The sequence below is a fragment of the Tauraco erythrolophus genome, chromosome Z (genome assembly GCF_009769465.1).
Source record: "Tauraco erythrolophus isolate bTauEry1 chromosome Z, bTauEry1.pri, whole genome shotgun sequence".
Taxonomy (NCBI): domain Eukaryota; kingdom Metazoa; phylum Chordata; class Aves; order Musophagiformes; family Musophagidae; genus Tauraco; species Tauraco erythrolophus.
In genome coordinates, this window is record NC_141496.1 from 55,155,500 (window position 1) to 55,227,588 (window position 72,089).

A 72,089-nucleotide genomic window follows, 5' to 3' on the forward strand; every position below is an offset into this window, starting at 1 on the left:
AGTCCAAAATAAACACAAAATTCTTAATAGTTCCTTAAAATTTTAATTTTATTAAATAAAGTAACACACTTGGAAATTCACAGAACACCACTTTAAAAAAACCCAGCAGTTAAAAAAATTTAGTCAAAACAATCTTTGTGATCTTTAAGTCTAAGGCACCCTCCAGCGTTTGAAGAAGAAACTACAATTCTAGCAAGCAGAAAAACGGTGTGAGCTAGCCTTCCTGTCAAGATGGAAGCTCCCTGATCCATTTACAATAACTGCATATGATCATGCATCAGTGATACGACAAAGCCATGGATCTGTAACGGATTTATTAAGGCTTTATTTGCTTCGCTAGTGGAGAAGATTCTCTTCAAGCACACTAATTCAAAAAACACAATAGAGTGTGCAAAGTATTACAAAAGCATTTCTTACAAAGTCTGGCATTGATAAATGGCAATTCCTCATGGAATATGATCTCCGGGTTTATGCAGCTTGATTAAAACTTTTCTAAAGAGCCTAAATGAATAGTTTAACAGGAGATATGTCCATGGTAGGGAGGAGGAAAAACAATGGACCTGGAGGCAAAGCCAGATACAATATTAAAATACCCCATTTTATAATTAATACCATATAAAACAGGAAGGTCACATGTATACAGCTACGTCCATGGAAGTTCACTGATTTTATGGAGGAAAAAAAAAAAAAGGAATTTTTGCATTGCTATCTTTGTTCACTGTAAAAGTAACAAATCCTATGACATTTCCAGTACTTGACATTCAAATAAAGAAAAAAGCATTGTCTATGGGACAGATAAAAATGCCTACTGAAAGGATGGTGTGGTAAGTTAATGTTATTAGCTAGATCCACACAAATGATTTTAAAATTACGGAAATAGAATGAGGGCTGGAAAACAAAACTTTTTCAACTTTTATTTTATGTACAGACTATCATTTCTTGTGGATTTCTCTTCCGGCATTTAACACCTTGAGACTCCACTCTGTTCATACTTCCACAAACAAAACGTTACATGCAATTTAAGTGGTAATCAGAAAACGTGCTTTGAAATAGATGTTAAGTAACTGCAAAGTGGTTATGTCTTAAGAAAAACATCGTTACTTAGGAAAGCTCTTGTTTTATGCATGTGTTCAGAATTTAAAGTGTATGAATTCACTGAATTAGTGCTTCAAGTATCTTTCCTCATTATGGATGGATGTAAGAATGCATTTATTTTTCTGATGTAGACCTTCACACCGTCCTGCAGGCCCACACAGGCCTATATGCAAAACTGCTCGGGCAACAGGGATTTTCATCCTGTACAATTAGGCTAGTTACTTAATAATTAATTCAGTTTCTTAAGGTTTGAGAGTTTCCCCTCCACACACACTCGAAACCCTGTCTCTTATTTACTATAGAACTTAACTATGTTAGCTACAGTAGGAAAAGCAAAAACTGATAACCTTGTGGTTTAGTAAAAAACTGACATTTCATCAGTGCTACACTTTGGTTCAGAATTAAGAGTTCTTTCAGGGAAAACAGCTGATGTCACTTTTCCCTAGTATAACTGGAGAGATCTTTTTAAAAATTGAGAGAGATTATGACAATATTGACCAAAAATCCTAGAATGAATATTAAAAATATTACAAATAAACCTAGCAGGGTGATGCAAAAAGAGGTAGAAAACATTTCAGAAGAAAGTTCGCAAGATAAATATATTTACATATATATACATGTGAGTATGAAAACATAAAAAAAGCCATCATCCCCATGAAACTTACAACTGTGCTTAACTTCACACGTTGCAAATATTTACATTTACTTCAGAAAGAGCTAATAATAGTGTGCAAAATTAAGCACGAACTCACATATTTTGCAAAGTAGCACAGGTTTATAAAAATCACTCACTGTTCAAATTTCGTCTCTTTCTAGCACACTCTTGTACGCTTTTATTTAGTGATGTTCTTTTTTGCAATAGCTTCTCTGATTTGACGATCAAGTTCACTTACAATATGGTCTTCATGATTATACACTCCTGTTCTCAACAGGGTATCCCTCTCTTCTATCAGACGAGAGAGATAATCATCCGTGTTCTCATTTAGTTTTCTAGAATGAAGACTATCCACTCTACCAGAAGAATTCTCTCTAACATCTTGCAATTTCTTTCTCTCTTCTTCCTGTTGCTTTAGTCTGATGTTGATAAAACGGAAGGAATCAGAGGATGAGCCATATTGAAAACCATTCTGATTATTTTCATATTAAGTCTTTAGGTTATTTATCTACTGAAGCATTTAGTAAAATAAAGAAATCTATAACAGGTAACAAATTACCCTCTCTTTAGGGAAAATCAACCATAAGTAAAAGAAATGTTGATATAATACTAGAATTCTCATAATACCTTTTCTATATGCGTATGTAACTATAATACCTGTTACCAAGGCTCCTGTTTTGGTAATGCAAACAGGACTCACATTAAAATGGTTCAACATACACAACTACTGCAGGTAGTTTTTGGAGGACAACATTAGGTAGATTTAAAATTTTAATGTATTAAAAATATGAATAGTACATTCTTCTTCCTTTTCTTATTGCAGCTGTTATCCTTAGAACTGAAAGTTTAAAATAAAAAAAAAAAAGCCTGGTGCTATATAACTATGATCATAGCACAAAACGCAGGGTGCAGTGGCCTTAAACATAGATTTTCTATAATGCAGTACTGTTGCATTTTATGAATGTGCAATCTTTACCTAAGGAACACTAACTTGTGTTCTTTCACTGGGCTGACAGACAATTATGATCTTGATTTAACTGAACCTTCTCCTATTTTGAGGTAGACAGCAAGGAAGAAAGTGGAAGGGGGAAAAAAAAAAAGAGAATCTTGTAATATCAAGTACTTTTATACCTGTTAAGTTCATTTCTGATATCCTCCAGCTCTTGTCGGTCTGTTTTCCCCAGCTCTTTTTCTTCTGCTGCCAAATAGCGCAACCTCATGTGCTCCAGCTCTTGTTGCTGCTTTTTAAGGTGAGCCATTGCATTTTCTTGTTCACGCTAATGTGGGAAGGGGTCAAGACATAACTCAGTTTAACACGTGATTACATGTAAAAGTAATGTCTTAGCTGTTGGTATCTATAATGCAGTAAGACTAGTGACTATCACAATGACAGTAAACCTGTCCAGGCTAGATCAGCTGAAGCCCAGAGACAGGTATCTTCCCATTAATGAAATAGCAAAAATCTTAACAAACTTTTTTACAAAAGCTAGTTTAAGCTGGTATGCGTAAAATCTACACTTGCAGAGCTGCTCAAGATACTGAGGTTTGTTCCTTCAATACATGGTATTTTAAATTGATTTTTTTTTAAGAAATCAAACACAAAAAAATGCTAAATAGCTGCAGTAAACTACCATCAGCCCCATAGTGCCTAGCGTCAAAGCTTCAAGAACTACTTTTTGGAATTACAATTTGTGGTTAAAAAATGAGCCTTGAAAACAAAGCTAGTGAGGTTCCCTTTTACATTTGTCTAGCTCTATGCAAAACCTTAAATAACTTATTTGGATGTGGATGATATGTGGATTTAATGCAATAAATCTATCCATTCTAAAAGTTTACTTGGTTCTATTTATTTTTTGTTTAAGCTCTATACAGACATTGTAACAAAACTAGGGTTTGGGTTCACTACCACTTTATGACATTAAAGTGTCTTAAGAAGTATAGTCCTCTGTCCATTTGTTTTCCTCTCAATCATTCTCCATATGACCTTGTGCACTAACTAACTCAATACAGTCAGTCTTACACTCAGAGACAGAAGACCTGAGGTAAAACGGCATTTCTTCCTGTAGTTAAAAAATAAGGCAGGAGGTTACGCAAACATCCTGGATGTAGACATACTGAAGTGCAAGGTTACCTTTGTAATTTTGACATTCCTTTCATCTGAAACATTTGATTGTTAATACAACGAGTTTTATATTTATCATAGGGGTAAAAAAAGATAATTTTGTTTGATATGTGTGAGCATATTCGTTATACAGTCAACCTAATAATATTTGGAAGGGTCTAGTCAGGCAGTTTCTTGAATCTCAGTTCTCAGCATCTTAAGCACTCCCTGTTGATGACCAATACGCGATAAGAAAATCTGAATTTCACAAGTAGTATAAGCAAGGACTCTAATTGTTAATGTGAACGGGCAATGCAATAGAGAAGTACTTGACAAGAAATCATAGCACGTACGTAACCTCAAAATATTTTATTTTTATACTACATCCAATACACCAGACAGACAAATCATATGTTAGAACTGCAGTGAGACAGGCCAGAAAGCCTGAAGAACAACTTGTTAAAGGGATACATACTAATAATAAAACCAGAATCAAGAATCCTGCCATAGAGTCTACAGCTGATAGATGACTGAAGCATAAAAAAGCACTAGGGGAAGATAAGGCCATAGACCTTCCTTCCCCATCGAGTTCATTGCAGAACATTCCCATACGAGTGGCATCCTTTTTCGTGAGTCACGTTTGAAGAACAGTTTCAGATGGAAGTACAATAGGTTTTAGAATAGGAATCTACAAATATATATAGCAAATATTAACAAGTCACTACAGCCAGCTGATATTTATCCAAGAGTTTTCAAGAGTTACAGGGAAATTCAAACACAAAGTCACAAGACCAACTGGAGGTGTAATCCATCACTAAAATTGGTGTTGACACCACAGGAATAACCATTTCTCCGTTTTTTATTTTATTTATTCTTTCTTTAAACAGAGGCCTTAGGAACATCCAGAAACTACCAGCAGGACTTACTTCCACAGTGGCCAAATGGGTTGAAACCATAACTAAAATCAAAACCAACAAGAGGTATGGGTACACCAGGAAGAATGAATACAGCTTTTGTAGAAAAGTCACACTTCCAACTAGTCTTAAAAAAAACAAACAACAAAACAACAAAACACCACACCAAAGAAACCACCTACAACCAAACACAAAACTATGCTGTCATGGAGAAAGTCCTCTCAGATTACTCAGGGTTTAGAAGACCAGAGAAAGGATAGCAATCAATTATTTCCACAACAGTAAGAAGCTTAACAGTAGACCCCACAAGAATCTACTCCTTGATATATTCATAAACAAGGAAATCATTCTGGAATAAGCAGTTCACTGCTGATACAAAATTATTCAGTGGGGAAAAACTGGATGTGAAAGAGTGGGATATTATGGGGTCAAAAATACTAATTAGTTTGAAAAGGAAACAGATAAATTAAGAATACATTCACTGATGTCTGTTAAACATGACAGCCTGAATGCAACTGCTGGCGCACAACGTACTTAACTGACTGAGGGCAGCTGGAGGATGTTTAAAGATAACCAAGTAGGTTTCTAGATCTTGTGCATCTACTGCTGGCCTCTGTATGAGCTAGATTAATACTTCACATCACCTGGCAAGTTTGGTTTTTTCTACCCAATGAAAAGCACTGGCAGAAAGTCAAAACTAGGTAAATTCCAAGTAGAGACATGATTCAAGTTACTAAAATAGTGGAAGCTAATCATTTAAGCAATATACCAAACATGTTAAGAGCTTCTTAATCACAGAATGTTTTGAATTAATAGTTTCAGCAAATATCACAATGGTATTCTCTGGTTTCCAAACAGCTGGATAGGCAACAGCATCCAGACAGTAAAGCCAAATTTCAAGTATACAATGGGCTATGAGGAGGAATGCAATTATCTTAATTATTTTGATAGTTGTACTGGAGATGCTTGCTTTGCTAAATGTAGGTAGTAAGAAAAAATACTGAGCACGATCTAGTCTCAAATAGGTTGGTATAAAAACCAGTACGATTTAAGTTATAGCACAAGTAAATAAATGGACAGCAAATCTGCTTATTTCTATTACCTAAAATCTAGAAATATGAGAACAGATTAACATGTACTTCTTTTTGAGACCATCACTATTTTTGATGCTTTCATTCGATCTCCTAAGTTAAATCTTTTTCAAAATGAAGTTAAAATATTGCTGTGTTTCAGAAAAAAAAAAAAAAAAAGAGTTTAATACCTTAAGGCAAACCTGAGATCTAAAATTTTGAGTATGTTAAATCTCTTTATAAAGTTCTGTTTAGCCTCAGGAGAGGAGTTTTTGTCCTGTAGATGTAGAACAAGTCTAGAAATTTCTATTTGTCTTTTCCTACAGGTAAAGAATCCTAGCTACTTTTCCTGATTAGACCACAAAGCTAAATAAACTTGCTATACATATTCCTGTAGTAGATACAGTACAGCCTGAATATCCAAATTCTGGTTTTGGAATTAATCTGTCTAGTACAATCTGGTTTTCCTGTTGACACTAACAGTGGTAAGAGCCCTGCATGGCCACACAATAAATTATATCAGAAAGCAATTTACAAACAAACTGCCTTATATGTAGGAAAAAAACCCTCATTACTGTGGAGGATGAGGTCGACATCTTCCTCTTAGGTGATGTCAAAAAACCCATATCTTTCACAGAAGAGAGGACTTCTAACTGCCATTATCTCCTTGTCTGGCCTTTCCACCTATGCTGATTTGTAGATATGATTAGCTTCAGTCCAATGCATTGTTGCAGATGGTGAGGAAAGAATTAACTTTGGAAAAAAAATGTCCTTGCTCTGCAGTTCAGTTTATTTATACTTTAATTGTCCCATTTTAAACTGGGACTACTGTTATGGCAAGCTGGGATATTAATGTAAGTCTGTCAAATCCGCATATCTGAGTAATTCTATACAAGAGAATTTTTTTGAAAGCATGTTGGGCAAACATCACCTGAAAACTAAATCCTGAAAAACTACTGCAAACCAGAGTAGCACTTATTACTAGCACAGCAAGACTTTACCATGCCAGCAGAAAACAACATCCATGCCTACTGATGACAGAGATTATAAAATCATCAAATAGCTATGACTACACTGAATAGAAGTCTTCTAATCCAGTCCTTCCGTTTGTGTAGTGTGGTACTCAGAGCTACAAGGGAATATTTTTAATGTGTTCTTACATTTACAGCTTCAGAGGAAAAACTGTGCTGGCCATATGAGGCATATGGGACTACAAGTTTCAGGACAAGTTGATACATTACTATTTGAGGCAGGACAGTTGAATGACCCAGAGTTTTCTGCTGTTCAGCAACATGCTCACAACAGCAATCTGATAGCAAAAAAGGCATTTCAAACAAACTCAAGAAAAAGTATACATTCGAAGATGTATATATGCTGAAGGTTAATAGAACAAAGTCCGAAGCTCAATCAGACCAGGAAGAAGACAGAATATTCCTAATGCTTTCCTATTGATCAGAGCTATCTCATTTAATACCTTGGTCCTATAGGCCCTCACTGAACTAGTTAGATTCAGAACCATAAGTTTTTTTGATTAACAAACATCTTTAGAGACGTTTAATAAAACCAAGAAAAGGACAAAAGAGAGAAGAATGCAAAAGCTGAGGAGAGACATAGGAAAAGTAACGCTTTCCTGAATAATCCTTTGTCCCGTTTCTGTTCCTTTTTATGTTTTTCTTAGGTAAAAATGTCTATTTAAGAAAAAAAATAATCAGCGCCTCTAGTGAGTATGCTCGTTGCTCAGGATAATATCCCTGGATTTGTAGGGAAGTAAGTTTGAATATACAGAGTGCTAAATTCTCCTTTTCTCCAGAGAGGAGAAAAACTCTTATCAGTACATTTTGTCTCCAAGTTAAGTTTGGGTAGGACTTCCTTTCAGATAAATGTGATTCGAAGTTTAATTTGATTACTAATACAATTGTGATGTAAACATGACAAATTTGGCATTTCCTTGTTTGGGAGGGGTGAGGGAAAAGAGAAGACTAATTTTGGTCCTGTAACAGTGAAAGTCAAGAATTTCTGTGGCATGCCATGACATGACCCTGAATAATAACACTTAAGCACAATAATATGAAATTTAAAAAATAAAAGTTAACATTTTCTGAGGCATGATTTCCCTAGCATCCAGTTTAAGACAGTCCATCTTGGAAAAAAGACATGAAAGCAAGTGAGAAGATATTTTACAGATTCATTTATGATGGATCCTGTGTGTAATTTAAGTTACGCACTTTGTAATCCGTGATTTTCAAATGTCTTTCCCAACATGAGTCTTTGACTCCTCTAAAAGTCTGCTATAACAATTTGTAGGGTGCGTAACAACAAACTTGCTCTACGTATACCATTCGTAGCAGAACAACAGAAACTCATCAGTACAAGAAGATGGTAAAGAATTCACAGCAGTTGTTTGATAAGAAGTAAGGCATGCTGATTTTGAATTAATTTATAATCAATTTTGTTATGATAAGTTGGGGGATGATATGATATGATATGATATGATATGATATGATATGATATGATATGATATGATATGATATGATATGATATGATATGATATGATATGATATGATATGATATGATATGATATGATATGATATGATATGATATGATATGATATGATGATACGTTCTGATATGATATGTTGACTGTCTTTTGTTACGATGAGAGAGAAGGAAGGATTTCTTATTCATTACAGTGACAAAACTGGCGCTACTTTATCAGAGACACTCAGGTATTAAATCCACTTTTTCCATCACAGTTTAACAATCCATTGGGCAACAAGTACTTTTTTTTTAAAACCAGAGAAGGAACCGAATTCTACTGTGTAGTAGTACTTGAAATGTAGCAGAATTTATTGTGAGATGTTCCAAAATGAAAAAACAGTATTAATAAAATGCTTCTGCACATTTACAGTACTAAAAGACCAGCATTTCTAAACCCACTTGTAACACCTTCATTTTATTCCGTGTATACTTAAAAACTAAGTTAGAATTGAATACAAGGTATTTTGAAGTGTATCTCAGTGCACACAAGTTTATATATACATGCTTACACACTTAAAATTCTCAATCAAGACTCTGACATACTTTACATTTCTGGAGAAAACATGCTCCTACAATATATCTTAAAATGAGGAACATTTTAGATTTATTCCCAATTGATTATGGTAGCCAGTCAGGCTGTTTTAAGCCTCAGTAGGAACTACTAGCATTTTAAATTTTAGACTTTCAGAATTTTGCATTTTTAAATTTCAGGTAAGAGAACACTCCAAAATCATCAGCTGTTGGACTAAAGGCAACTTTGTGGATAGAAGACCCACTGGAAACTCAAACCACTTGAAAACTTTACTCCTGCATCACCACCTAATCATTGTCAGCCACTATCCCATAGTGAGGAAGCCACTGATGAACCAAGAGTATCATGTGCAAATTGCTTTAATTTTTTTTTTTGCAGTATACTCTTACTTGTCCCATGTACCTTCTCCACTACTTCCTCAGGACTGCTAGTCGCACTATTCCTTTTGATAATTTTCCTTCCTTTTCCCCCTTGGTAAAACTTATCACCAATATTCCTTTCTCTTATTAATTTGATATTTTGCCATCCTGCTCTTGCATCCCCATAAGCAAAACAAATCCAATCCAAACAAAGCTACATACTAGTTATTCAGATAATTTACTTCAATATTTTACTACTTTTCTTCATTAGTTTGCATCTGTAATGTAGTACTTGAGACATGGATTACTGTTTTAGGAGCTCGCATGGTGGGAATTTCAATCACGTTTTGAAACCCATGGTACTACAGAAATATCAGCATTAAATAAAAATTAACTGGTAATAAGAAACCCTCAAAATTTCAATTACAATTAGATCATAAAAGAATCCCTATACGCCGCCAGGTGCTCTAGTTAAGAGGCTCTTCAATCAAGGAAGCACAATCTTTATTTTGCCATAGCTGCCTATAAATCCAAAAAGGAGATGTAAACATACATACACTAGACTAAACAATGGCTAAATAGCAGCCACTATTCACTCTCCCACTCACACATACCATGCAAGTCTGTGGGAAAAACTTACGATTGAAGCTAAGGAACTCAAGTAAAGTTTTCTGAAAATAACCCAGAGCTGACAAGTCAGTAGGAGGGCCTGGATGGTTTCAAGACACAGTTTTTAACCAAGACTTGGACTTTCAACTGTTTTTTTTGTGTGCCTTTTTTTAAAAAAAAAAAACAAACCAAAGATTTACATCCCATCCTTGGCTAAATTACTTATAAATTAATCAAATTAATTACTGAGTGGATAAGCAAGACACTGGACCAGACAGAGAGAATGTCAGCCAGCCAATAGGGTCTATGTTGTTTTAAACAAATGCATCAGTGCTAGTTTTAATGTGTTGTGTCCTACAGATCTGTTAAAAGACCTAAAATATTTCTCCTAGAACACTGAATAATGTATGCATGTACCTTTTGAGATTTTAGTTTTCTAGATAACAGAAGTTATCAACTGCTGAAAATGACATTTCTGCCAGCTTTGATTTTTGTTTTGATATATTGTTGCTTGTACTCAGATAGGCACTTAACCTAGCATCAAAGAGCTCTGTAAACATGTATGCAACTTTGTGTAAATAGTTTGATTACTCTCACGAATAATGTTCGCGTACATGAGAACTATGGAAGTCTTATTTATGCAGTATTGAGATCTCCCAGTCAGCAAAATTTGAAAGACAGTTTTTCAAAGCTCTGGAAATCATAAAATCTACTTAGGTGCATAGCTACTTAGGAAACTTGTTGACATTTTTGTCTTCCTAAAGCTGAACAGGGGTATAATAAACGAAGTATTAATACAGACTTGCACTGAGTAACAAAGAGGGAAAAAAAGTAAGCTGGGTGAAGTCTATTTTCACTCCATTTCACAAACTGTGTTTAAATTCAACTAACTTCTGTATTTTGTTGAGTACAGGTAAGGATGATGTATATGCGCTCTCATGCATCTTGGATGGTTTTTTTATTACCACTGGCACTATGCTTAGCATTCAGAATCCTAGACATGAGAAGTTTAGAGTATTTTCTATTAACAGTCCCATACTTCTCTAAGTTATGTACTGCATATCTCATATTCTGCAAAATATAAAACCATCACAGATGTGTGCTAAGAACTAGTTCCAAAGTAAAAGGAAACTTTTTAATTAAGGAAACATTGACTTTTATGGTTGCAAATCAGAAGAGCCTTTTACTAAATGCTTAGCCTGTAGATTATGCTTCTTTAATTCACAAATTGACTGTACTAGGTCACCTTTGAGTAATGGAAATCTCTGTTTAAACATTTTTTTGGCAATGGGCACAAAGCATTAGATCTCATTTCCAAGACTTACCAGCTGGGTTTTGTCATTAACATTTATTAACAATCTAAGATATGGCTTTCAGCGTCTAATCCTCACTACACAAATGTTTTGTATAGTTCTCTAGAGAGCTTTGGTGTGACAAATTACTGGCACAGATTACAGCCCTGTGGCTATTCACCAGAGGCAATGCAAAATTAACATGGTACTAATCCAATTTAAACAAGAAACTGGTCAAACTATGCACAATTGCACAAATCATCTGAACTAAAGCAAATCTAGAATTCCTGAAGCAACAGTTTCCAAATTTATATTTAAAACACAGTAAATGGTTTTTGATCAGCTCTGCTTCAACTTTTATTTGGCTCTTTAAAGTCACTTAAATCCTTTACCAATAGACTAAGTTATAAGATAAAGCACAGGAGTATAAAAACCACAAGAAACTACTTTGAAAGGGTTTGCTCTGTAGTAGAAAAGTTTTAGGTAGTATAATTCACTGCATATGCCAACTTATTTTATGGTTAAGACTTTGAGCAAGAGGGTCAGTTGAAACAATCTATATATGTTACTAAATTCAGGTCTATGGTGATGAAATTGATAATAAAAAACCTGATAGTGACATACACTAGTGTTAATCTGCCAAGCAATAATCTTCTCTTTTATTCTATAGGAATTTTTAAATATGGCAGTAATTAAAAATAGCCTGGACATTTCATGGCTGCTGAAGAAATCTTAATCAGAGAGGTAAGATTTATATTCTCCCTTCTACCATCTTGTCAAGCATAGATGTTTCAGAAACTGGAGATGAGAATTCATGATTCCTTCTATCACTAAGCAAAAAAGGACAAATTTGAAGACAGCAAATAAAGATGAGTTTTTAATTATTAATAGTGATTATACAATACATTCACTTTCTTCAAAGAGAAATACAGATTTAAAAAGGTAATTATCAATTAGGAGAGGGTGGACTTAGCTTCTTACTCTCCAAAAACTGAATACTCTAGCAGTAAGAATGAAGTAGGAATTATAAACCTTAAAAAAAAAACAAAAACCAAAAAACTTTTTTCCTCAAGCAGGAAGTAGATGTGAATACAGGTAACAAAAACCTTTCAGTAAACTTGAATTCTGAAGCTTTATGTCTGTGTCAAGGTTTGTTCAGCAACAGGGATTAATGATTTACTAATCTTTTTGTCAAGGCCAATAGAAATGCTTGCCATTCCTAAGTATACTGTTTAGCTAATGTTTAATGTAACTGAAAGACAGGCAATGACAAAAAACACGTAGAGGCATATGGACTCAGTGAGGTGAAGCTGCTACTCCTGTAAGTTTGAACAGAGTATTTTCAAGTCACACGCGTATAACTGTATATATACGCACACACACTGTTAAAACACAGCAGTAAAAAAGCATGCCACGTTAGTATGAGATTAGGATTTCCAGTGGAAATTTTAACCTCGTTTAAATTTTCTACAAGTTTACTTCATCTTACAGCATTCAGCAAACTTTAAACCATCTTCTAAAAGCTAAGATTTCTTTCTCATCTTTACTTCTCATGCATTTTACAATTAAAATACAGAACAATTAGGGCTGTAATTGACCAAGATGTTTGGGACAGGAACAAAATACTTTCTCTGGAAGTGCTGACTGAGTGTTACTGGGAATGAGATTGATAAAACTTTTCTTTTTTTAATCATGCCTGTTTGTAGCTAAGCCAGCCTTCTTTGCAGACTTGAGTCTTCCTGAGCTCAATGTCAAACTCAAATCAGTTTTGCTGTTCTCATTTTTGTAAAAAGTGCAGGTCTGAGCTTTAATTTGGCAAAGACAAACAGTAATAAAATGAAAACTCCCAGTAGTTAACATATAAGTAGCTTCCAACACTGCATTAAATTGCTTGTCTCATATGACAAAAGAAATACCTGCATACCTGTTTTAACCTTGCAAGTTCTTTCAAAGCTCTTGTCCATTGTTGTTTGTAGTGGAGCTTTGACTTGGTAGCTGACTCTAACTTTCTTTCAAGTTCAACCTAAAAGCAATTAAAATCATATCGGCTGAAGCAATAACAGCAGTAACAATCACTGAAAGATCTATATATACAAAGGGTCTGGTTTAAGAAAAATGTTTATGTAGTGTAACATACAACATCATCTAAAGCTGTTATATAATATAACATAAATATTATGGCACATGAACATTTTCTTGTTTAAAATATAGCCTTATTTTTATTGGATAGCCATCTATACAAAAAGAAAAAGATTAGTTTTCAGCACTAAATCTGCTGATGTAACCTTTAAATTTAAGATTCTCAAATTAGCAATTCCCTACCCTTTTTTTTTCCCCAAAGTAAGATTATAAACACTAATTTAACAGAAACACTGATAGATAAATCTTGCCTTTAAAAGGTGTGCAGATTTTTTTCTTTCCTGCAGCTGATGGATGATATGTGCTACACTCTTTTCTTCGAAACAGACATATGTTCAAATCATTCTTTAAAACCGATGTATCTAGTGTGAATCTTTGATCTTACTATCTAAATAAATCTTTTTTAAAAAGTTACACACAAAAAAAATTTCATTGCATTCTGTGCAAAAAAACCCCAGTATTAAGGCAAATGAAAAGTTATGAAGTACACAGAACACAGTAACCTAAAAACGAAGAATTTTTAATTAACAACTCTGAGGCAGTGATATTTTCTTGTAATCAGAAAAAAATATTTAACAGTTCATCTGTTAAGAGCTTAAATCACTGATTTTTTCTTAAATCCAACAAAACCAGGAAATCTAATATTTAAGCTAAGAGCTTAAAAAGTCTGTAGAGACAGAACATATTTTGAATCATTTGCCTGCATTATTACAAGTTATTCAAGCATACAGTAACATGCAGACTGGACATATAACTGAGAGTATTTTGTGCCAAGAAGCCTGGTGCAATTTTTTTTCAGCTTACTTGGTCAACAATTTGACTCAAACCTCACAATAATTCTGAGCATAAAATGCCCATATCTGTAGTTTTAATTAAGCAAAATATCCTCTACTGAAGGCATGTACGGTTTCTAAGAAATCAACAAGACAGTGATTCCATTGCACTGCTAAGTAACGCAATCTCTTCTCAGAAATACTTTATAAAAAACCAGTGCACATAATGGAATACCAGTCTAAATTAATCCTCACAAGAAAATCTTCATCTTTAGTTTATAAATAGAATGCTCAGAGTCCCCAGCATAAATCATGATGGTAGTAATTTAAAGTTATATATAGGTTAAGTTTTCTTTCTGCCTTAGCCTGTTATACTACTGCCTACACTATAGAAATAAGGCCACTGTTGGTCATGTTTGCTTCTGAATATTTTAAATCTGAATAAATTGTTGGAAAAAGTAAAAAAAGTGGAAAAAATAACCAGTTTATCATGCAAGATTATTCTACGTCTCCCTTATCAGTGAATGGACCATTGTGATAGTTTTTAAAGACAAGAAAAATCCAAGATACCTTTTCTAAAGTGAGAAGATTTATTTCTGATTGTAGCTGGATTTCTGGTTTGCTACTTTGCTGTTCTTTGTACTGCTGGAACTCCTTCTCCAAAATTTTATGCTTGTTTTCTGCTTCATAAAGCTAAACATAAGATAAAAATATAATGCAAGTTAACAGGAAAAAACCCCAAACACTCACAGACAAAGAATTAGGTTACAGAACTTAAGTTACTCCTTAGTCTCTGGAACAAACATCTTACTGTCAATTATCTGATATAAAACAGACACTAAAGCTACACATTCATAATTAATGATTTCTTGATGATGCCATACAGCAATGTTTTAATAGGAAGAATTTTAAAAAGGATCTTTGCTCAGTACTGGAAAGAAAAAATAAGTATGTCCTCATTTATGGAAGATCAAGATTTATAAACATTGTTGTTCACATTTCTGAAATGACTTACAGGAAAAACACAGAAAACAAAACTATTTAGATTTACACACATCTTTTAAAGAAAGTCAACAACGTTATCTACTATATGATGTTTTATCACTTACTCAATTTCACCAGCATAACTTGTTGAGGAATGTCTGGAAGAGGAAACAACTAATACTTTGTACAGTCAAAAAATGATTTAGAAAAAAGGCTGAAGTAGAAAGACTTCAGTGACTAATGACTTAATTCGATGTACTTCTGCCCTCACTGTGTACTTCCACAGTTTCATAAAGATTTTAAAAAGAGTTTTGCTTTTCATCTTAAAATGGCTAATTTGAAAAACTATGCCAATACACAATCACTTTGCTACAAAGAAACAAAGCAAGTAAAATGTTTAACAGCTTTTTTTTCACTGCACCATATTAAAAGTATCAAGAATTTTTTATGTTTTCTAAGAGTAGCTTGTGTTCTTCTGTTAAATATTACTCAACTGTAAATACTTTAATACACCTGACAGAACTGATGCATTCCATCACAGAGTATCATCCCAAATGCTGTACTTGTATTTATGTCCAACTAGTTAATGCAATATTTCCATGAATTGTACACAATTGTACCCAATAGAATACTGAGTGAAAATGCTTCAGAGAATTAATTTCTATTTCAAAGCTTACAACTTTTTCCATTAGTAAATTAATATTTTAATTCTTTGGATCTCCTAATTGGGTCACCTCTATTTTTCTTCCAAAATTTTGCTTTTTACATCTATTATTTTCACAGAATTGATGTCAGAAAGCAAAGCTGCTTCCTAAGGAGCCATACAAAAAGGTAGTTTACTGCAGTCACTTTTCACATATAACTGCAATAGCCAACTTTAATAAAAGATACTATTGTTTATCACCTTTCCATTTTTACCAACTTCTTTTTAAAGCAGACATACAGACATGATGGTGAAGACAAAAACAGTAACTAATTTCTTTAGCTAAGAAAAACATCAGCTCTCCTTAGAACTTCTACAATTGCATTTAATTTCTTGTTTGGTTCTGAAAACACTTTCAAAAATTGAATTTCCCATGAGACATTAGGTTGTGGACTGTTAGGGAACTGCACAAATCACATAAAGCACAACTTCCTTATTCAGGAAGTAACAGTCATGTTCGTTCAGGTGGATACTTCAAGGATCTTCTCTTGCACATAGTGGGGCTTACTTCCAAACAAGTTAGACATTTAGACAACTCTACAAGTATGAAAAATGTCTATTGACACTTTTCCTTGAAAGGTAATCAGTAAGTCAAAGCATATTGTTTATAACTGTTAAAATTTTCTCCGAACATTCCTTGTTAAAATAACCAAAACACTAAAAACCCATACACAAACAAAAAACCCACAGCCAAAAAGGTAAAAAGAGAGGCCCATCAGAAATGCTAGCAACAGGAACTTTCTGCTTGTGCACATTACAAGGGGAATCATCCTACAAGCGAGACTCAAAAGCAAACAAACAAAAATTCACCCCCACCTTAGCACAGCAAAACAAAAAACTTGTCTTACGCAGCACATGCAGCAACCATCACCTTGTATTGCAGCATGAAAGAGATTTAGAATAGCAGGAACAGCACAGAGAAGGACAGCCAGGATGATCAGATGGAAGGAACGGCCTTCATACAAAGCAAGACAAGACATAGCTGGGCTTGCGTTTGGAAGAGAGACAGTATGACAGACACCTAAGCAATCAGGAATGGTATGTAGCACAGGCACTAAAGGAGTCTTCATAATTATTAAGCAACAAGCTTAAAACAGAAAAAAGAAGTTTCAAAATATACAACATATAATTAAATTTTAGAACTCACTGCCACAGGATGTTGCAATGCTAAAAACAAAAATACTCTTTAAAAGGGATCAGATGAGTTCATGAAGAATACTTTCACTGATGGCTAGTAAATATGAAAAGCTGAGGGTACATGTAACTCTTCATAGTATTGCCAGATGTACCAAATCGTATTTTCTTTGTCCCATTTCTTATTTTCTTGCCCTCTAAATGCAACCATGGCAGCAACAGAATGCTGAGCTGACTGGATCTTTGGTCTGATACAGTATAGGAACAGGAAAAATAAAGTGATTGTGACGGCATTGCAACCTATCTAAAAAAGTGTCAGTAGGAGTCAAAAGAACGCACTTGGAAGATGACTCCTAGGCGGTGGCTTTTGGGCTTTGGCTGCTTGAGCCTGAACAACTATTGGCTACCTTATCTGGACTGATACAGCATTGATAGCTGCCAACAACACAGTTACGGTGCAGAAGTGATCCACTTACCACTTTCAGGTGGATTGTATTCTGCCATTTGAAACTGCTCAACGATTGTTCAACAGAATAGATGAGATTAGTATCTTCTAGATTAGTAGTATTTTTTGTATTAGCTATTTTTAAAAAGGTCCCTATAATACGATTAACATATGCTGATGTGAAAAGAAGTAGGTTAATATAAGTATTTAATACTAAACTAAAACCCCACAAAAACCCAGCACAACTCTTCCTAATACAAAAATATGCCTTTGGCCAATACAGTTCTTTAATTGGTCAAAGCTATTGTGGGATTATCACTATCATGTATCAGAAATGCAAAGCGAAGCAAGTAATCCATCTACATAAACTAAGTACTTTGAAAAACACTTACGCATTGCTAAGATTTAATCTACTTAACAACAAATCAAGCGTCTAATATCATTGTGTGGCCAGCAGGAGCAGGGAAGTGATTGTCCCCCTATACTCAGCACTGGTGAGGCCACACCTTGAGTATTGTGTCCAGTTTTGGGCCCCTCACTTCAAGAAGGACATTGAGGTGCTGGAGCAGGTTCAGAGAAGGGCAACAAAACTAGTGAAGGGTTTAGAGAACTTGTCCTATGAGGAGCGGCTGAGGGAGCTGGGACAGTTTAGTCTGGAGGAGGCTCAGGGGGGACCTTATCGCTCTCTACAATTACCTGAAAGGAAGCTGTAGGGAGATGGGGGTCGGTCTCTTCTCCCACGTTGTGAATGACAGGACAAGAGAGAATGGCCTCAAGTTACGCCAGGGGAAATTTAGGTTAGGTATCAGGAAGAATTTCTTTACAGAGAGGGTTGTGAAGTGTTGGAACAGGTTGCCCAGGGAGGTGGTGGAGTCCCATCCCTGGAGGTGTTTAAAAACCGTGTGGATTTGGTGTTGAGCAACATGGTTTAGGGACCCTGACAGTGCAGGGTGAATGGTTGGACTCGATGATCTTGAACGTCTCTTCCAACCAGATGATTCTATGATTCTATAACTGCTCAAAAAAGCTAGTACTAGCTTTTAAAATTTTACAGTATGCTTTAACAGTGAAGAAAAGTAGCTAGACTAGCCCCATCATTAACACAAAAGCTAGCTTACAGGACAAAAGAACATGGTCTAAGTTTTCTCAGTTTAATGAAACTATTACTTTCAGAATAGAAGACCACAACAACAAGATAATTTCCCCCCCAATAAGGATAACAGAAATACTCTTTTGCAACGGAATAATAAACCAAACTGAATAGTCAAGCTACCTAGATGCTATGCTGGATGTTAATTGCTAGCAATTTATTAAGTTACTGAAATGTATACTGCTGTTCAGGTTCTACATGTAATGTATGCTTGTAATTGCACTTTGACTTTGACTTTCAGTGTTGAAAAAAAAAAATTATAACCACTGCATTGCAAATTGGCCATACTACTGAGCAAGACTGACAGAGATGGATCCCAGCATGTAGCTCACCAAACAACGGAGATAAAATGTTTATTACAAAGTTGCCAGAACCCACTTGCCTCAAAACCATCACTCAACTTAGTATACTTATTTAAAAAAATGCTTACTTAAATAAGTTAATGGTTGAGGCAAAAATTTTAGTGTACTTACCTGCTGCTGTAAGCGAAGCTTGTCTTCTTCCAGCTGTTTGATTTTTGACCTTTCTAGCTCAACCTGGTGCGTACATTCTTCTCTGGCTCGCCGCATAGAATCCTGTAGCTCCTGCAGATTTCGTTCATGCTCTGCTTGCAGCTCTTTCTTCACTCTTTGAAGCTTCAAAGTGAGACATATTTCTATTAATCCATAGGTGCAAGAGCTTTATTTTAATAGCTTTTCTTACAACTGATACTACTATTCATGACAGAAAAAATTGTTATCCATTTTAGAAATTAAACAATAGATATGTCTTTTTATCCATGTTTTGTTATATACTATTTTATTGACTTTTGGTTTAAATAATGACCTGCAAATTACTATTTTTGGGCTACAAATACACTCTTGCTTGACTACAGTAGAAACAGAGCTATCTGTATCTCTACTGTATTTTCTACATGTGATTGCTAAAGGCAAATTTTATATCCACCTTTTTACTACAAAGTAAAAAGCTAATATACTGCTTAACTGCAGAAACAGTGAAGTTACAGCTACAGCCAAGATGCCTTTAGATAAGTAAGACTGCACCCTTCAAACTGAGCATATTGAGAGAATTTCTCATTGAGCTAAACATGAAAACAATCCTTCACATGTTTGAACTTTCTACAAAGATGTTACTGGCCCAGATAACTGCTAGCTGAAGAGAACCCTCTGCTAACGGCCCGTTTCTCAAACTGTGTAATTGCTAAATGAACCCTACATCATTTTGTCTAGACACTTTTGGAATCCACTGATTCTTATTATCTCTAAATCCTCAGGTCAGAACCTCACTAAATTTGGAGCAAGTTTTGAGACAAACATGTATGAGACTCAAAATAAATACTTTTACTCAGACTGAAATGCATTTGGCCAAAACCAATCACCAGATTTTTTGCATAGATGTTGAAGGTAAAGTCAGACACTACTTACAGCACAAACTGCATCTTGAGGGGCATAAGCAGCCTGCGTACAGAACAGGACAGAGGCTCAACCAGCCAGTCCCTGTGCTGGGAGCTTTAATTTTATTCACAAGAACAGGAGGGATTGAAAAAATGAAAAGATTAATCTGAGCTACAGAAGGAAAAACAGTTTTTTGGACTGCTAAATCAACACGGCACTTGACCTATATGATTGTGAGTTTGTTCTGAAGTACAAAAATAGGCAGTTTGTTTTCTTTCTTTCTCTTTTCATATCACTAGTATCCCTGAGGACTCGCACCCCATTTCCTCGTCTTGGGGGTGTTCAGTAAGATCTAGAAACAGTGGCAGCTACTGGTTTCTCCCACATCTTCTTTGGCCCTGTCACTATAAAAAAAATACGAAATCGGAACTCTATCAAATTGTTGGATAACAAAACCTGGATAAATAGCAGTTTGTCCCAGCTCTCCCTGCCACCTTCTCCTAATTCAACGGTTAATCTAGCAACTACTGTTTGAATTCAGGCACTTTTGTACATATATACAATGGTCACCTGACAGTACTAAACTTAAAATTGAGATATCCTAATGTTATATAAATGTTTACAGTTCTGTAATTCTAGCAACCCATTTAAAAGTTAACTGAATTTCCATTTCAGTAAAAAAGTATAGTTGTAACAAAACTTGGCTTAAATTATTACTGCTCCTCTATGAATAAGTATGAATGTGGCTATTTGAGTTCTTATACACAGGTCATAATTGACTCTATATGAAAACTCAACAAACCTTATAGACATAGCTCATGTAGTCCCATTCTTTAAAGTGATCAAACACTTTTTACCTCTGATTCAGCACCAAAAAGCTGTCGTTCTCGCTTATCTAGATCTCTCAGAGTTTTCTGAAGTTGTTCTTCCAACACGGTGTATTCTGCTACCTAAAAGAACATAAAAAAAAAAAGGGCATTTTTTTCTTGCAATAAAAATAAGCGTTTAAGTAGGCAAAGAATTTACTTTTGCTATGGTATAAAATACGGACATTTTTTGTTTGGAAATTTACATACAAACAAATCTCCAGCTTTTAATGAAGAAATCACCGTGGAGGGTCTTTCTTTCTAACACAATAAAGGTTAACAGGTTTCCATGCACAGCTGGGCTGTAGAAGTGCTTTTTGGCCAAGCAAGTGAAAGGCAATTAAAGTTAAAAAAACCCTCAAAGAAAGCAAGTTAACCTAAAAGATTTCTAACAAGCATTCTATGATTAAGGGCTGCTTTCAATTTTTTACACTGTTGCAGGCTAGATGCATGCATATTAGTAGGTGTGAAGACTAATCACAAATCCGTTGTTCTATGTTATAGTTATGAAATATCTTGTCAAATTTTGTAGTGAAATGAGATTCATAATGAGACTTTCAGCAAGTATAAGAAGTTTCCTTACCTTTTTCTTCACTAATGCTTCTCTCTCTCTATCTCTTTTCTTCCATTCTTCTGCAAGTGCTTGCATATGGGCCATTTCCTTCTTTTTAAGCTTTTTTAAAAGCAAAAAAAAGCAATAAAAACCCCAAACAAGAAAACCAAATCAAAATTGTTGGAAGTGAACTTTAAAGGACAGAGCACTAGCAGAACTAAGCCTTGAGGCAACAGAATTAAAACCTAATTTTTGAACACTGAATTACATAACTCAAGGTACGATTCTCATAGTGAAAGATATTTCTTATTCTTAAGTACAAAATGCAAAGTAAGCTCAAGTTTGAGAAAAACATCTTAATAAATAGACATTAGATCTTCAGTATCATTTAAAAAGAAGCATGCGACTAAGAACACCTAGAATGACTTCAAGAGCAGATCCACAGCAATGGATTTTCACTGTGAATAAAGAAATGCAGTGTTAATATTTAACACTAATAATTAGAATCTTGAGTATCTACTGTACTTCATGAATAGTAAGGGCAAATTATGAAAGAGGTATTATGTATTTCACTACCCAGCACCCACTTCAGTCACCTAACAGAAAAGAATTAACCTTCCTCCTTAAAATTATGGAAGACATTTGTGCATATCTGAAGTTTTAATATTCTATACGAGCAAAATTCAGGTGGCAAACTAAGAAATATGCAGTTAATATTCCTTTCACCAACTCTGCTAAATCTTCTCTGTTAGTCCTGCAGTTTAGGAAATAAACAGAAGTAAAAACCTGATTTTCAAAGATGTCCTCTTGCATTTCCTTCCACATTTCTAACTCCAGTGCTGCTTTGTATTCAAGAGTTTCTCGAGGTTCTGGATGATTTTCTGAGGCACAACGAGGCTGAGTGTGAGAGGCATGCCGTTGTTGACCAGCACCTACACACTGATGTAATAACAGTGAATTTTTAACTGCAAACACAAATTTTCAAAGAAGTGTTCAAAGAAAAATGATAAGATTTATGTAAATTTACTTGAGAAGAATCTGACACCAGAACTTCTTGCATTTTCACAAGCCCGTAGTCTTCCAAAGTGATAGCATATGACAGCTCTGCTATTCTGTTGCCTGACCTATAAAAAGCAGTAGAATGTTATTGTAATGAAAGCTGTCTTAAAAATACAGAAAGTGATTTGTAAGACAACACACAAAACAAAGCTGAAGAGCTAAAAGGTTCCGTGTAAGCTCAGAGACTCTTACCAGTTGCCTGCAAGAGAGCCTAAACATGCTCTCCCATGTATATTGTTTTAACTTGGGGATTGACTTGTACATCTACAGTAAGCTTTCTGACTTTAACAGATAACTTGTCATTGGGAACCTATTAAACTAACAGCTTATTATGATCAACACATCCCTGTAACAAGAAAATGATCCAAAATTGTACCTGCAGTCATAAATCTTTCCACCAAAATATACCTGTTGAATACAGGTATTGCTGCTGACTTTGTTTTAAGAGTCAATGAATTTCATTAGCCTTGCTTTTACAAATGTTAACAGTAACCTTCTAGTTATTCACAGTATAATAAGTCACTTAGTCTATCGTATATGGTAAGCCATCCTTGGATTACTAGAAGGCACATTTCTGGAAGCTTCACCACAGGGAACTAACAACGTCAAAACAACTTATATGTTAAAATCTACCTGCTCTTATACAGTGAAAAAATGTCTAGATAGATATTTTAATAAAGTAATTTTAAATTAGTTGCAGTTTCTGCTTAAGTAGAGCAGTTTTTCTCTGGCTATCTCATCTCTAATCATAGACAAAACATAGTAAACAAAGCTAGTTTTCTGCACAGAAAGATATTAAGAGACAGAATACACACAAATCACGTAACTGAAAATTATCACTAGTCTAACATGAAAGTACACTGCAGTGTAGACCCATACTTGGTCAAAACAAAACTACTCTTTCAGTCATAACTACTCAATGATGCAAAGCAATTAATTACACGATCACTTGAAGCCTGGAAGCCGCAGAATTAGTTATCAAGCAATCTGAAAGAGAAGGCTGCAGGAATTAACCCTTGTCCTGGTTTCAGCTGGGACACAGTAAGTTCTTCTTTTAAGCAGCTAGAAGAGCTCCATGTTTGGTTTTAGTCTGGGATTCCTTATGAGAAGAATGCTGACAGTGCACTGATGTTTATAGTTGGCACTGAGGTCTCCAGGACTTTTCAGCTGCCATGTTCTTGCCAGTGTGCAGGAGCACAACAGGACAGGGGGGAGCATGGCTGGGACAGAGGGTCCACAACTCCCCTTATCATCCAAACTTAGACTTAGGATTGAGGGCCAAATTGGCCAATGAAGTATTCCATATCATGCAGCATCATGTTCAGTATAAAAATGAGGGTCAGCCGGAAAGAAGGGCCTTTGCTCTTCCAGGGCTTTCACTCTCAGAGTCCTCTACCTCCCTCCCTCCCTCCCGCTCCCTCTTTTTGGGCTTCTTGCTCGTCCAGGATTGTGGTGTCGGGACATATCTGTTTCAGAACGTTAGTCTGTGACTGGACAGGTCTTGGACACCGAGTGGTGAGCAATTACACTGTGCATCACTTGTTTGTCTCTTTCCCTTTTCCCCTTTAATTCTCTTCCCCATCCCCTGGGGGGTGGGGGAGCGTGAGCGAGTGGCTGTGTGGCATTTAGTTGCCCAACTGACTAAACCATGAAAACCATGGCTGTTGTTTTCACAGAAAATTCTTGCAGCAAATATAAAAAGACAACACTAAAATATTTTGACAAAGGTGCAATCTTCTACACAGTCATTTTCATGGGGAAAAACCACAACAAACATTTGTACTTCACATAAGTTAACACAAAATTATTGCTTTAAAACTCTTACAACTTTTTATCAGTCACTGATTAAAAAAACAAAACAAGATTCAAGGTAGTGGACTACAGAAAACTGAGTAATTAAGTCTGTTTAATATATCAGCGTAAAAAGAACATAACACCAGCAAGAGCAAAGGTAGAAAGCTGTAAGCTCAGCAAAATGCAGAGACCTGATTACACTTTGAGAATGCCATCTAGTGGACATTAAGTTTCATGCAAAACCGGGTTTCATTTTAACAACCTTATTATTGGTGAAAGCGTGAACCTTCACGTACAGTGAGATCATAAAGTAACTCTCTACAGAATCAGGCTGTACTGGCTTTCACATAAAAAGGTTTAAACAAAGTCAGAGATCAATTTTCTATCAGTTATGGAGGAGGGAGGATATTAGTCTTTGTGTCAGTAACATTAAGTTTCCTGCACATCAAATATAGCATGTTGTAATTATCTGTAGGATCAGAAGTTTAAAGTCAACCTCGGTCTTAGTAGCAACTATATGTATTATTAAAGGCATAATCAAGTTCCGTTATCACACAGCAAAAGATGAGGGTCTAGACACTGATTGCTAGCACAGCTCACATCTTCAACAAGGACACAGGACAGAATTGACTGTAAATTAAACTTCTTCATATACAAAAAAGAACGTCACTCCTCTGCGTAAATGAAAATCTATCTTCAGACAGAATATTAACTAATAACACTGCTCCTGATGTACACAAGCTCAAACCCCTGCTGCGATCACAGGGTATAATCCTGAAACAGGAAAACTCTCCACTCTGTGGATTTATCTGTTCTCCTAACTTTCACTGAAGTCAGTTGCATCTAAAAGCGTACTATGGACAAACAGTCTTAACTATTTTCTGGAATATCAACAGCTTTTTGTAACTGTTAAGCAACTTACAATTGCCTCAGTAACATTTTTTTCCAATTATTTATTTCTTTAATCAGTCTGTGAGGCTTACCCAAGATTGTGATTTTGTAAAGGTTTATTACAATGACTCTGGTAGTTGTCCAGGGTTGCACTACATGCCTGTGGTAATCTGACTTTTAATCTCTTGGATGCTTATTCCCACACCCATACTGCAGTACCCTACAGCCTGTTCACCTATTCAAAAGGTAAACAGGAAAGGCTTGCCGTTTTCCAGGGAACTACTAAACAAACAATTCTTCAAAACTTGCTACAGAATAAGTAATTTTTTAAAATTGTTTACCCTTGTGCTGCTGTGACACTGACTGTTTCATTACAAGTCTGACGCCAGCACTGTTCACCATTGCCACCCAAGAACCGGGTTTTTTCCGAACCCAAAACTTTTGAAAGCTGAAGTCTTGCCATCCCTAGAAGTAAATCTTTAGCTATTTTATCCTTGTGCCACAATTCAACCAGCAGAGGTAATCTGAAACAAAGAAGTGATTTTAGTGTCAGGCATCAACACAAAAGAGGAAGCATTCCTATTCATTTGGGAAAAAGACCTATTGTTCTGAATGTAACTTCTCAAATCAGCGACGGTCACAATTGTCAAACAAGGAGATGAGTTTACTGCCTCTCCTTCAGAGGAACCAGTGACTGACTTTCTATCTTCTCCATCACTTACTCACTTTGGTCAGATTATCATTCCTTTCTGCAATTACTAGAAGGAACAATGCCACAGTGAAAGTGATTAAAATCTTAACAGACCTAGATGATCTTCATTTATAAATACCTATAAACAAATTCTAGTCATTGGCACTCATAGAATACCTCTTCTCCACCTCTTCTTTCAAAATGCCACTATTTTGGCAATTCTTTGTTCCTCATCTTCATCAGTATCGAAAGCTGATGAGACTACTGGGAAAACTGTCCCACAGCCCTCAGTGTACTTGACTTCCTAGGTTCTTGCTGATTTTCAAAGATATCATATAGTCACGTATTAAAAAGAAAAATACAAAACCTCATCTATTTCAGTTAAGTAATGCTTTGTTAAAAGTATGATACCAACCTTTAATTTAATAACTTATAGCAATAGCACTTGTTTCTGTAAGCAATGACCCCTGTGTAAGTGCTCAAGAGATAAAAACAAGAATTTTAGAGTCCTTGACTTTAAATGTAAGTAATAGAGAAACTGGAAGAGCACTGTATTAAATATTAGTTGGCATTAGCACTGAATTCTTAACTAAATTCTCAAACTGATAGTCTTAAGTAAACAATTTGAACTCCTGACTGCATTTACAATAAAAAAACAGAAGTGTAATTAAGACAAAAAGAATGCAAGTTATCACCTGAAGAATGTATCTTGAAGTTGATGAGGTATAGTTGCAAAGTCAAATGCACAGTAGGACTGTGGAAGAAAGACTTCCATGTTCTTTCTGACTTCTACAGGTGGGCTTGTCATAATAGGTGCTGCACTGCCAAAAAATGGATACGAGTACCTAATAAAAACAGCAACAAAAAGAATCAAATAATAATTTAATAGAGATACTTTTTTCTTATACCTTCTGCAAAGAGAAAAAGTTATCTTTTACTGAAGCACAATTTGAAGTTAGCAAAATTTGCAAATACATCCAATAATAGAATTGAGTTCTCAAATATTTATGTTTCCATTTACTTAAGCACTGATCCAGCTTCATTTGTATTTGCTGTTATTTTGACAAAAGTTTTAATAACTCATATGTTCACAACCACGTGAATTAATCTTTTATTAAGATTCTGCAATTATTATATAAAGTGAGCAGAGAAATAGAAGAAAGGAATAGTATATTCAGATCTAGATTGTTTCTTGAGAATATTTATAACTATATTTACAGCTAAGACTGGTCTAACACGCAATAATCAGCAACTACGTATACCTACATGTAGTGTCAGAATTTGAAAATTTCAGTCACATTTGAAGAATTTCATTTTTAAATCCCACAGTTTAATTCACTAAAAGGAAAGTCATTTTAATTCACTAAATTAATTTAATTCACTAAAAGTCAAATCATTTTACCAACATGATTTGCAATGTGGTCTGAAACTACTCTACTGGCACAATCCCGTGTATGACAAACTACGAGAAAGGGGAGGCCAAGAACATTTTGAACTTCACTTTGCTCAAATTGGTGATGCCACCTGTTATCTAAGTTACTAATAAAATAAATGCTGCATCAAATGCTGCCACTTACAAAATTCCACACTTCAACTGTTCATGCAGAGCTATTTAAAGAACTTGTTTAGAATTGAATGAAATAATACTCCCAATATACAGTGAAAACGCAATTTATTTTACCCTGCAACTTTTCTACAGCATTTATGTATTTGGTTGTTTCTCCTCTACATTTTTTTGCCATATTCATGACTGGCTGTAAAAACTGAAGTGCACGAAACAGCAAAACCTATTTGTTGTCACTATTCTGAAACAAATTCATTTTTCGAATGTTACGTGAAAAAACTTGTACGTGACAAAATTCCACCCATCGTACGTTGTTTTCCACGTACTATTTAATGATACAGCCTATACAGAAAACCTTTAATGATGCAATCTATACTAGTTGTGTTTTAAAACATTCCACTCTTCCACCCTAACCCCACCTTTTCACCCTAGTTCAAGCAAAGCTTAAACTCTAAGAATCATTAACACTAATAGACTTCCCAGTGACCAGTTAAAACTGTATTGAACAAAACTGTCAGAATAACAAACACAAAGCAAATGTAGATGTATCTCCACAGCCACAAATATTTAACCCTCTCAAACCAAATAACCATTTAAAGATATGCTTCATCATGTGCACCAAAAGGGCCCTAATGGAAACTAGAAGGCAAACTAAAAACTGCTATGAACCACTGAATTCACGTATGCCTTCAAAAACTAATATTGCTTGAGTAGGAATTTATTTTTTTTAAACAACAAAATCACCCCTGTGTCTACGAACTCCTAATTCTAAACTCTAAGGAAAACTTAAAACAAAACAAACAAGTTGATAAAAGAAAGTTTCCCTCTTCACTGGCAATGCTAAAACGCCAACCAAACTCCAACCTGCATACAGATACCGGTTTCAATACCTTTACTTTTAATCGGTCCTTCACTTTCTAGTTCTTATTCCTCCAGATTAGCCTTCACCTCCCAGCTAACATCTGCTTATACTCTGAAAGTGCTCCCATACTTTTCTTTCATGTTGACATCTGTAACAAACTAATCTCTAAGCAATTGTTCCAAACTAGCTTGGGTGGTTTTCTACTTTCGCTTCAGGCACAAAGCTCATCTTTTTTGTTACTCCACAAATTAATGTAACAAAAGATGCTACTTCTTTCTACTAAGCTTTGCTTCTTGTCTGCAAAGACTATCAGAAAACCCTGATACTACCTCTCAGAATGATAATGCGTTTATTACACTGTTAAAAGTTATTAAAGTTATTCACTTTAAGACTAGAATGTGTTTCCTTCAGATTCACTGTCACTCACAAACCAGGTGATCTGTCTCTTACTAAAACACTAAAAAGAGTTCTTGGTGGAGGTACGGAAAGCTACAGAAATCATTCCTTCGATCAGCTGGAAAGGCAGCCAGAAAGTAAGGAGACAAATAATCCTCTTTTTTCTCTAAGGACTGAACAATGATCTATATCACTTGAGCTCAGATATTGAAGTGAGACTCAATATAAATTACAGTACAGGTGAGGTGTTACATACTATTGTTAATGCTGTAATGCTCAGAAGTTCAGTGATGAGCCAGATGAACATTCTGAAGTATTCTGCTACTGAAAATTAGCTACATAAATATAATCAGCATCACGCAGCACACTGCCAACAATTATTCAAATTATGAAGGCTTTGTATTGAAAAGAAAGATACCACTATCACCAAGCATAAGATGAACAAAAATAAATTGTACCTTAGAACGCAATTTATTGGAAAACCAACTTCCAGACCACGTATACTTCGTAAGTCTATCGAAAAGCAAAAATGGTGAGAGGCTGCCGGAATAACAATTTTCTGTGCTGACAGAGGCTCAGATGAACTGGACGCACTCACAGGGTTGGGCTGAGATGGAGCTACTGGACCATTATCAGCTGAAAACACAGAAGAGCATTTGTGTACATTTTTAATAATTTGTTCTGCCCAAATTAACAATAATATATTAAAGACGGGTCTCACATTTTAAATGCAAGTACAGACCAAGCTGCTTCCCCAAGAGATTTCAATTCCTTGTAATATAAGGCAATACTATGAAAAATAACAACTCTATTTGTAAGTTACTGCTTCCAAAGAAAAAAGCACCAGAAACTTAATTTACTTTAAATTTTCTTAAAAGATTCTGTAATATTTTTCCTTTTTTATTAATCTTCAAAGCTATGTAAGTTCTACTCACTGAAAAAAAAGTTTAGACTAAGATCCAAAATATTAAATTCTTCAGAAGGATGCTGTAAGACTTCAGTTTCAACAGTTCACATAATTGTTCCTAGCCAACTTGAGGGCATGCAGAAGAGGTGGGCTTACAGAAAAAAAATAATTTGTAGTAACTTAGCTTGCTTTGAATTAACCAACTCTTTAGTTTGAGACTGAAAAAGACAAAGCAGAGGTCAATTACAGTGCTCATGTAAGGCAGCATCAACAATTAGCCTCAAGCTAAGGTTTAACTACCAAAGTAAACTAAAATGCTGTAGCTAGGTCTGTAAAGCACATCTGCTTATGCCGTTTGATCATTTCCCACCTACTGTGACCTTCATTTTATAATTTAGGAAGCAGAAGCTACAGTGAGTGCCTGTCTCCAATTATAGTCAGGCTTTTTAAGTCCTTATTCTGGGATCCAACACTGCCTTCAAAGAGTAAAAGGTCAAACTATAAGTTTTACAGATAAGGTCTCCCAAAGATATCGTCCAAAAACGTTTAAGACAGTAGAGAACGAAGCAAAGAAACTGCCAGTGAAGAACTCAACTGTCTTTTGTAACTGCTAGTTGTTCCAACTGTCTTTCTTCATAATTATCTAAATTATCGTAATTATCTAAAATGTTTCCATTTTCAGCAATTTTAAAGAAATACATCACTGAGTAATTGACTTTATTTTTTCCTGATTGTTTGAGTGTTTTATTTGCATTAACAGTAACGACATACACACACACACACAAATTCAATAATACTTCAACATCAGCTAGTTAGCACAACATAGGAATGACAATTTTCAGTGATTCAGGTAAAATATCACTAGACTGCTTGGTGCAATGAAATGGCTGAATACAAGTTTAAAGCTGTCACAGACAAGAGAACAAAAATTGCATACAGTCTACTGTTAAAATTCATTTAAGTTGCTACTATATTCAAATTTAATTCACCATACTAAATTCAATAAATTCTGCATTACTGGAATTTTGCAGACCTGACAATAGAGGTGATTTTGCTCTGCTCTGCGATTTGAAAACTGGAAGCTCTTCAGTATTCTGTTTGTTAGCCTCTTGGCAAGACTCAGCCACCAGCCCTGAAAGAGAAATGTGAAATGATGTTTTGCATCTTACCAAAACAGAGAGTTATAAAATAATTATTACTATTAATAAAAAAGTACAATCCTTGATTTCTTAACCACAGATTCAAACGAGCTGCTGGGTTCACAATACTTTTTCTTGACACGTTCCATATAAAGGACTTAATCCTTGCTTAGATAAGATCAGTCAGGATTAAAAAAAATTGGCCAAATTGGCAGACAAATCCTGAGAGCACGTTCTAGGACACAGATTTTCATCTACAGAACTGGGTGTCTTTAGGACCAATCTCAAAATAACAGTAATACAAATATCATTAGAAAAATAATAATGTGGCTTTATTAATAAGTCATCTCTTAAGAAGATGCATATTCAGTAATGTTTAGCAAACTAACATTCATTCTTCTGAGCTTTACTCTATCATTATAGTATTTCTTCCTTTCTCACCTCTGTTCCTCTTGGACTTGTCCCCAATCTTAGAAGGCTATATGGGCTACCAAGTACCTAACAAGAGGATAACGTAAAAACAAAAATCCCAGTTGCTTGGTTTTGTTCAGGAATCTGTATAGCATCGATGTTTGCTTTCACTTTTTTTTTGTCTGTTTTCAAATCCACATAGTAAATTCCTTAGAAATCTTAAAAAACCCACATTTCCCCCGCCTTTTTACTTAGATGTGAACGTTAGACCTCCTCATCTCCTTATTGAGCAAGTCAGTTTCTTCATAGGTATTGTAATGAACCTTCATCACTCTCAAATTCAGACAATTCCAAACATTTCTAGTATTATTTTTCAAGCTGATGACCATCCACGTCACTTGTAATCTGCACACCACCAAATCCCCAGTCTGGCTCTTTCAAGTGTTTTCAGCAATCACCATGTTCAAATTACAACATTTGTTCTTCTCCTGTTACTTGCTTCATTTGAATAACTCTTACTTGCCTGAAATTTATCACCACAAACAAGTAGCATATGATCCCAGACCACACTGGACAACTGGGGAAAAAATTAAATACCACATACCCTTTTTCTGTAGTTTCGTGCCTTTTTCAAACTTAAGACTTTCCACTTCACTTTCTGTAGCTTCATCTTCTGTTGAAGAAAAGTGGTCAGCTTGAGATGGGACATTCTGGGATCTCTGCTGCAGGCCCTCTGTTTTTCCACTAATAGGTGAAACAACTTTCTCTTGTGGCTGTTTAGGTTCAGTTGGAGCATTTAAGGGAATCAAAGGCTGAATGAAGTGATATAGTTTTCTTATTGATCATGACTTACACTGGAAAATTCTGTCTACAACATTTTTATAGTTTGAGAATATTTTTCTGACATAGAGAAATGAAGCAGTAAAAGGATTATTCATATAAAGCAATTTATTCTTTCAGGTTTGCTTTTACATATTTAACTGTCAAATATGACTTAGAAATACCAATATTTTGTTACCATGAAACTGTGCAACAGTGTCTAAATCAACAATAAACAAGTAAGCTATACCTGGGCACTCAACCTCTCCCTTTGCAGGATCACAGATACCCCAATAGTAGGAGTCATATCCAAGGGCAACTGTGGCAGTTTCTGTTTAGCTCTATTTGGTGGAATAAGGGCAAATGCTCCTTCTATTGCCACAGGATGTTGATCAATCTCCACATTTCCTTTCTTCAGTAGTCCAGACAGGGGTATTTCAGTGCTTCCAAGAGACTGGTCCCCACAGCAAAGATGGATCTGTATACATACAGAAGTGCTAGAAAGTAACTGGCATGTGCATTTCCACTTGAACTGTCAGTTCACCCTCTACCAAAGGTAGCATAAATACAACAAATTAAAATGATCACCCCTAGTCTAGACCCTGTATGCTGAGAACGAGCGTTTTGAGCAGTATAAGAACAGCTATGAAATTTCAGAATTGAACAGGTAGGATTTGCCCAGTGCTAAGCGCAGTAGCGGATCACTGCACTGCCTTTCTGAGGATCTGTCATATCATCCTTCTGGACAACAAATTCAATACTCTGTGGCCTCTAAACACAGCCCAGATTCTTGCCTTTAACGTATAGGTGTATAAAATGCATGACTAAGGTAAAGAAAAAACTGTATTTGAAAGCTCAGCCTTTGTGCATATATTTAGACACCACTTAGAGAACAAGGATTTCTGGAATTAAGTAACTATGTTCTTAATTCCTGGTAAGAACCATTATTCCTTTGTCAAAACTTGACTCAACTCTTTCTTACCTCCAAAGCTTAGTATTTACACACCTAAGTAAAAGACAGATCTTAAAAGCACCACACTAAGGTAATTCATTTTCCTCAGTGAAAGTTACTCTTTGAAACTTACATACCAACTTGCTCTTTCCCGAATAAGAACTCACTTCAGTTGTGTTTTAGCAGATCAGAACACTTTATTCATTACACTTAATGAAGATTTTAATGCTAAAAGGTGTCACCTAGGTGTATATATACATACATACACATATACACAAATACAATCATAGACTACATATATAGCCTCACCTCCATCCCTGGAAAGATAATGGAACAACTTATCCCTGGTGCTGTCTCTAGGCATATCAAGGATAAGAGGGTCATTAGGGGCAGTCAACATGGCTTCACTAAGGGGAAGTCATGCTTGACAAACGTGATAGCCTTTTACAAGGACATCACCCAGTGGGTGGATGATGGTAGAGCAGTGGATGTGGTCTATCTTGACTTCAGTAAAGCATTTGACAGTCTCCCACAGCATCCTCACAGCTAAGCTGAGGAAGTGTGGTCTGGATGATCAGATAGTGATGTGGATTGTGAACTGGCTGAAGGATAGAAGGCAGAGAGTAGTGGTCAATGGGACAGAGTCCAGTCGGAGGCCTGTATCCAGTGGAGTCCCTCAAGGGTCGGTACTGGGACCAGTATTGTTCAACATATTCATCAGTGACTTGAATGAGGGAATAGAGTGCACGGTCAGCAAGTTTGTGATGACACTAAACTGGGAGGAGTGGCTGACACACCTGAAGGCTGTGCTGCCATTCAGAGAGAAACTGAATGAAATACAACAAGGGCAAGTGTAGAGTCTTGCATCTGGGTAAGAACAACCCCATGTACCAGTACAAGTTGGGGACTGAACAGTTGGGGAGCAGCACAGAGGAAAGGGACCTGGGGGTCCTGATGGACAGCAGGATGGCCATGAGCCAGCAATGTGCCCTTGTGGCCAAGAAGGCCAATGGCATCCTGGAGTGTATTAGAAGGGGTGTGGTTAGTAGGTCAAGAGAGGTTCTCCTCCCTCTCTACTCTGCCCTGGTGAGGCTGCACCTGGAGTATTGTGTCCAGTTCTGGGCCCCTCAGTTCAAGAAGGACAAGGAACTGCTTGAGAAAGTCCAGCGCAGGGCCACAAAGACGATTAAGAGAGTGGAGCAGCTCCAGGAGCTGAGGGAGCTGGGTCTCTTTAGCTTGGAGAAAAGGAGACTGAGGGGATACCTCACTAATGTTTATAAATATGTAAAGGGTGACTGTCATGAGGATGGAGCCAGGCTCTTCTCAGTGGCATCCAATGACAGGACAAGGGGAAATGGATATAAGCTGGAACATAGGAGGTTCCGCTTAAACATGAGGAAGAACTTCTTCCCAGTAAGGGTAACAGAACACTGGAACAGGCTGCTCAGAGAGGTTGTGGAGTCTCCTTCTCTGGGGATGTTCAAAACGCGCCTGGACATGTTCTTGTGTGATCTGATCTAGATGGTCCTGCTCCAGCAGGGGGATTGGACTAGATGATCCTTTAAGGTCCCTTCCAATCCCTAACATTCTGTGATTCTGTGATATATACCCACACACACATCCCCCCTAGACTGGTAGCTACCATCTTTTGACTAAAGATTTCATTTTCAGAAAAAAACACATTAAAGATTAGAATGCAGTTGTCTGATCCTATATCCTAAATTTTAAGAAGCTGATTGAGAAGTCAGAGAAAGAAAACTGTAAATCAAGATGTGGATCTGATCTCACGACACCTCTTGTTCAAAAAGTCATTCTTTAACATGATGAAAACACATAGAATTCTCTGTACATGTACATATATAATACATGCTATATTAAATACTTTGTTTCAAGACCATAGACTAAGATTAAATTCCAAACACATCAGTGCATGTTTCACCAAAAACTGTCATTAGAAAAACACCCAAAGTTGAGACAAAAAAACATCTGAAACAGTGTAAGATTTAAACAGAAATATTCTTAAACTAACCTGGGTAACAAAATTGGAATGGTCCGTACAAGTTTAATGAAAAATAATTTTATAAGGGTCCAGATCCAAGACCTACTTAGTGTAACTAACACTGTCTTATTCACCAGCTATGTTATTAGAAACCCTATACCACCCTCAACCAAGTGGTCTCTTGTTTTGTAGCAAGGAAGGTGTGAGCCAGACTGTGTCAGGTTTCGGCAGCAGGGGACAGGCCACGGGGGCAGCTCCTGGGGGAAACTGCTGGAAGCTTCTCCAGCTCCATGCTGGACCTGCCTCTGGCCAAGGCTGAGCTCATCAGTGACACTGGTAGCACCTCTGTGATAACGGATTTAAAATAGGAAAGGAAAAACTGCAGAGGGGAACCGTCCACATGGGGCCACTGCCCCTTGCCTGGCAGTGACCACACCAGCATAGCTGGGTGCCCCACAGGTCCGTGCACAGCCCCAGACTGCGAAGCAGCTCCCCACAGCCCAGCGACATTGGCCAACAGCCTTCCTTCTCCCTAAATCGAGACTTGAGGAGCACTCCTAAGCTCCCTGCTCCCAGAGCACCCGCTGGGCAGAGCCTGTCCCACCAGGGTCACCAGGGTTCATCAGGCCAGTCAGGAGAGAGGAGTGGGATGGGGGAGAAAACAGCTATGCAGACACCAGGTCAGTGGAGATGGAGCAGGAGGAGCTGCGCCAGAGCTGAGTTCCCCTGCAGCCCGTGGTGAGACAGCCGTGGCCCCTCTGCAGCCCACAGAAATGAACAGCAGAGCAGAGACCTACGCGCAGCCCGTGGAGGATTCCACACCGACGGCTGCACCTGAAGGTGGTCATGACTCTGTGGGAAACCTGCTAACTCACCCCTTCCCAGTCGAAACCAGGATACCACACTGGAGCAGTTCCTGAAAGACTGCATCCTGTGGGAGGGACTCATGCTGGTGCAGTTAGCAAAGAGCTGCAGCCAGCGGAAAGGACTCATGTCGAAGAAGTTAATGGAGAACTGTCTCCTGCGGGAGGGACCCCATGGTGGAGCAGGGGAAGAGTGTCAGAAGTCCTTCCCCTGAAGGGGCAGGAGCAATAGCAACAACGTGTGTGACGAACTGACCACAACCCCCTTCCCCCAAGCTGCTGGAGGTAGAGAATTTGGGAGCAAAGTTGAGCCCAGGAAGGAGGAGAGGGTGAGGGGAAGGTGTTTAAGATTTTCTTTGTTATCCTACTCTGATTAATTTGTTACCAATCAAAATCAATTTCCTCCCCTCAAGTAGAGTCTGTTTTGCCCATGACCATAACTGGTGAGTGACAGCTCCCTGTCCTTGTCTTGACCCACCAGCCTTTTGTTACACTTTCTCCTCCCCATCTCACCAGGGGAGTAGGAGTGAGCCAGTAGCCACACGGTGCTTAGTTGCCAGCTGGGCCTAGACCACAGATAGCCATAAACACTTTCAATACAACCCAATGTTTAGAATCATAGAATCCTTCAGGTTGGAAAAGACCCTTAGATAGTGACTCCAACCATAAACCTAACAATGCCAACTCCACCACTAAACCACGTCCTCCATTTAAAGGCACAGCTAAAGATAAGCAACATCCCGTAACAGCCCAAATATGGCTGCAGTGTACTTAAAAATAGTATTTGGCTAAGGAGCAGGGAAGAAAGCCAGACCTCCCTTATTATTCACAAAGAGTGCTGAGCACAGTGATTTTAGAACCTGGGCAAGAATGACCTGAGCAGCTGGTGTGGGTGAGGTTATCACAGGCAGCACAAAGCAGGACTGTGGGTTGCAGATGGTCTGACGCAGAGCAGGTCTCAGAGCTCTGAGCTCTTGAGACTGCCACATTAGCTCTCTGGGAATATCATGTTTCAGTAAAACCTTTTTTCATGACATGTAACCCAGCTTACTACAGCAACTGTGCTAAAGAGACTGCACTCGCTCTGAGCTGGGAAACTTGCTGCTAGGGTTTCCCTCGTATCAGCAAGAGGATCAAGTCATATTTGAGCCAAAATACTATAATACAATCTAGTTTTGGAAAGAAAAATGCTTCCCAGTTTGAGTCTGAGCCATATTCTATTTCTTTTATTTTCATTATTTATTTTCTTTCACATTTGAGAAGAAACAGCTTACCTGCAATTTTGACTGTGCACAAAGATAAACTTGAAGGACATCAGCTGTACTACGTATTCGAACCGAAGCTCTTTCTGGCTCAAAGTTTGGATTAATTAAATCAGTGAAAGGTTCATTTGTGACATCATTTCCCAGTAATGAGTAGTAGAAAAAAAACTCAGGCTGTCGTTCAGGAAGCTTCATAGTACTAGGAACTAACTAAAAAAGGTGCAGAAAAGAAGAATGTATCTTTCATTAACGTACAGTTACAGTAATCCTTAAGCATTAACTTGGAACTTAAAGAGCTTAAAGTGACCTCAAACTACAGAGCAGCTGACCTAAATCCTAGCTTGCACTACACACATAAAAAGAGAAGACTTAATATTAAATATTCAAACTGAAAAAAAGAAATAATTTTACTTTACAACAATATCAACAACTTGCAAAATGACCCATTTTGAATTACCTTTAAGATTTATCAGCACCAAGGGCTGTAACTGACATAATGTAATCAATAATGTCAAGCACTGCACAAGTATTCAGAAATAAGCAGTGCCTCCACAAAATATATATCCTGTAAATAAACAATGCAGATTAGATACTGAGTTATATAATAACTTATGTGATTGAATAAAAGACTGGAACAGCCAGAAACAGCTACTTCATCTTGCAGCCACTGCAACTCAGTTCAATGCCTGAAAAGGTACAAGCTACCCTAGAGTGATCACAGTAAGTTTACTTCACAAGGCCTTATAATTCTGACATGGAAAACAATTTTCTCTGAAAAAAGATGACAAGACTGAGAAAGGTTTATCATACACTATGAGTTATAGATCAATTAAAATCATGCTGGCTTAGAGTCATGACTTTCACAGTAACTTAGGCATACCTATATTTTTAAATCATACATCTATCAGTGTGGTACAGTACAGCATAAACACAGCAGCTGAGGCCTAAAGCTGATATAATCACATTAGCATGGCACTTCACTCAAGCTAGTAAGCCCTTCCCACAGGCAACATATAAACTCTACTGTTTCATATATCTTACAGATCTGAAAGGTAATTAGTCATATTTGAATTCCAGCATATGGGTACTGCACTGAAGACTGATATTATCCATACATATACTTTTTATACTGAATTGTAATATAAATGTATGCATTTCATAAAAGTGCAGAATTAAAAAAATGCAATTTTAGTGCTCCAAAAGAATTCTGATCTTTCATCTGTAATCTGACATGTAAGCATTACACAAAGTTTTACAACTCAAATTAATGTATATTAATTCCACATGGGACAAGGCTATTTATTGCAAGAAACTTATAAGACCATAAAAAAATCCTAACTAGAAATAAGGCACAGAAGGGCAAAAATACAAACATAGGATAATACTTCCTAAAAACTACACATAGCAAGGAAACAAACCTGTTCCAACTGTGCAGCAAACACAATAGTTATAGACAAGACAAAGTAGTCTCTGCAATACTCTGCTGGTCCAATTTGATGATATCCCTCTTCTTCATTCCAGATTGGTACAATACTTTTAGGGTCTAGTCCAGAAAGAAGGGCAGATGCTAAGAGAGAAGAAAAATATTACCTAACTTGTGACCTTATTAATTGCTGTAGTAATCTTACATAACTGTAATTTTACCTTTAATTATTGTACATAAGGAAAGAAAAATTGCAAATAAAGATCTTGATTTCAAAACAAAAGAGTCTAAGTATACACAGGTATAGCTACAAAAAAAAAAGAATCTGAAATTAATTTCTATTCAGTGGCCACAGTGAGTAACATTACAGTGACTGCAACTTTATTTCATTAGGCTAGAGTCTACCATGCCATTTCTCCATTTTACTCATTAAGGAAAATGCAAGATAGTAACTGCACATGACAGTATGTTCAACTGTTGAAAGTATGACATCTCATGCCACAGACTTTTGGAATGTTTCAGTTAAAGACTTTTCATCTGAAGACTTCAGTGCATAAAACACTGTTTAAATTGAATCCCTGGAAGTGTTCAAGGCCAGGGCGCATGAGGTGTTGAACAACCTGGTATAGTGGAGGGTGTCCCTGCCCATGGCAGGGGGATTGGAACTAGACGATCTTTGAGGTCCCTTCCAACTCAAACCATTCTATGATTGTGTGATTCTATTCCATGAATTCTGGTTTACTAGTTTCTACTCCATAGTACCAGTAATTTAATACATGTCAAGGCACCTCAGGTTTCGCCAAAGAGTAATAATCACACAGCACTTTTGGTTGTGATCCAAAAGGCTCTGTTTCAAACACCGGAAACTTTAGAGCACTTAGGTCAGCAAAGGAAGAAATAATATAAAAAACCCAAGTGTATGAATCCTAAAAGGAAAGTATCTCCTTTACTATCTGACTAGACTAGAACTGGGTAGCCTAGCTTTGCGATATCTAACACTTGGGAAGATAACTTCAAACCTGCGAAAATCTACACATTTGTTTTCCTCCATTGCCTAAATATGGTTATCAACTAATCTTGAGATGACAGAAGAAAGGCAAAAGCTGGCAAATTTGCTTATATCAAAGCATGAAGTGGAAGACAGTGCTGGGTGAAGGCAGAAGGGATTTCTTGTATTTTCTGCCAGAGTCATGAGGGGTAGAAGAGCTTGTGGGCAGAAAGATCACAAGGGAAGCGCAGATTAACAAAACATTTATAGTAGTTCCTTGCCTCCTTTACAAAATTTAAAGCATTCAAAATTCCCTGTGCTTTGTTGTGAACCTGAAAGATGGAGTAAGTGATTACACCAGAACTTTAATACTACATTAACCACTCTTGCAATGCAGCGAGGTCAAAGAATCATCGAATGGTTTGGGTTAGAAGGGAAATCAAAGATCATCTAGTTCCAAATCCCCTGCCATGGGCAGAGAAATCCTCCACTACACCAGCTTGCCCAAAGCCTCATCTAACCTGGCCTTGAACACTTCCAGGGATGGGGCATCCACAACTTCTCTGGGCAACCTGTTCCAGGGCCTCACCACCCTCTGAGTGAAAAATTTCTTCCTTATATCTAATTGAAATCTGCCCTCTTTCAGTTTAAATCCATTGCCCCTTGTCCTATCACTACACACCCTTGTAAAAAGTCCGTCTCCAGCTTTCCTGTAAGCCCCCTTAAGGTACTGGAAAGCTGCTGTAAGATCACCCTGGAGTCTTCTCTTCTCCAAGCTGAACAGACCCAACTCTCTCAGCCTGTCTTCATAGCAGAGGTGCTCCAGCCCTCTGATCATCTTTGTGGCCCTCCTCTGGACTTGCTCCAGTAGCTCCACATCCTTCTTATGTTGGGGACTCCAGAGCTGAACACAGTATTCCAGATGGGGTCTCACGAGAGCTGAGTAGAGGGGCAGAATCACTTCCCTCGACCTGCTGGCCACACTTCTTTTGATACAGCCCAGGATACGATTTGCTTTCTGGGCTGCCAGCGCACATTGCCGGCTCATGTTGAGCTTCTCATCCACCAGCACTGCCAAGTCCTTTTCCTCAGGGCTGCTCTCAATCCATTCTCCACCTAGCCTGTACTTGTGCTTGGGATTACCCCAACTCACATGCAGGACCTTGCATTTGGCCTTGTTGAACTTCATGAGGTTCTCACAGGCCCACCTCTCCAGCCTGTCAAGGTCCCTCTGGATGGCATCCCTTCCCTCCAGCATGTCCACAACACCACACAACTTGGTGTCATCTGCAAACTCGCTGAGGGTGCACTCAATCTCACTGTCCATGTCCCCAACAAAGATGTTAAATAGCACTGGTCCCAGTACTGACCCCGGAGGAACACCACTTGTCACTGGCCTCCATGTGGACATCAAACCATTCACCACTCTTTGAGTGCGACCATCCAGCCTATTCCTTATCCACCAAGTGGTCCATCCATCAAAACCATGTTTTTCCAGTTTAGAGACAAGGACGTTGTGTGGGACAGTATCAAATGCTTTGGATAAGTCCAGGTAGACAATGTCAGTTGCTCTTCCCCTATCCATCAATGCTGTAACCTTGTCATAGAAAGTCACCAAATTAGTCAGGCAGGATTTGCCCTTAGTGAAGCCATGTTGGCTGTCACCAATCACCTCCTTATTTTCTATGTGCCTTAGAACACTTGCCAGGAGGATCTGCTCCATGATCTTGCCAGGCACAGAGGTGAGACTGACTGGCCTGTAGTCCCCTGCGTCTTCTTTTTTCCCCCCTTTTTAAAGATGGGGGCTATGTTTCCTGTTTTCCAGTCATTGGGAACTTCACCAGATTGCCACGACTTCTGAAACATGATGGATAGTGGCTTAGCAACTTCATCTGCCAGTTCCCTCAGGACCCGCAGATGCACCTCATCTGGTCCCATGGACTTGTCCACCTTCAGGTTCTTTAGATGGTCTCGGACCTGATCTTCTCCTACAGTGGGCAGTTCTTCATTCTCAACAGTCCCTGCCTTTGCCTTCTGTGACTTGGGCTGTGCAGCTGGAGCTCTTCCCAGTGAAGACTAAGGCAAAGAAGTAATTGAGAACCTCAGCCTTCTCCATATCCCGGGTAGCCAGGTCCCCCGTTTCCTTCCAGAGAGGGCCTACATCTTCCCCAGATTTTTTTTACCACTGACATACCTACAGAAGTTTTTCTTGTTGCCCTTGATGTTCCTGGCCAGATTTAACTCTATCAGGGCTTTAGCTTTCCTAACCTGATCTCTGGTAGTTTGGACAATCGCTCTGTATTCTTTCCAGGCTACCTGTCCTTGCTTCCACCCCCTATAGGCCTTCTTTTTGTGTCCGAGTTGGTCCAGGAGCTCCTTGTTCATCCATGCAGGCCTCCTGGTGTTCCTACCCGACTTTCTCTTTGTTAGGATGCACCGCTCCTGAGCTTGGAGGAGGTGATCCTTGAATATTAACCAGCTTTCTTGTGCCCCTCTTCCCTCCAGGGCCTCATCCCATTGTACTCTAGCAAGGAGATCCCTGAAGAGGCCAAAGTCTGCTCTCCTGAAATCCAGAGTAGTGAGCCTGCTATGCACCCTCCTTGCTTCTCTAAGTATCTTGAATTCTACCATTTCATGATCGCTGCAGCCAAGGCTTTCCTTGAGCGTCACGTTCCCCACCAGCCCTTCATTGTTAGTGAGAACAAAGTCCAGCAAAGCACCTCTCCTCGTTGGTTCCTCTACCACTTGGAGAAGGAAGTTATCATCCATGCATTCCAGGAACCTCCTGGATTGCCTATGGCCTGCTGTGTTGTCCTTCCAACAGGTATCAGGATGGTTGAAGTCCCCCATGAGGACCAGGGCTCGTGAATGTGAGGCAGCTCCTATCTGTCTGTAGAGGGCCTCATCCACCCAGTCCTCCAGGTCAGGTGGTCTGTAGCAGACCCCTACTACTACATCCCCTGTCCCTGCTCTCCCTTTAATCCTAACCCATAAACTCTGTTGGGACCTCATTCGTCCCCAGGTGCAGCTCCATGCATTCCAGCTGGTCCTTGACATAGAGGGCAACTCCTCCTCCTCTTCTCCCCTGCCTATCCTTCCTAAAGAGCCTGTACCCTTCTATTCTGACACTCCAGTCATAGGATTCATCCCACCACATCTCCATGATGCCAATAAGATCATATCCAACAGGCGCGCACACACTTCTAACTCCTCTTGCTTATTCCCCATGCTGCGCGCATTGACATAAAGTCATCGAAGCCTGGGCCAGAAACCTTGTAAAACACTTAGTGCCACTGACCACTTTGTTTTCACAAAACCACAGCATTGTAAGATAAGTAGGAGAAAATCCACTAGTTGTAATAACAGAGGCTCAGTTTTGAGAAATTTAGATAGACTTCCAGGTGGAGGATGAGGGTCTAGGTAAATCTGGTTTTGCTTTGGGAGTCTTTTTTTTTTTAATCAAGTTTCTAAGGGTTTGGTTTTGTGTTTTTTTTTAAACTACTAACCTGCATTAAAAAAACCAGCAGATTAAAAAAATGACTGAAAAGCACAGCACACAAATAAAGGTACCTACTAGCATTGACATTTGAGTTCTAACAGGTTTTTGACAAGTTTCACTAATCAATTTTAAGAGGAATGTACAAGGGAATGTAGAAGTGGAATAAATCCTAATAGTGAAAGTAGATGTAACTACATTAGCAATAGAACATGACATATGCACTGGATGATTTAGATTGGATGAAAAACCTAGCAGAAAAGAGAAGACTACTACACAACAAATGAAATATTGCACTACTTTATAATTTCAAGCCCAAAATACTGAAACCGTATTCTGTAAAGAAGGTCCTTTGTTATTTCTTTCATTACAGAACTTTCTAAAGCCCTGAAATATGATTAAGATGCCTATAGGAGTAAACTATGAGTCCCTGATGCTGATTGTAAAGATCGGTTGGTTTGCAGCTCTGTCCACCTGAAAGTCACACAATTACCACAGTGAAGTATCCTTGCAAAGTTATTACCACAAGGTACCTTAATCAGCTCTAAAGGATTTGCATTGGAAATACTATGAAATTAAAATTCTCTTGAGACTTAAGCCAAAACATTTGCAACAGGTGATATGTTTGTCTGGCACAGGAACATTTTTAATTCAAAGACATTATGTTACTTACCCTTCCCTTCTCTAGGGGGTGCCTCCTTTGCCTTAAAACCATCAACGAGTGCTTTTGAATCAGCCTCCAACACAACACTTACTTGTATTTCAGATTTAAATTTAGTGTACTTGTTACTAAGCAGAGGATACCATTTTGGTGCCTACATAATTAAAAACAAAAATAAAACCCAAAAGCATTTAAAAACAGGAAAATAGTATAATATTGTTACAGAAAAACTAGACTTGCTCTAGCATTTCTACTTCATCACCTACAGAAATATACCTTGTTTTTTGTTTCCAAAACTTTGGTCTATTTTGAGTACACCATTATACAGAAAGATTCTACAGAACGATTCTTGGAAGACTAGCTGAACATACTCTTTTCCACCAATTCGTACAGCAAACAAGTTAGCAGGAAAAATATGCCATAAATCTTTAGAAAAGAAAAAAATCTTTGAGTTCTCAACTGAAAGTGCAAAGTCATGCAGAAGACAAATCCTTAAGAAACACGATATCAAAATAAGACACAAGGGTCCTGTTATGACCCATATCAGTTACGTTTTGATCAAGCACAACAAAGTTTGATTAAATTTATACAATACATTTGCTCTATGATCTGTTATGGGGCTAGAACTTCTGATCACCTAACACATCTTCCACAGAGGCCCATTAAAAAAAAAAGACTTGATTTGATGATGGAGACTCAATTCAATTGTTTTGATAAATTTTTCCAGGTGATTAAATAATGGAATTGCTTAGAAGTATTGCTTACAAGTGTTCCAGTTCTCAAATTCAGAAGTGCAAGATTAGCATGAAAGTATTTTCATTTGCCTGTGTTCTTATATAGTCAACATGTCTCCTCTGAAAAAAGAGAAGTACACCATCAACTAGAAGTCATAGTCCAAAACAAGACCCAAAAGTTTTGCCTGTGTCTTAATTCAAATTCTGCTACCTGTAAGAGTACTATTGTCAAAATATAATTTTTAAAAACTCTATATCCCATAACATACCTGTTTCTTTTCCTGTACAGCCCTTAAATCAAGCACAATATAGCCTATATTTTCTTTAGCTGAAGATACAGGATCCAATGCAAAACACTGGAGTTTGATAGGTGTACGCTGCAGCCTGAAAGAACAACTCAGTTGCAATTCAAATGTAAAAAGTTAACTCTGCAATTAGTTCACAAAAATAATTCATAATTTTCAAGCATACCAATGATACAAAATTTCTTTGTTACAAAAGTAGTTTTAGTAGGTCAGAAACTGAGTTTATACTGAATGCCTAAAAATTCACCATTAAGTGAGAGAATGAACAAGTGGATTAATTTTGTAAAAGGACTATATCGGAGTCACAGAGCCTCAAGTACCTTTAAAAAGACACTAGTGACAAACAAATTCACATATAAGAAATAAGCACTGCACCTCACATGAAACTTATCTTAAAAATAGGACTCACACAAAAGATTTTTGTGCAAAGAACCTAACAATACTTGAAGGCATAGATATGGTGTCTAGAAGAAGATAAATTTAGGCATTTTTCTCTCAAAGATCATAGAATCACAGAATAGTTTGGGTTGGAAGGGATCTCTAAAGGTCATCTAGTTCCAACCCCGCTTCCATGGACAGGGACACCTTCCACTAGATAAAGTTATCCAGAGTCCTGTCCAACCTGACATTGAATGTTCCAAGGGATGGGCAACCTACCACCTCTCTGGGCAACCTGTTCCAGTGTTTCGCCATCCTCACTGTAAAAAATTTCTTCTATATATCTAGTCTAAATCTACCCACTTTTAAAAACATTATCCCTCATCCATTCACAACAGGCCCTGCTAAAAAGCTTGTCCCCATCTTTCTTATAGGTGTCCCCAGAGCCTTTTCTTCTCCAGGCTGAAGAACCCCAGCTCTCTGCCTTTCATCAGAGAAGTGTTCCAACCCCTCTGATCATTTTTGTGGCCCTCCTCCGGACTAGGGACCCCAGAGCTGGATGTAATACTCCAGGTGGAGTCTCATCAGTGCAGAGCAGAGGGGCAGAATCACCTCCCTGGACCTGCTAGCCACGATTCTTTTGACATAGCCCAGGATACTGTTGGCTTTGTGGGCTGAGAATGCACATTGCTGGCTCACATTCAGCTTTTCATCCACCAGTACTCCCAAGTCCTTCTCTGCAGGGCTGCTCTCAATCCCTTCATCTCCCAATCTGTATTGATAGCAGGGATTGTCCCAACCAAATGAAGGACCTTGCACTTGGCCTTGTTGAACCTCAGAAGGTTCACACAGACCCACTTCTCAAGCTTGCCCAGGTGAATATATGGCCTTTTAAACTTCTTTGAAAATACAGAGATAATATTATAATCTGTCAGTCAAAACCAAGTGACAGTTATGGAAATCTTATTCAATTTTCCAGCTCTATTTACTTGACATTATTAAAAATATTTTACATAGGCTTTTCAGGCGTGAAGTTCGGTTAATTCTGTGTCACAGTATATATAAGAAAGCTTGAGTCCGATGCTTGAACTATAGCATTACGAATTTGCTGAAAAGTCTAAGGTTTTTTTTCAGTAGTGTAAAAATATACCCTTTTGTCCTGGTTTCAGCTGGGATAGAGTTAGTTCTTCTTTTTAATAGCCAGAAGAGCTCTGTGTTTTGGTTTTAGTCTGGGTCTCATTATGAGAAGAACGTTGACAGTGCACTGATGTTTACAGTTGGCACTGAGGCCTCTGGGACTTTTCAGCTGCTGTGCTCTTGCCAGTGTGAAGGAGCACAACAGAATAGTGGGGAGCATGGCTGGGACAAAGGGTCCACAGCTTCCCTTATGATTTGAACTTAGACTTAGGATTGAGGGCTAAATTTACCAATGAAATATACCATATCATGCAGCGTCATGCCCAGTATGTAGATGAGAGTCAGCTGGAAAGAAGGGCCTTTGCTTTTCTGAGGGCTCTTACTCTCGGAGTGCTATCTCTCTCTCGCTTGTTCAGGATTGCAGTGTCGGGACTTATCTGTTTCAGGACAGGACTGGTCTTGGTCACCAGGCAGTGAGCAATTACACTGTGCATCACTTGTTTGTATACATTATTATCATTATACATATGTATATATCCAAATATTAGCAGTAGTAGTATTAAATTGTTCTTATCTCAACCCACATGTCTCTTTCCCTTTTTCCTTTCAATTCTCCTCCCCATCCCTTGGGATTGGGGGAGGGTGAGCAAGCAGCTGTGTGGCATTTAGTTGTCAGCCAGTCTAAACCACAACACCTTTAGAACTTATCTTGCCACGCGCTACTTTTGTTTGTTGTGGCAACATCATGGTAGATCAGTGTACAGCTAAAAGAAAGTTTCTAAAAAAAATTCAGATGGCAGTAACACAAAAATCGTATTTCAGTAGCTGTAAAGACAAGAAAATTAAATTTTATCTCCAAACTGTACTTAACTTTCTAATGTTACCTGTGCTGATGAAGTGCTTTCCTATCAAGTTCCCAAGCCAATTCTGTAGCAAATTCTGGCTGATCAGTATGCTCTACGGGATCAGTAGCCAACTGCTCACCATCAAACTTTGCTTCAACTATAAGCATGTGCTTGGGTCGTTTTGGAAAATAGCGCCCTGTAAAAGAGTGTAATTGCACACGCCATCACTAAAAAAGCAAGTGAGAGCTCAGATTTATGCCATAAACCAATTACATAAAAACACATTTCTCATATCATCTTCCCTGTGCTTACTCTAAGGCATGTTCTTTATATTTTAAAAAAAGTCTTCACACTACGCAGAAGAAAGAAGAACATAACACTCTTTGTGAAGCATCCAGAAATCGCAAGGCATTAAGTAACAAAGACAGAAAGAAACTAGGCTACCAGTATGATTTAATTTTGAGAAATCTATAATTGGGAATAGATCAATTGAACAGATGAGATACAGCGATCAAATGTTTTGCCTCTACTGCAGATTTGATCACCGTCCCACATCAAAGCAGCAAAACACCATCTGATGAAAACAGTGAAAGCTGTTCTTCCAACTACTTACTGTTGAAAAAGAGTCACTACTAGATTAGGAGAGTGCTTAAAGTTGTATAGGATTTGTCCCAGGTTCAGCATCATCCTGTATTCTGATTATCAATTTAAACGACAAAATGAAGTGAACACTTTTAAAAATTTACATGTATCACAGTGTAGGGAGCAACTACAAGCACGTCAGAGGACAGGGTCTTATTTTAAAGCTACCTTGGAAAACTACGTGAACGGACAGAGAGATAATAGGATTTACTTGACAAAGTGAAAGCATTCAGGACAAAAAAAAAAACAGAAAAAACACCCAAACAAGCAAAAAGCCCACACACACACTAACTGCACCTCAGTAAATATAATTAATTTGTAGAAAAACAAGACAAAGAATGATAAGTTGGGTATTTGAGTTAACACTAAAGCAAAGCTTATAATAGATTGCTAACAGGAAGTATAAACACCAGAATACCACTGAAAAAAAAAAAAAAAGGAGGGGCAGACACATGAAACAATCCTGATCATCGTAAGACCTCGGCTGGACTGCAATGTTTTGGTCCAAAGCTTTCCTGAAGCGTGACCCTGCGGGAAGGGCTCCACAGCCCGCAGGGAAGGGCTGGCGACCTGCGGTCCGTGCCCGGAGAACAAGCGGGCTACCGCGGCGCGGGGCTGCCTTCGCCCACGTACGGGCCTGATTCCGAGGGAGCGGTGACAAACGATTCCCACTGGGAACGGCAGCGACGTGGGGCCCCAGTGACAACACAGGATAGACGAATTTGCGATGCAAAAAGACTGATTTTTTTTTTTTTTTTTAGGAAAGGAAGGATGCTTTCATCATCCGCTTTAAGTAATACCTCCAGAAACAAACACCTCCAGAAACAAACCGGGGGTAGCGCACCCTGGATGTGAGGTGTGCGCGCCCGCGGCTTTATCAGAACCAGCTTATTAAACGCAGCTTGGCTTATCCCGCCCACTCCACCAGAGAAAACACATCCAGAGAGAGCGACCACCCCCGTTTTCCGTCAAGGACGGAGACGGCGACCAGCCGCCGGGAAGCTGCGACCCCTCCCGCTCCCTGCGTTTACCTTCCAGGACGGAGACGACGATCAGCAGCCGATCGGCAGCTCTGGAGACCATCTCCCCGCGCCGCCCGGGGGCTGCTGAGGCGGAGGCCGGGAAGCGCCGCCGCTCCCGCGGCGGAGCGGAGAATGCAACAAGAGCCTCTCACTCGCCCTGCCGCCACTCGCCACCCTTTTACCGCCCCGCAGCCTTTAAACGCCAGCCGCCGCCATACTTCCGCTTAGCAACGGCGCCCCGCCTGCCGCACGGCGCGCCACTTCCGGTGCGCGGCACCGGCACCGGCGCCGCCGCGCCGGGGCGGGGCGGGTCGGGAGGCGACGAGCGGCGGCACCTCGCGCGCCTTGCCGCGCCTTCTTCCCGCCGCAGCACGTCTGGCTGTATCGCGTTGTCCGTCTTTTTTCTGGGTCGGAAACGGGGCGTTTCGGGAAAGGCCGGCGCGCTGCGGGGTTTGCGCCGACTCGGCCCGCGAGCCCTTGCGCGGGTCCCGCTCGCTCGGCGGGTTCGCACCAGCGCGTCGCGCTGCCGGTCGGCAGATGCCGGCCGCTGGAAAGACATCCTGTCTTTTGGAACGGCGGAGTTTCGTTCCTTCTTTCCCACTGCGGTGGGTGGCAGGGCAGGGCGGGGCGATCTGAATCTCGTGCTAGCTGAGTGCAGCGATGACGTCGTGCCTAGATAATTTTTTGATGTATTCTGTCTTCCATGTGAAGTAGTAGTCACTTCAGCAAGAAAACCAGGGATTGGTTTCCCCTGGCTTCCCAGATTACATGTGTGCCTTGACCGTGAGGCAAAAGAAACCACTTTTATGTTTACAAAAAATTGGCGCTGACATAGAATCCTTACATTTTTGTAGCACAAATATTCTGGAGAGATAATGAGTCGCAATTTGCTAACATCAGGAGAGGGAGAATCCCTTTCACAGGAGTTTATTCTGGTTCTTAGACACTGTTAAGTGGATTTTCTTATTTCTGAGCTGAGTCTGACGGAGTTCAGTTCTGGCCGGTGCTTTTAGTTGTGGCATCTTCTCCTGTGTAACACCACAATTGAAGTGACAGCTCTACATTTACAGTCCAAGTCCTTGAATTTCTATCGCTGTCAGCTTCCGCAAACCAGGTCGTAACTACTTTTTAAAGAAGATCTGGAGGCACACCTCTGAAAAGTGAGTAGTTTTGGCTAGGGAGGGGACATGATCACAGGCAATGACAAAAATGCCCAGTTTTCCTGGCAGCTTTTGTAATTTGAAAATTGATTTATCTAGGTGTGATTCCTGGAAATATTGTCATCTTCTGGTGACTTATATGAGTTTATTCCATATTGGAGTGCTGCAGTTTGTAACTAGAATAAAATACTTTATCAATAAATAAAGATGCCAAAAAATAAGTTGCTTATGCTAGAAATTAAAGCCACTAGTGCTTCCTACTGAAAAAAATAATTAAAAATTATCCCTCAGTGGGCCTCTTCTTTTCCCCACAACAGTCAGTTATATTTCATTGCTTTTTGTTCCCTTCTATTTTTGGCATTTCTTCATATTTTCCCGTATTTTCTTTCTGTAACATTCCTAACCCTGTTAAAGATTTTTCCACTTTCATTCTTACCTTCTCTGCAGACCAATGCCCTAGACAGGTTTCTTCCTGTAGGGACAGTCTTCCTAATCAGCTGCTTTCCTTTTTAATTCCTTTTGCTTTATTACGTACTCCTTATCTAGATAAAGACTGCTGTCTTTTTTCTCATCAATCTGTTTTTGAATAAATAATCTCAAGTGCCAGAATTCTTTCAAGTCATGTTTTCTGTGTTTTTCTTAATTCCTGCTGCTCTTCTCTGAATTCTTAATTAGCCCTCACCTTTCTTCATTGACAGTGTCTATAGGTGGATAAACTACATCAGGGAAGGCCTTATTAGTGTTTTCTACAAGAGAATTACTGCATGTTTTTCTGCATGATCTCCACTTTTTTCTTGTGAACTACTGATGGAAAAACAATTGCTTCTTCTTGTAACTGTTCCTGGATTTGCCTTTTGCCCACTTAGCAGGCTGAACTGGTTCAGCACAGGGTCAGACAAATGCCAGAGCCAGCACAAAAGAATGAGAACATGTTGCTAACAACACTGGTTTGTGAGTCTTTGTATCTGCACATGGCAAGGTGTGTGAGATCTCCCCTTTTGGCAACAGCAAGCCATTAAATCGTGTCACCTGCCTCATGAAACTTTATCCTTAGACATTCTCTCCCTGCCCTAGCCTGACTTTTATCTTTATGTTACAAGTATTAACTGTGCCAAGAGCCTCACCACCATTAAGCTTTTCCAGCAAACACTTCGAAAAGCAAAAGGGACATGGGGTGGGAGGAGACAAAAAAGACATTGAGAAGACATTAGGACCTCCTTGGTTTTCTCAGCTTCATTTGCTTTGCAGGACACCAAGTCTTTCTCTACTCTTCCTATCACCACCAAAGACTGTTTTCTTATTACTTTTTCATAGTCTTGCCTAGTTGTATCTCACCTTGTGCATTTTTCTGCCCAGGTGTCAGGCTGCAGGATGTGCAGGATACCCTTACGCTGCTGGTGTGGGACAGCAGCAGTGAGCACACCTGTGGGAAGTGTGCCCAGGTAGAGGGACTCCTCCACTTAGTGGCAGAGCTCTTGGAAGAGGAGAGAGGTTGAGGAGTATCAGGGAGGAGAGAGAGACTACTGGAATCTCACCCTATGTTCCCTGGGACAGGCCTGTCAGGCAGAGAGGGTGCATGATAGGGAGGATTCCCTATCCCCTTTCCACCCAGCAGAATGCGATGACTTAAGGCATGGGGGGCAATGGTGCCAAGTTCCTGCCTGGCGCAGTGGATGTTTCTCCTGCATGACTGCCTCCCATGCCCAAGTACCCTTGCATAACAGGTACAAAGCTCTGCAAGTGGAACTGAACATTGAGGAGGAGGATGGTTCATCTAGGTTGGAGGTGTTGCCAAAGGTTAAGTCAACCTACACCCTGCATCAAAACTGCTTCCATAAAGAAGAGATGGGTCATTGTCATAAGAGACTCTCTTCTGAGGGGAACAGAAGATCCAATATGCTGACCGGACCTACTTCTCAGAGAAGTCTGCTGCCTGCCTGAGGCCTGGGCTAAAGATGTTGTGAGGAAACTTCCTACCCTCGTGTGGCCCTTGGATTATTATCCATTATTGCTTTTTCGTGTAGACAGCGATGAAGTTGCAATAAGAAGTCCAAGGGCAATAAAGAGAGACTTCAGTGCCTTGAGACGACTGGTTAAGGGATCAGGAGCACAAGTGGTGTTCTCTATTGTTCCAGTTGCAGGGAATGATGAGGGAAGAAACAGGAAGACTCAGCAGATCAATGCCTGGCTCCAAGACTGGTGCCACTGGCAAAATTTTGTGGGTTTAGGTCCTGGATCATTCCACACAACACCAGGCCTGCTGGCGACAGAATTTTCCTAAATGGCAATAAAGCCAATTGGGGTCCTGGTGTCTTTTTAAATGCTGGTCCCAACCCTCGGGCTGAGCCCTACTCACTGATGGGTAGAGTGGCCTATTGGGCTGGTGGTGTCGATATTTGAGAAAGAGGAGAACCTCTATTGATACCTATCAAATCCCTAAAGAGACTCTCCACAGCTTTTACAAAAGCTGCCTGTATTCAAGCTGTGCGTGAATGTGATCCCACTGATGTTCCACTTTCAGCACCTGTAGAACCTGCTATACTTAAACTGTTGATGAAAGAAGCTCCTGACATGCTCAAATGTTTTTTTCATTGCAAAGTGAGAAGAAATCCAAAGAGACTTAAACCATACTGAATTCTTTAACGTAACACAGGCTATTAGAGGTGATGAGGAAGAAGCGTTAGAGCAAAGGAAGGTCCCTACCTGGTCAATGTTATGTATAAAACTATAAAACGTGCAAGAAATGGGATGGAATGAAATTCCTGGTGAAACTAAAAACACAGGTCGCACTGTTAGGCAAATTAAACAGTCACATCAGAACAGCTCCCAGGAACCAAAATCCTCTGACCAACAATTAAAAGGCCAGGAGAGAAGTGAGCTATGGAAGAAGCGTTGGCACTAGGAATTCCTAGAGCCACGACTCAGAGACAGCCTCCCAGCATTATTCTGAGCCTAATTCAAGCATTTCAAAACGCAATACTCCAAATATTCCACCTCCTCTGTCACTGGCCTCTGGAGAAAGAGGTAACCGTTTCTTTCCTGATGGGGATCAATTACAAGATGTGATCTCAAAAAACTAATAGTGCCTGGATGGCAATTGGGCCTGCCTGTCTGGAGAATAGAAGCTTATCAATGGTTAACTGAAAACGGCCCTTACATTTTAATTCCAGTTGGCCCTGAACTTGCTGATTTGGGGGTTTCTGGTATCACCCTTTCCAGGTACAGAAGCCTCCATCCAGGTACAGATGTACCAGGTCAAGTGATAGGGGAAGCAGGGGCCTGGTATGTTAAGGTAGTGCCTTAACACTCCAGTCCACTACCTTTCGCAATCCACACCTGACTCACCCTAGGTTGGCATGTGGCTCAGAAAAGGGGGGGAATCGCACTGAGCAGCCCAGGAGGGGGGAGGTTGTACCACTACACCACCATGTGCTCAGTACACAGGAACACACTTGAAATGTCCTTATACTAATGGGCACAGTGCCCTAGCCATCTCAGTGGAGGGAGAGGATGGAGAACCACAGGGCAGCAAAGGTGCAAGGGTTGTTGGAAGTTTTAGAAACCACAGAAGTGCCTGGAAAGAGTTACATAGGAATTAAAGCTTTTCCTCCAAAAACGGTGGCAGGATCAATAGCCCACTGAAGCGTGTCTACACCAATGCATGCAGCATGGGCAACAAACAGAAGGAGCTGGAAGTCATTGTGCAGCTGGAAAACTGTGATGTAATTGCAGTCATGGAGACATGGTGGGATGACTCACAGAACTGGAGTTCTGCAGTGGGTAACTATAAAGATCCCTTCAGAAGAAATAGGCAAGGAAGGAGAGACCATGGGGCAGGCCTGTGTGTTAGGGAGTGTTCTGACTGCCTAGAGCTTGATGATGGTGGTGATAGGGTTGAGTGTTTATGGGTAAGATCAGGGGGAAGGCCAACAAAGCAGATATCATGGTGGGAGTCTGTTATAGATGACCCCACCAGGATGAAGAGGCAAACAAAATATTCTATAAGCAGCTGGGAGAAGACTCACAATCGCTAGCCCTTGTTCTTGTGGGAGACTTCACTTGCCAGATGTCTGCTGGCAATACAATACAGCAGAGAGGAAACAGTCTAGGACGTTCTTGGAGTGTGTGGAAGACAACTACTTGACACAGCTGGTGAGGGAGCCAGCAAGAGAAGGTGCCCTGCCGTACCTGTTGTTTGTGAACAGAGAAGGACTTGTGGGTGATGTGATAGTTGGAGGCTATCTTGGGCATGGTGATCACAAAACGATAGTTGTCTATTCTTAGAGAAGGAAGGAGGAGGGTCAGCAGAACTGCTACCTTGGACTTCTGGAGAGCAGACTTTGGCCTGTTTAGGGGACTGGTTGACAGAGACCTGTGGGACGCAGTCCTGAAGGGCAAAGGAGTTTAGGAAGGGTTTACATTCTTCAAGAAGGAAATGTTAAAGACGCAGGAGCAGGCTGTCCCTGTGTGCTGAAAGATGAGCCAGTGGGGAAGAAGACTGGCCTGGCTGAACAGAGAGCTTTGGTTGGAACTCAGGAACAAAAAGAGAGTTTATGACCTTTGGAAGAAGGGGCAGGCAACTCAAGAGGACTACAAAGATGTCATGGGGTTATGCAGGGAGCAAATTAGAAGGGCCAAAGCCCAACCAGAACTTAATCTGGCTACTGCAGTAAAAGACAATGAAAAATGTTTCTATGAATACTTTAACAACAGAAGGGGGCTAAGGACAATCTCTGTCTTTTATTGGATGCAAGGGGAAACAGTGACAAAGGATGGGAAAAAGGCTATGGTACTTAATACCATCTTTACATCAGTCTTTAATAGTAAGACCAGTTGTTCTCTGGGTACTCAGCCCCCTGAGCTGGAAGACAGGAAGTGGAGCAGAATGAATCCCCAATAATCCAAGAGGAAATGGATAGTGACCTGCTACACCATTTAGATATACACAAGTCTATGGGGCTGGATGGGATCCACCCAAGGGTGCTGAGAGCTGGTGGAGGTGCTTGCCAAGCCACTTTCCATCATTTATCAGCAGCCTTGGCTAACCGAGGAGGTGCCAGTTGGCTGGAGGTTAGCAAATATGATGCCCATCTACAAGAAGGGTCAGGAGGATCTGGGGAACTACAGTCTTGTCAGTCTGACCTTGGTGCAAGGTTATGGAGCAGATCATTTTGAGTGCCATCACACGGCACATAGAGGACAACCAGGTGGTGCAGCCCAGTCAGCATGGGTTTATGAAAGGCAAGTTCTGCTTGACTAACCTGATCTCCTTCTATGACACAGTGACCTGCTTAGTGGATGAGGGAAAATCTGTGGATGTTGTTCACGTGGACTTCAGTAAAGCCTTTGACACCATTTCCCACATCATTCTTCTGGAGAAAGTGGCTGTTCATAGCTTGGACAGGCGTATTCTTCGCTAGGTAAAAAACTGTGTGGATGGCCGGGCCCAAAATGTTGTGGTGAATGGAGTCAAGTCCAGTTTGTAGCTGGTCACAAGTGGTGTTCCCCAGGGCTCAATATTGGGGCCAGTTCTATTTAATGTCTTTATCAGTGATCTGGATGAGGGGGTTGACTGTACCTTCTGTAAGTTTGCAGATGACACCAAGTTGGACAGGAGTGTTCATCTGCTTGAGGTTAGGAAGGCTCTACAGACAGATCTGGACAGCCTGGATCAATGAACTGAGGCCAACTGTTTGACATTCAACAAGGCTAAGTGCTGGGTCCTGCACTTGGGTCACAACAACCCCAGGCTTGGGGAAGAGTGGCTGGAAAGCTGCCTGGCAGAAAACGACCTGGGAGTGTTGTTTGACAGCTGGCTGCATATGAGCCAGCAATGTGCCCAGGTGGCCAACAGCATCCTGGCTTTTATCAGAAATAGTATGGCCAGTAGGACCAGGGAAGTGATCATCCTCCTGTACTCGACAGTAGTGAGGCCGCACCTGGAAACTGTGTTCAGTTTTGGGCCCCTCACTACAAGAAAAACATTGAGGTGCTGGAGCATGTCCAAAGAAAAGCAACAAAGCTGGTGAAGGGTCTAGAGCACAAGTCTTACAAGGAGCAGCTGAGGGAACTGGGGTTGTTTATCCTGGAGAAGAGGAGGCTCAGGGGAGACCTGATGGTTCTCTACAGCTACATGAAAGGAGGTTGTAGTGTGGTGGGTGTCAGTCTCTTCTCCCAAGTAACAAGTGATTGAGAGGAAATGGCCTCAAGTTGCACCAGGGGAGGTTTAGATTGGATATTAAGAAAAATTTCTTCACCAAAAGGGTTGTCAAGCATTGGAACAGGCTGCCAAGAGAAGTGGTTGAGTCACCATCCCTGGAGGTATATAAAGATGTGTAGATGCAGTGCTTATGGACATGGTTTAGTGATTGACTTGGCAGTGTTAGGCTTACAGTTGGATTCAATAATCCTAAGGGTCTTTTCCAACCTAAATGATTCTATGATTCTAATACTGTCTTCTGCTTTTGACTGCTTCTCATATTCCTCCTTAGTATTTAGCCTAAATCATTGAAGAGCTAATTTAGCTAGAACTATTTTTCCCCTTCCTTGCATTGGAATACTTTGCATATACGTTCTTAAAGAGTTTCTTTGAGGAGCTACGAACTTTCCTAAACCACTTTTCTAATAAACATGTTTCCCAAAGAAATCTTACTGATTTATCCTTTCAGTTCAATAAAATCTGCTTTCTTGAAATTTGTTATGCCTTTTTCCAAAGTAATTTTTTGACCCCAAACTGGGACAACTTAATGACTTTCAGACTTCAATAAATATATTAGAATTGGAAGGGCATCTAAACAGAACAATATAAAGGCAATAATTGTATTAATAAGATTTAAATGTTACTGCAATGCAGCACACTTTTTTAATAATTTGTAAGATATTTTTAATCTACCTGGGAAATGCACATTTAAAACCCCAGGATATAACTGTCAAAAACTCATCACTAAGAACCATCAAAGTGTTTCATTCATAAAACATCCTATGTTTCAACTGCAGGAAGTTTCTTGAAATATTATATGAAAGTCAATGTGTTTTTCAATTTTCTGAGTTTAATTGTTTAATGCACATTAGGTAAATTGATGTCTTATGCTTCTCTTTTAGCAATAGAATCGGAACTGTAGCACTTTCAAGATTCGTTTGTCAATTTATAATCCAAGAAGAAGAGATTGTCCAGTATCTCATGCTTCATTACTGTCTTCACTTATCCCACATCTCTAAGGGAAAAATATAATTAAAATTATGTAAATACAAATGATAAGTTATCTCATAAAACCAAATCTAGTAGTGAGTATTAGGTACAATATTTCAGTTAGCATCGGTTATGAAATTTTCTTCATACAGCCAATGGATGAAGTAATTCGTGAATTAATAAATAATGACTACCATTATTAAATACTTTAAAGAAAATTAGTTAGTTTTATCTTCTTGTTTTAGAGGATATTAAGTTATAACAGTTCTTCATAATTATTAACTTATTTTCCTTGGCATGGCTATTTTTTCAATCCCAGCTTCAGTTCCCATTAATATCACATGTTAACTTTTCCTCTGTATATTAACTTATCCCTCATTTTACAAGGTTACTTACTCTGCCTTCTTTACTTCATTCTCAAAAGTAAATATTTAAAAATTTAGTTCTATTAATATCAAAAGATTTGTACTTGTTGCATTTCTGATTAAATTTACTTTAAGAAGATTTGAGTTATTCCTGCTAAAATTATATCTTTGATCATTGTTTATCTGCAAGTTAGGAATCTGTTGCTGCATGGCTTTCATCGTTCTAAATTGGAGAAACATGGATTTGATGGATGGACCACTTGCTGGATAAGGAATTGGCTGGATGGTTGCACTCAAAGAGTTGTGGTCAATGGCTTGATGTCCAAGTAGAGACCAGTGACGAGTGGTGTTCCTTAGTGATTGGTATCGGGGCCGGTGCTGTTTAATGTCTTTGTTGGTGATGTGGGCAGTGGGATCAAGTGCACCCTCAGCAAGTTTGCTGACGACACCAAGCTATGTATTGTGGTTGACACACTGGAGGGAAGGATGTCATCCAGAGAGACCTTGACAGGCTGGAGAGGTGGGCCCCTACAAACCTTGTGAAGTTCAACAAGGCCAAGTGCAAGGTCCTGCACATGGGTCAGGGCAATCCCAAGCACAAGTACAGGCTGAGTGGAGAATGGATTGAAAGCAGTCCTGAGGAAAGGGACTTGGGAGTGCTGGTGGATGAGAAGCTCAACATGAGCCGGCAATGTGTGCTTGCAACCCAGAAAGCCCACTGTATCCTGGGCTGCATCCAAAGAAGCGTGGCCAGCAGGTCAAGGGAGTTGATTCTGTCACTCTACTCTGCACTTATGAGACCCCATCTGGAGTACTGCGATCAGCTCTGGGGTCCCCACATAAGAAAGACATGGACCTGTTGGGGTGGGTGCAGAGAAGGGCCACGAAGATGATCCAAGGGCTGGAGCACCTCTCCTATGAAGACAGGCTGAGAGAGTTGGAGCTGTTCAGCCTAGAGAAGAGAAGGCTCCAGGGAGACATTCTAGCAGCCTTCCAGTACTTAAAGAGGGCCTACAAGAAAGCTGGAGAGGGACTTTTTACAAGGGCATGTAGTGATAGGAAAGGGGCAATGGCTTTAAACTGAAAGAGGACGGATTTTGATTAGATATAAGGAAGAAATTTTTTACGTTGAGGGTGGTGAAACACTGGATGAGGTTGCCTAGAGGAGTTGTGGATGCCCTGTCCTGGAGGTATTCAAGGCCAGGTTGGATGAGGCTTTGGGCAACCTGGTATAGTGGAAGGTGTCCCTGCCTGTGGCAGGGAAGTTGGAACTAGATGATCTTTAAAGTCCCTTCCAACTCAAGCCGTTCTATAATACTATGATTCTACTAGCCAGGACAAATTAAGGCATTGAATCTGACAACTAGCGTGTCTTATATGTTTGTCCCTCTCCTTAATAGGACTATATACAGACATTTGCTTAGGATTTTTAATAATACATGGTTATATTAAAAATGCCAGGGGGGTGAGCTCTCAAATAAGGCAAGAGGGTGATGAGATTGGTAAGTATTCTGTATCACTTGCAGGTTCACCCGGCTCAAGGCAATCAGTCGTTTCTCATCAAGCATGTGTTCTGTTAGTTTGCTCAAATTTGGAACATTGTATTTCCCGTTACAGATCAGATGAGCCGTAAATCAGCTGTAGTACAGCACTACTGAAGTTTCACAGCATGTCGTGTTAGCTTCAGAGATCATAGAATCATAGAATCGTTAGGGCTGGAAGGGACCTTCAAAGGCCATCTAGTCCAACCCCCCTGCAAGGAACAGGGATATCTCCAACTAGATCAGGTTGCTCAGGGCCTCGTCCAACCTGGCCTTGAACGTCTCCAGGGATGGAGCATCCACCACCTCTCTGGGCAACCTGTTCCAGTGTTCTACAACTCTCATGGTAAAAATTTTTTTCCTAATATCCAACCTGAATCTACCTCCCTCTATTTTAATCATAGAATCATAGAATGGTTAGGGCTGGAAGGGACCTTCAAAGGTCATCTAGTCCAACCCACCTGCAAGGAACAGGGATATCTCCAACTAGATCAGGTTGCTCAGGGCCTTGTCCAACCTGGCCTTGAACGTCTCCAGGGATGGAGCATCCACCACCTCTCTGGGCAACCTGTTCCAGTGTTCTACCACTCTCATAGTAAAAAATTTTTTCCTAATATCCAACCTGAACCTACCTCCCTCTATTTTAAAACCATTACCCCTTGTCCTATCACAACTGGCCCTCCTGAACAGCCTCTCCCCATCTTTCCTGTAGGCCCCCTTGAGGTACTGGAAGACCGCTATAAGGTCACCCCGGAGCCTCCTCTTCTCCAGGCTGAACAGCCCCAACTCTTTCAGCCTGTCCTCATAGGAAAGGTGCTCCAGCCCTCTTATCATCTTCGTGGCCCTCCTCTGGACCCTCTCCAACTGGTCCATGTCCTTCTTATGTTGGGGACTCCAGAACTGGACGCAGTACTCCAAGTGAGGTCTCACGAGGGCAGAGTAGAGGGGGAGAATCACCTCCCTCGACCTGCTGGCCACGCTCCTCTTGATGCAGCCCAGGACGCGGTTGGCCTTCTGGGCCGCAAGAGCACATTGCCGGCTCATATTGAGCTTCTCGCCCACCAGTACTCCCAAGTCCTTCTCCTCAGGGCTGCTCTCGATCCATTCTCTGCCCAGTCTGTATTTGTGCCTGGGATTGCCACGACCCAGATGTAGGACCTTGCACTTGGCCTGGTTAAACTTCATGAGGTTGGTACGGGCCCACCTCTCCAGCCTGTTGAGGTCGCTCTGGATGGCATCCCTCCCTTCCAGCGTGTCGACGGCACCACACAGCTTGGTGTCATCGGCGAACTTGCTGAGGGTGCACTCCATGCCACTGTCCATGTCACCGACAAAGATGTTGAAGAGGGCCGGGCCCAACACGGACCCCTGAGGGACGCCACTCATGACCGGTCTCCACTTGGACATCGAGCCGTTGACCACTACTCTCTGAGTGCGGCCATTGAGCCAATTCCTTATCCACCGAGTGGTCCATCCATCAAATCCATGCCTCTCTAGTTTAGAGAGAAGAATGTCGTGCGGGACAGTGTCAAAAGCTTTGCACAAGTCCAGGTAGATGACATCCGTTGGTCGACCCTTGTCCACCGATGCTGTCACCCCATCGTAAAAGGCCACCAAGTTGGTCAGGCACGATCTGCCTTTGGTGAAGCCATGTTGGCTGTCACCCACCAATTGATTGGTGGCAAGATTCCCCCTTGCCACCTCTAACAGGCTAGAATAGCATCATCATGTGCATAGCTGAGAACAGGTCATACAGAATTCAAACAGGGATGCATTATCCTCTCCATTCAAACATTTTCTTTCATGGTAGCTTAGTCCTGAAGATCTTTCTGCTTGGAAGCTAGTATTGTTTCGTTCACCGTTCGTGTTGGAGGGGGTTCTATAAATATCACCCCAATTTAAACAATGACTAGTACTTTTAACTTCATGTTGTTTCCAGCATTTTCAGCTCAAAATGCATTATTTGTTTCTGAATTAATTAATGAAAAACCTCAGGGTAGCTATTAATTGACCTAGGATCATTTATTTAGTTCTTATTTAGCTTGTCTTGCATCTCTTTTAACATTTGCAGATTGTTCATGCACAGAGCATGGTAAATAGTTGTATCCCTTTGTAGCAGGGATTTTGATTGCATATAAGTAATCCACTTAATCTTCTTGTGGTCATTGGAATACTTTGGAAGTATTCTTAAATGTTTTATTTGTTTTACCATAAAACAAAACTTCAGTAAGAGCATACTTTATGTAGAGGTTGAATATGAGAAAAGGACATAAAATACTGTCTTTAAGGCTAAATTTAGATTGAATTCGCTGAGCCTCTGTGCATGACCTGGTATGCTCAGGAAAAGCAAAAGCATCATTTAAACAAAGGAAATTTAATTTGAAGAAAAGGGGCAGCTGGAGGCTTTTTTAAAAGATTAAATTAGAAGAGCAATAACCTTTATTCTTCTGGAAAAGAGAACTGAATGTTGAAATACATTTCTTCAGAATAAGTAGGAAAATATTTCTTCTCCATGACTGCTGTGGTGTGTAGCTGAATGGTGTAGATGTCACTGGAAAGCTTATTATAATGCATAGTTCACAGAAACTGTGTTTGTGAATGGTGCTATCAGTGAAAACTAGAAAACTGTTAGAAGACTTGGATTGGAAAATGAAATGAACAGTCACATATATGAGAAATTAATGCAAAGTATCCAGAGGATATTCCCAAATTAGGTACAAAAGCAATGGCTTTGTTCCTCTCTCTATGATAAAAAATTAGACCATCCTGAAAAATTTCAGAATATACTCTGGATGTCCCTTAAGTGCACTTGTGCTGTGACACTTCTAGGACTGTTCATATAACGTACTAGATTGTTCCTGTTTCTTTCCAGACCTTTTCAATAAAAGTATCAGGTCAGATTCTCTGTGGAAATATCTGTGATAGGAATTCCTAAGACTGAAGATGGCTAATGGCTTTTAAAATCTAAAAAGGCCATCGATGGATACATTCCTGATGGTATTCTGTCATGTGGTCTTCTATTATCTGGCTGCTCACTTCTCACCTAATAAGTGTTGCTAATACTGAATAATCAAGAATCGCCAAACCCTCATCATTTGGAAGGAGGAAAACTTTAAGTCAATGTTTTGGGGTGAAAGGAAAGATGACTCAGTAAAAGTGAGCATATTTCATGGGCTCTGTTTTTCAGTGCTCTAGTATTCTTACAGATGTTTACATTTTCCAAAGTTCTAACGCACTTGTCTAGAGGTAAGACATCTTAAAGGTTACACTGTGACTAAAATTAAACTGAAATAATTTCAGCGAATGACACTTCCTCATGATTAATGATGAAGGGAAGCTCTTACCAGTTTCCTCTCATCACTCATTAATTCGCAGGAAACTCCTTGCATCTTGAGAGCACTAATACATTAAACACGAAGTTCAACTAAGGTCCTAATTCAGAAACTATGTGAGTCAATGAGAGGCTTTCCTTGAAGGGATAACTTTAGTGAATTTTGGATCTTGTCCCAAGTGAGCAGGGACATACTCCTACATCTCTGCAAGCAGGAAGGTCTAGCACCAAAGACAAGAATACTGGAAGTCTGCTAAAGATGATCCTTAAGGCAGGGATGACATCATTGTGATGATCTGTATAGATCATAGAAAGTGATACACAGAAAAACACTGTTTAAGTCCCAGGAAATTTACAGGGTAGCAAGCAGTAATCTAAACTTGCAGTTGTACCCTTTTGCTCACACAAACTGTGTCCATAACTGGTAACTCTGTGCCAGGATGAGTTAGTGTCTGGTCTTAGATGGAGCAGATGAACAGAGAATTAGAGATAGGATCTTTAATCCCATTATAGAGATGGATGACTGTCTAATAGAAGGATTAAATGACTTGCCCTGGGATGCGTAGGAATGATAAAGCCATGAATTTAATCCTCTTTTCCACATTCCACTATGGTGTCCTATCCAGAACATAGTATTGTCTCTGAAAAGTTACTTTCTGAGCTAATTATAATGTATTGTGAAATTCATTTGATACTGGACAGAATATGCTCTATCGTGTATATTGTTTCCTTTTTTTCCTACTGGTTGTGCAGGTTGCAAGGTAACTGCTTTTTAAATGTCTAAATCGCCAAAATGGTGTAAAATAATTGCAAATATTGTATGAATTAATAGAGTCATTCCTCCTCTCTAACAAAGTTTATTTAAGTTACTGTTGGAGTGAAAAATACTTATGAGACAGTTAAATATAAGATACTGAAACACAGAATATCCTGAGTTGGAAGAGACCCACAAGGATCATTGAGTCCAACTCCTGACAGGGCAACCAAAATACAAATCATCTCCTTCTTGAACACCAACAGGCTTTGGATCATGACCACTTCCCTGGGGAGTTTCTTCCAATGCTTGACCACCCTCTCAAAAGTCCTTTGAAGATCTTTTTTCTAATACTCAGTCAGATCTTTTCCTGACATTAGGCCGTTCCTTTGCATCCTATCACTAGCCATCAGAGAAAAGAGACCAGCACCTCCCTCTCCACTCCCTGAGTACCAAAAAATCGTCTGTCTTCAATGTGCTTCAGGAATTTCCTGGACTTCTTTGTGTCTGCTGTATGACAGTCACAGTTAACATCTGGGAAGTTGAAGTCACCATAAGGACAAGGTCAACTGATCTGGAGATTTCATAGAATCATAGAATGGCATAGGCTGGAAGGGACCTTAGAGATCATCTAATCCAACCTCCCTGTCATAGGCAGGGACACCTCTCAACTAGACCACGCTACTCAAGGCTCTGTTCAACCTGGCCTTGAAAACCTCCAGGGAGGGGGCATCCACAGCCTCTCTGGGCAATCTATTCCAAAGTCTTACCACCCTCATACTGAAGAATTTCTTCCTAAGATCTAATCTAAATCTGTTCTCCTTCAACTTAAACTCATTTCCCCTTGTCTTGTCAGTGGACACTCTTGTAAAAAGTCCCTCTCCAGCCTTCCTGTAAGTTCCCTTCAGGTATTGGAAGGCAGCTATTAGGTCCCCCGAAGTCTTCTCTTTTCAGGGCTGAACAATCCCAGCTCCCGCAGCCCCTGGATCATCTTTGTGGCCCTCCTCTGAACATGCTGCAACAGATCTATGTCTCTCTTATGGTGTGGACAGCAGAACTGGACGCAGTATTTGAGGTGGGGTCTCACAAGAGCAGAGTAGAGGGGGAGAATCACCTCTCTTGACCTGCTGACCACGCTTCTCTTGATACATCCCAGGATGCAGTTGGCCTTCTGGGCTGCATGAGCGCACTGCCGGCTCATGTTGAGCTTCTCATCTATAAACACCCCCAAATCCTTCTCTTCAGGGCTACTCTCAACCCACTCTGTGACCAGTTTGTATTTGTGCCTCGGATTGGCCCGACCCAGCTGAAGGACCTTGCATTTTGACTTGTTGAAGCTCATGCAGTTTGCACTGGCCCATTTCTCAAGCCTATCAAGGTCCCTCTGCATGGCATCTCTTCCCTCAAGTGAGTCCACGGCACCAAACAACTTGCTTGGTGTCATCAGCAAACTTTCTGAGGGTGCACTCAATGCCGTCATCCATGTCGCTGACAAAGATGTTGAACAGCACTGGACCCAGAACAGACCCCTGAGGAACACCGCTTGACAATGGTCTCCATGTTGACATTGTGCCATTGACCACAACTCTTTGAGTGCGACCATCCAGCCAGTTCTTTATCCACTGAGTGGATTTCCCTTAATTCTTTCTAGAATAATATGTTGGTGCCATCATCCCGGCTGGGTGATCTATAGGAGACTCCCACAATGTCTGCTCTATTAGCTTTTCCCCTAATCCTTCCCCAAAGACTCTCAACCATGTCGCCCTGACTGCCAGCACTGTACAACCCCTCCTTTACACACAGCACTACCCCTCTACCTCACCTGCCCTGCCTATCTCACCTGAAGAGCTTATAACTGTCTATTACAGGGCTCTTCTCACCAAGTCTCACTTAGGGCAATGTTGTCGTAGCTTTGGGACTAAGCAAAAGCTTCCAGTACTGCAGACATTAGTGTACAAACATTTGAAATGTGTTCCACTGTATTTGGAACACTGTGGAGCAGAGTGAAAGCCCTCACTAGAACGCCATCACTCAAACCTCCTCGTGGTGTCTCAGAGCTTATCACCAGTAACCATGTCCAGTCTCGCACTTCTGCAGTCACCTTCCAGAGCAATGGCCATGGCCTGGGCTTCTGCAGGAGAGCAGCCAGTGCCCTCTGGCACGTGGAGGACTGCTACACTGCAGTGCAATGCTTCAAGCAGCAGACCACAGCGTGGGCCACTGCACTGAAGGTTCATGTTGTAGATACAGCTGCGACCTTGGTCCTTGGGAAGAAAAGCCGGCCTGAGAAGGCAGGCCAGCCCCTCTGTTGGCTGCCACCTTGCATCAGACTGCAAAGATGGTGTCAGGCTCATGTTCGTGGGGTCTCACCCTTGTCCCCATTGCACAAGCCCATCGCGAGTGCTCGAGGACAGAGAAGTCATGGAGAGATCTCCTTCTTGTTTCCCTCTCTGCTGCTCCGCAAGCTGCGAAAGGGCCAGGAGGGGAGTGTCTCAGGGCAGAGCTGGAAGTGTGGAGCAGAAAGGGGGACAGGTATGTGATGGGGAGCAGGGCTTTGCCCACACCTCCAGTGCACCATGCAAGTGCCTAAGCAAACCTGCATGGGATGGAATGTGGGCGTGTGGAGCACCAGGTGCTGGAGGCAGCTCTTAGTGAATCCCTGATGCTGAGCTTGAGTGGCCAGGAGACAGCAGCTGAACACACCTTGTGCTCCAGCTGCTGAGACACTTTGACCAGGCTAGATTTGGGCAACCAACCAACTCTCCTGGCTCGGCCAGGGCACTGCCAGGCCCATGGGCATGAGCATACATGCCATTGCTGACAGCACAGCTGCGGGACAAGGTTCCCAGCTGAGACCAGCACAGACATGACACAAATGCAGATCCAGGGGAAAACTGCACTTTTACTGCATGTAGGGACAGCTGGAAAGTGGCAGCTCCCAGAGATCCATGGCATCTGTGATGTCTTTGTGCTGCAAGAGCAGCAGGCAGGCATGTACCCCTGGAGATCAGTCAGTCTGCCCCAGGGTGAAAATTCCTTCCTGAACACAGAGCTGGCAATCAGCTATTCCCTGAGCATGTGAGCAAGACCTGCCTCCTGGCTTGCCCTGCGGGGTGGTAACATCTGCCAGGGAACCACTGCTGCCCGACCCCTTTCCTCCCACAACCCGGATCCATCTCGGGGGCTTCCAAGAGCGACAAAAAGCCCCCGGCCAGGTCGACCTTGGCGGCGAGAATCCTTCCCGTGCCTGGCAGGACACCAATGGGTGCTCCAAAGCACAGGGAAGGTGCTGGCTCCGATACCCCTTGCAACATCTTTGCAGCTCATTCCTTAGTGCCGCTGCCACTGGCTCCGCAGGGGATGAGGAGGGAGAGCTCTGCAGTGCTCCTCAAGCACTGAGAACACACTCCCATGGTCTTGGCAGGCTACTGAGCCCATCTTTGCCACTTCCATCCAGCTGAAAAGACTCACAGCTCTGGACATCTCCAGGTGTTTGTGGCACTTCTCCCCAGGAGCTTGTCTCCATTCCCTGAAAGAAGGATGAAGCAGGACTTCCATCCAGCAGATGCAGCTTTGACTGTGACCCTGCCAAGAGCAGGGACTGTGGCAGAGAACCTCCAGCAGCCTCGTCCAGCCTTGGAGTCTTTCCCCCCTCAGCCCCTCCAGTTAATCCCACCGGCCCCTCAAAGAGGTCCTCTCCCATGCTGTGGGGTGGTGCAGCTCCCGGTGTCACCACCGCAGGACCAAGAGTCAGGTCACAGCCTGGCCCTGGCCAGGCACTTCTCCTGCTGCACCACAAGCAGCTGGACAGGTCGTTAGCTGAGGGCAATGTTGCCGGAGCTCTCAGCCTGGAGGAGTCCAGCAGAGCCCTCCCCTGCTGGACCTGGGAAGATCCCCTTCAGCACAGGGCTTGGGCACCCCTTCTGCAAGCCACGCTCTCTCCTCAGGGCTTGTGTGAGCAGAGAACAACGTCCAAAGACTTGCCATGACCATGAGTCCTTGCAGTCATCTGCTTTGCTCGTCTTGTTCAAAATGTGTATCAGGTGGACCAGGAAGCGTAGGAAATACCTGGTCTAGCCTCGCCAGTGCCTGCCTGTCCCAGGGAAAGAAAATACTCCCTGACCCCAGACCAAGGGCACCCGTGGGGTCTTGGTGCTGCAAGAGCAGTGGGCAGGCACTTACCCAAAATGGCCCAGAGGTCTGTTCCTGTTTCTATGTTACTATTATATAATCCATGGATTTAATAGCCAGGTTCACAATGTGAATTCACTTCCTCCTACCATGTTGAATAGTCTTCAGATTAGACCTGTAAAGAAGCATTCCACATGTACATTACCTAACAAGAAGGAAATAATTGTAGTTTGGTCCTCAGGTTTATGATACACCATGTCTGAATCACTCAGGAAAAGGTACATTCAAGAAAGATTTTTTTATCAACACTAGTATTTTAAAATGAAATATAAAGGTTATTGTATAAAAAGCAGACAGTTAAGAGAAAATTGTCATAACAGATATCTTTAATTTACTACTTTAGATCATACTGCAGTCTAAAAATATTGTGAAATTTGGACTGGATTTGGCATCCTTAGCCAAAAGCTTTGTTAAGATTATTAATATGATATTTTACAGTATGTAACAGTAATTTCTCAGTGTAAGATTTTGAAGAGCAGGATGAAGGTACTGCGTAGTTTGCTAGACTGAGCAAACCATTGCATTACATTACTGCAGCCCCATTGATTCTGACAAGGTTGGGGTGAATTTGGGGTCAGGATTTAAAGATGAGTTCATGGTAAGTGCTAAAGCAGTAACAGATGCTAAAGCTGAATTATTTTAAAGATAATTTAAAATAAGCTGTTCTTTTTGCCTTTACACGTGTGTACGTCTAAGCTCCTAGCTTTGCTTGGATGAAATTATGAAATGCATATTTTGCCCTGAGGTCACGCAACTACTTTAATAGTATTATTTTTTCATGCTGGGAACATTTTTTTTTCTGTCGGGATCTTATGAGGTTCGTTATTAATCTCTTTCAAAGCCTTCTGGCGTCACAACAGTGGAGTAGAGGGAGAGAATCACCTCCCTTGTCCTGCTGGTCGTGCTTCTTTTTTATGCAGCCCAGGATCTGGTCGTCTTTCTGGGCTGCAAGTGCCTTCACAACCAGCTCATGTCCAATCTTTTGTGCACCAGTAGTACCCGCAAGTCCTCCTCCACAGGGCTGCTCTCAATCCCTTCATCCCCCAGTCTGTCTTGATACTGGTGATTGTCTTGACCTAGGTGCAGGACCTTGCACTTGGCCTTGTTGATCTTCATGAGGCTGACATGGGCCCGCTCCTTAAGCCTGTTGAGGTATCTCTGGATGGCATCCTTCCCTCAACCAGATCAACTGTGCTACTCAGCTTGGTGTCATCCACAGGTTTGCGGAGGGTGCACTCTATCATAGAATCATAGAAACATAGAATGCCATAGGCTGGAAGGGACCTTAGAGATCATCTAATCCAACCTCCCTGTCATGGGCAGGGACGCCTCTCAACTAGACCACGCTACTCAAGGCTCTGTCCAACCTGGCCTTGAACACCTCCAGGGAGGGGGCATCCACAGCCTCTCTGGGCAATCTATTCCAAAGTCTTACCACCCTCGTACTGAAGAATTTCTTCCTAAGATCTAATCTAAATCTGTTCTCCTTCAACTTAAACCCATTTCCCCTTGTCCTGTCAGTGGACACTCTTGTAAAAAGTCCCTCCCCAGCCTTCCTGTAAGTTCCCTTCAGGTATTGGAAGGCAGCTATTAGGTCCCCCTGAAGTCTTCTCTTTTTAAGGCTGAACAATCCCAGCTCCCGCAACCTGTCCTCGTAGCAGAGGTGCTCCAGCCCCTGGATCATCTTTGTGGCCCTCCTCTGAACACGCTGCAACAGATCTATGTTTCTCTTATGGTGTGGACAGCAGAACTGGACGCAGTATTTGAGGTGGGGTCTCACAAGAGCAGAGTAGAGGGGGAGAATCACCTCTCTTGACCACGCTTCTCTTGATAGGCTTTCTTGGCCTATCTGGGCTGCATGAGCGCACTGCCGGCTCATGTTGAGCTTCTCATCTATAAAAACCCCCAAATCCTTCTCTTCAGGGCTACTCTCAACCCACTCTGTGACCAGTTTGTATCTGTGCCTAGGATTGGTCCGACCCAGCTGAAGGACCTTGCATTTTGACTTGTTGAAGCTCATGCAGTTTGCACTGGCCCATTTCTCAAGCCTATCAAGGTCCCTCTGCATGGCATCTCTTCCCTCAAGTGAGTCCACGGCACCACACAACTTGCTTGGTGTCATCAGCAAACTTTCTGAGGGTGCACTCAATGCCGTCATCCATGTCGCTGACAAAGATGTTGAACAGCACTGGACCCAGAACAGACCCCTGAGGAACACCACTTGACACAGGTCTCCATGTTGACATCGCATCATTGACCACAACACTTTGAGTGCGACCATCCAGCCAGTTCTTTATCCACTGAGTGGCCCATCTGTCAAATCCGTGTCTCTCCATTTTAGAGACAAGGATGTCGTGTGGGACAGTGTCAAACGCCTTGCACAAGTCCAGGAAAACGACATCCATTGCTTTACCTATGTCAACCAGCGCTGTAGCTTTGTCGTAGAAGGCCACTAAATTAGTCAGGCACGACTTTCCCCTAGTGAAGCCATGTTGGCTGTCACCAACCACTTGGTTATTTTTCATGTGCCTCAGTACAGCTACCAGGAGAATCTGTTCCATGATTTTACCTGGCACAGATGAAAGGCTGACTGGTCCGTAGTTTCCCGTGTTGTCCTTGGTCCCTTTTTTAAAAATGGGAGTTGTGTTTGCCCTTTTCCAATCTGTAGGAACCTCACCAGACTGCCAGGACCTCTCAAATATGATGGCTAGTGGCCTAGCAACTTCAGCCACCAGTTCCTTCAGGACCCGTGGATGTATCTCATCAGGTCCCATGGACTTGTGCACCTTCAGGTTCTCTAGGTGTTCCCGGACCTGATCTACTCCTACCCTGGGTGGTTCTTCACTCTCCCAGACCCAGCCAACATCCTCTGTGATTTGGGTGGTGTGGTTCGAGTGGTTGCCAGTGAAGACTGAGGCAAAAAGTTGCTGAAAATTTCAGCCTTCTCCATGTCCTCAGCAACCAGGTCACCTGTATCTTTCCAGAGAGGCCCCACCCCACATTCTCTCTCATTTTTCTTTTTTCTCTCACATACCTATGAAATCCTTTTCTGTTATTTCTAATATCTCTGGCCAGATTTGACTCTGTCAGGGCCTTAGCTTTTCTAACCTGGTCTCTGAGTACACGAGCAACTTCCTTGTACTCATCCCAGGTTACCAGTCCCTGCTTCCATGCTTTGTGTAATCTCCTTTTATATTTGATTTTAGCCAGGAGTTCTTTGTTTATCCATATAAGTCTCCTGGTGTTTTTGCCAGATTTCTTCCTTTTAGGGATGCAATGCCTTTGAACTTGGAGGAGATGATCCTTGAAAGTCAACCAGCAATCCTGGGCTCCCAGTCCTTCCAAGGCTTTATCCCATGGCACACTACCAAGGAGGTTCCTGAAGTGGTGAAAGTCAGCTCTTCTGAAATCGAGGGTTTCAAGCTTGCTGAGCTTCCCCCTCTTAGCTGCCCTTAGGATCTCAAACTCCACCATCTCATGGGCACTGCAGCCAAGGCTACCCACAAGTTCAACATTACCTACCAGCCCTTCCCTATTGACGAGAACGAGGTCTAACATGGCACCTCTCCTCGTTGGTTCCTCTATCACTTGGATAAGGAAGTTATCATTAATGCATTCCAGGAATCCCCTGCATTGCTTGTTTCCCGCCGTGTTGTTATTCCAACTGATACCAGGGTGGTTAAAATCCTCTAAGGGGACCAGGGCTTGTGAACGAGCAGCAACTCCTATCTGCCTATGTCGGGCCTCATCCACTTGGTCCTCCTGATTGAGTGGTCTGTAGCACACTCCCACTGTAAAGTCTCCTACCCTTCCTTTCACCCTGGCCCACAGGCACTCGGTTCTATCATCATCACTTGCCAGGTGGAGCTCCATGCATTCTAGCTGTTCGTTGACATAGGGGGCAACATCCCCTCCTCGTCTCCCCTGCCTGTCCTTCCTGAACAGTTTATACCCCTCTAGTCCAACACACCAATCGCAGGAGTCATTCCACCATGTCTCTGTGATGCCAATCAGGTCATAGCACTGCAGGCTTACAAGCATCTCCAGCCCCTCTTGTTTATTGACCAAGCTGCGGGCATTCGTATAGAGGCATTTGAGTTGGGTCCCTGAGGAGGTACCTGGAGCCCCGTGATGATGCTCAGATGTTTCCACAGTAACCAACCCCTCAACAACCCCTGTGCTCCGTCCACAACCTGGCATGACACCTTGATCCCTTGCTAATTCACAAGACTGCATAATCTTGCTAGTGCATTCCTCCCCCGCAAGCACTGGCATACTGCATTCCGGCTCCCTTCCAGTGATCCCGATTTCACCCCACCCGCTTTCATACCTAGTTTAAAGCTCTGTCTATGAGCCCTGCCAACTCCCTTCCCAAAACCCTTCTCCCTCTGTGGGACAGGCATTGCTGGGTGGAGGGCAACCAAGAGGTTGCCCACTGTCTATGTCATCAATAAAGATACTGAACAGTACTTATCCCGATACAGACCCCTGAGGGGCACCACTTTTTACTGATCTCTATTTGGAGATGCTGCTGTTAACTGCAACTCTTTAGATGTGTCCTTTCAGACAATTCCTCATCCATTGACTAGTCCGTCCATCAAACACATATCCCTCCAAATTAGTAACAAGCATGTTTTGTAGGACTGTGTCAAAGGCCTTACAGAAGTTGAGGTAGATGACATCAGCTAGACTTCCCTTATCCTTATTGTTCTGCATTTTAAAAATATTCATGAGGTATGAATGCATTAAGTCTTTTGAATATCTCTTACTAACTTTTCTTGGACGTTTAATGATAAAAAAAACAGTTCCAGTTTAATGAAATTAATAATTTTGGAAAAAAGCATTGTCAATCAGTTCTCAAGAAATACATTTTCTAAAGCAGTGGAACCATGCTTCTGTTCTTTTATTTGTTGCAGATGCCATAAAGCAAGAAAGCACAGTCTTGTCTTCAGGTCTGCTTGAGGCTGGAAATGAACACAGATCTTTGCTTAAAAGTACCCTATATGGCTTGTG

General features: G+C 40.5%; 1 protein-coding gene across 2 annotated transcripts; it reads right to left on the minus strand.

Annotated features, from left to right (window-relative positions):
* Positions 1–1,723: 1,723 nt before the first annotated feature.
* On the minus strand, positions 1,724–48,621 carry CEP120 (centrosomal protein 120). 2 transcript variants are annotated; one of them, XM_086628757.1, is made up of 21 exons: positions 48,555–48,621; positions 46,921–47,077; positions 44,486–44,600; positions 43,495–43,636; positions 38,333–38,481; positions 36,927–37,124; positions 32,089–32,316; positions 31,624–31,831; positions 30,488–30,601; positions 29,021–29,198; positions 26,436–26,585; positions 25,391–25,573; positions 22,333–22,429; positions 22,092–22,244; positions 21,336–21,425; positions 20,744–20,836; positions 18,966–19,127; positions 14,647–14,769; positions 13,089–13,187; positions 2,882–3,027; positions 1,724–2,169 (listed from the first exon to the last, which is right to left on the minus strand). In XM_086628757.1, exons 1-21 carry the CDS (start codon positions 48,604–48,606, stop codon positions 1,929–1,931), a joined length of 3,078 nt encoding a protein of 1,025 aa, XP_086484883.1. In that variant the 5' UTR covers positions 48,607–48,621; the 3' UTR covers positions 1,724–1,928. The 2 variants fall into 2 exon arrangements, with proteins under 2 accessions (XP_086484883.1, XP_086484882.1); XM_086628756.1 differs by lacking the exon at positions 48,555–48,621 and having other exon boundaries at positions 30,503–30,601; positions 46,921–47,067.
* Between the last annotated feature and the right edge of the window lie 23,468 nt (positions 48,622–72,089).

Excerpts from the sequence above, each read along its gene's own strand:
- CEP120 (XM_086628757.1), bottom strand. The coding sequence starts at position 48,606 with ATGGTCTCCAGAGCTGCCGATCGGCTGCTGATCGTCGTCTCCGTCCTG. Across the intron at positions 44,601-46,920 it reads AAAGCACTTCATCAGCACAG|GCTGCAGCGTACACCTATCA; the intron begins GTAACATTAGAA and ends TTGTTCTTTCAG. Across the intron at positions 31,832-32,088 it reads GGGAGAGGTTGAGTGCCCAG|CCTTTGATTCCCTTAAATGC; the intron begins GTATAGCTTACT and ends CACTTCATTCAG.